Source organism: Aulostomus chinensis, chromosome 3 (genome assembly GCF_037954235.1).
Source record: "Aulostomus chinensis isolate RoL2024-O1b breed Wild chromosome 3, RoL_Achi_v1.0, whole genome shotgun sequence".
In the NCBI taxonomy this organism is placed as follows: domain Eukaryota; kingdom Metazoa; phylum Chordata; class Actinopteri; order Syngnathiformes; family Aulostomidae; genus Aulostomus; species Aulostomus chinensis.
This window is the reverse complement of record NC_141322.1, coordinates 7713673-7785761: the sequence shown is the minus strand read 5'-3', so window position 1 is coordinate 7785761 and position 72089 is coordinate 7713673. Positions and strand designations below refer to the sequence as shown.

The following is a 72089-nucleotide window of genomic DNA, read 5'->3' as shown; positions in this document are numbered from 1 at the left end:
AGCATCATATGAACATTGTGATACAGACAAATTAGAAGTGAAATTATCATGAAAGCTGTGTGAGAAAAGAATGCCCAACAGCTGCACAATGCCCTTATACAGGGAGCCTTCTCTCATAAACTCTATCATGATTGTAACTTAATGATTGTAATTTAAATGTCATTGATAATAAGAACAATAATAGAAAAAGGATTTTCTTTTAACAGAGATTACACTGAATCAAAAGTAAAGTGATATCTATTCACAAATAAATATAAGAAAGCAACAAATACAGTGATGGGATGTGAGTCAGTATCAGATGTCTGTTTGGATGCACAGTGGGGAGGATTAATGAGTGACGTGTATTGTTTGTGCAGACAAAAAGAACATCAAACAACACCAAGGTCCAGCATGGCTGGGTGAGTCACACAGCCACAACACAGGATGACAAGAGGGAGAAAAGGATGTCAGGGCGTCAGGTTAAGCAATCTGGGGACACTGACCAGCTCAATGCCCCTCCACATAATGGACCTGCAAAACAAAACACACAGCACCAGGGAAGGACCAAGGCTTGGGGCCATCACTACAGCAAAAACAGGTAAAGCTTTAACTTAAACAATTAACTAAAAAGATAAATTTATAATAGTAATTTATTCAATTAAGACAATCATGTAATAACTATTTAATGTATACATTTAGTTAGCTAGCTAAACTGATGCCAAAAGTACTACCCTGCTGTCCTTCTGGATTACATCTGGAAAGACTAGTGGCAGATTATGACAACTGGGCACCCTGGGCTTGCCATATGTTTCTCTCAGTCTCACACCTTGGTGATGTCACTCCAGTGCTGCTGACTCACAGTGTCGGAAACAACACAGGAGGCAGCTTTTATGAGTTTAAAGTACAGCGTGATTGGTGTAAGCTCTGATGCTACAGACCATCTCCATAGGTGGGAGGGCCCATCTCAGTCCCACTAGTCAGCTATTGCCCACCTCAAGCTGGGCAGCCACAGTCGCACCAAGCCCATTCCGTTTGCTTGTTTGAGGTAGTGCTGAACTGCTGTACTTAACAAAATCTTTATTCATATTTCAGAAAAGTAGTATCATTTGATGATCTTGTAATGTCTGAATTTCAGATTGTACAAGTCACTCCAGGACTGTCATATTATTTAAAATGCTCAGTTATATTTATCTTCATTTACTGTCTAATTTGAAAAAAAAAATCATGTATGAACCTCTATGTCTATCTCAGTGTTTATATTTCAAAGCATTTCTGCTCCTAACATCCGATCCCTACAACAGACCATAACTGAGAGGACCCATAGAGTTATGGATTACATGTGCAGGATGACAACAGCAGAACAGATTTACAAATTTAAGACTACATTTAATTATATTCAAGCATCAAATAATAGAGTGTCTGCAGGAGTGTGAAAGGCAGTTGTCTGCATTTGCTCTTTCATGTCAACCACACCACAGCCAGCTTAGAGTTCCTCAACTATAGGCTTGTCAAAGGTAAAACTCTGTTACTTTTGCAAGGATTTATTTACCTCTTATTGCATTGATACGTCTTTTCCTGAGTCAATATTCTTTTTGAATTTTGAAAGAAGGTGTTTGATCCGTCTAAATCCTTCAGTGCATTGTCACCTCTGATATGTACATGTTGAATGACTGAAACAGATCCTGCAACCATTTTTGTTTATCAAACAGAGAGCTTGGTAAAATATCTGCCACTTCAAGGGGTCCACAGAGAACAAAAAGTTGTGTCAAAAGACAACACACGGAACAGAAATTCTGTTGTTCTTTGTTGGCTGGTCAGGTGTGACCCCAGCACCAGCTCACAAACCATTTGTGCAGAAATGCTATCTAGCAAGGGTGTTCCATCCACCAATACTACAAAGGATACAAAGGACTTCATTTATTGCCAGAGGACAAACTGAGGGAAACTCCTATCTCATGCACATATTTGTTTTTAATGACTTGTGAAATGCCTCTCATATTTATAGTATAGGCAAAGTTATTCATTTTGGAGCCCAAAACAGAAATAATTATAAAAGAACAACATGCTAAAGGGCACAAAACATCTTAGAGACACCCTGTCTAATGAGATAGGAACACTGGAAGGCATTACCTTGGCCCCCAGCACGACCGTAAGGAACCTAGGAGTTCTTTTCGATCAGGATCTGTCCTTTAATGCCCACATTAAGCAAATTTCTAGGACTGCTTTCTTTCATTTACAAAACATTGCTAAGATCAGACACATCCTGTCTCAAAAAGATGCAGAAAAATTAGTTCATGCCTTTGTCACTTCCAGGCTGGATTACTGCAACTCCCTCCTATCAGGCTGCACCAGTAGGTCCCTAAAGACTCTCCAGCTGGTCCAAAATGCTGCTGCCCGCGTGTTGACGAGAACTAGTAGAAGAGACCATGTCTCTCCTGTACTGGCTTCTTTGCATTGGCTCCCTGTCAAATTTAGAATAGAATTCAAAATTCTCCTTCTAACATACAAAGTCCTCTACAGTCAGGCAACTTCAAATTTGACAGAGCTCCTAGTTCCCTATTATCCAGCTAGAACCCCTCGCTCCCAGGATGCAGGGTGGTTCCTAGTTTCTAGGATGCCGGATGTGCTTGCTCATGAAGAATTGTTGGGTGTAAATTCATTGAAGAAGTGTGGTACTAGACCTGCTCTACCTGTAAAGTGTCATGAGATAACTTTTGTTGTGATTTGGCGCTATATAAATAAATTGACTTGACTTGACTAAAGTCCTAAGAAATCCTAGATGAAGAAATGTGTTTAATTCTCATCAATCCAAGATGTGTGCCAGTAAGGCCAGACAACAATACACCCCAAGGGGCTATTTTTTTTCCTTTACTCTTATCAAAATAAACCTTTATACAATGAAAGTATCCATGAAAACTAAGTAAGTAAATAAATTTTAATATGCAAATGAGCTATACACTAATCAAATACGGGCTACCACTAAAATATACCTGCATAGGCTTAATTTTTCTTTTGCTCCTTTCACAGTCAAACCTCACAGGGTGAAAGTATACATGAAAATCAACACTTTCAATCAATTTTAAATATGCAAATGAGCTCAACACTAGGCCTAATTGACTTATGGCCAAGAAGCCATAAAGTCACAAGTAGAAAAACAGGGGCCAAATAACTAACACATTCATGTCCATTCAGTAAGTTAACCTATGCATAAACATGATAAATTTTATGTCACTTGCCACACTTACCTGGGTCACCTGCCACAAAAAGACTTATATTGACCTTCCTCTCCACACTCTCTGAGCTCGGCATATCTGGTTCTGCCTTGTTGTGGTTCAAGTCCTACCTCACAAGCAGATCCTTCAGAGTGTCATGGCGAGGAAACGTGTCTAGGTCACATGGCCTATCGACTGGGCTTCCTCAGGGGTCGGTGCTTGGTCCCCTTCTCTTCTCTCTGTACATCACCTCACTTGGTGCAGTGATCCACTCCCATGGCTTCTCCTACCACTGTTATGCTGACGACACTCAGCTTTTCCTCTCTTTTCCACCTGATGACAGAATGGTCTCAGATCGTATATCAGCGTGCCTGGCTGATATCTCCACATGGATGAAGGAACGCCACCTTCAACTGAATCTGTCTAAGACTGAACTTATGGTCTTTCCAGCTTGTCCATCTGTTCAGCCTCAGGTCAGTGTCCAACTTGACTCGAACCTACTTGTGCCCACAAATTCAGCCAGAAACCTGGGTGTCATGATTGATGACCAGCTGACCTTTAAGGTTCATGTGGCCTCAGTTTCTCGGTCTTGCCGTTATGCCCTCTACAACATCAGGAAGATCAGACCCTTCCTGACCCAACAGACCACACAGCTTCTGGTTCAGGCTCTTGTCATCTCACGCATTGACTACTGCATCTCTCTTCTGGCAGGCCTCCCTGCATGCTCATTCAAGCCTCTGTAGATGATCCAGAATGCAGCAGCATGTCTGGTCTTCAACCAGCCCAAAAGGGCACATGTCTCCCCGCTGCTGGTTTCTCTTCACTGGCTTCTAATGGCAGCCAGAATCAAATTCAAGGCACTTCTCTTGGCTTACAAAACAATCACAAGAACGGCTCCAGCCTACCTGGAATCCCTGATCCAGGTCTACTCTCCTTCTCGCTCACTACGCTCTGCATGCCAAAGACGCCTGGTGCTACCAGCCCAGTGCTGCTCTAAATCTCTAGCCAGACTCTTCTCTTCTGTTGTTCCCAAATGGTGGAACGAACTACCGAACTCTGTGCGTTCTGCTGAGTCCCTTTCTACTTTTAAGAGACAATTGAAGACTCAATTGTTCAGAGAACACCTAGGCACTTAACCTGACTCTTCTCCTCTTTGTCCTGTGGGGTAGAATAAGTCAGAGGGTCCAAGACCCAGCACTTAGTGATTATGTAGCACTAACTGTGTTGTGTGATGTTATATGTTTGTCCAAAAAAAAAAGGGGGGGGGGGCGACACTTCTTCTGCCACGAGATAGCAATACCTGTGACCAAATCACAACTGAAGCACTTTTGTGCTTACTATGGGTTAAGTCTGAATTCTTGCTTGTGTTGTATGTCACTTTGGACAAAAGTGTCTGCTAAATGAAATTGTAGAATTGTAGACCTTAAGAATTGATTGATTATTAATTTCTTTCAATTTTTTTTTTAATTGGCGAACAAGCCTAAGCCTTACCTAATAACATTCTCCCTCAGATAACATAAGAAGAAAGTCAGAATTGTCATCTTGGTTATTATTAACTTAGGGAGATTACATTTTTGTCTGGTAGATTTACAAATTATTGGTATTGTTGGTAAGATCACAAAATTACAGGCAGAAGTCATTCTGACCAACTCAACGATTCACTCTCACACAGAAGACTGTCAGGGGTAGAGGTGCGGGGAAGTAGACCCAGATGCAGACTAGGGGAACTCGGGTGCACAAAAGAGGTTTATTAAAGAGACTAGAGACTGGTGGCTTGGGGCTCAGTTTGAGGCGAGAGACTGGTGGCTTGGGGCTCGGCTTGAGTCGAGAGAGTGGTGGCTTGGGGCTCGGCTTCAGACTGGCGGCTCGTGACTGAGACAATGACGCTTGACAGTGAGAGTAACCTCAGGACGCAACAGAACAATAATGACCCAACCCGGAACAGGGGAAACAGAGGTTAAATACACATGGGAAATGAGGCAAAGGTGGTGTAATCACCCAGGTGAGACATATAAGGTAAATACAGGAGGGAAGACAGGGCATGACTACAAAGTAAAACAGGACATGACTACAAAGTAAACAGGAAACACAAGACAGGGATTGTGTCATTACCCCCCCCCCCCCCAAAGGGCTGGCTCCCAGACAGCCCAACAAAAACAACACCAGGGTGGGTGGAGGTTGGCCAGGAGGCAGGAAAGGGCAAGAAAACACAAGACGAAACAAAATTACTCTTCAGGCCGTGGCCGAGCAACGAGACAGAGTCAAGGGGACGGCCCAGGGGCCGTGCAGACCACAGAGAGTCAGGGGGACAGCCCAGGGGCCACGCAGACCATGGAGAGTCAGGAGCAATAGAGGCGTCCGCGTCCGCCTGGACACTCGGAGCAGGAGCAAGAGCGGCGTCCGCGTCCGCCTGGACCCTCGGAGCAGGAGCAAGAGAGGCGTCCGCCCCTTGGAGGTGGAGCAGGAGTAGTGCTGACCAGGATCCTCAGCACCGGGACAGGAGTGGCGCCCGCCAGGATCCTCAGCGAGGCAGGTGTAGCACCAGCCAGGACCATCGGCGCCGGGACAGGAATGGCGCCAGCCAGGACCCTCGACGGCGGACCAGATGTAGCAGCCGCTGGGACAGGGGTGATGCCTGCCAGGACCCTCAACGTTGGGACAGGAGTGGCGCTCTCCAGAACCCTTGGCAAAGCAGGAGTAGGAGTAGCAGCCACTTGGAGCCCCGACGCCAGAACAGGAATGGCGTCTGAGTGTGGCCGCTGCGTCGCTGCGGTGAGGGCTGGACCTGACCGCCGTTGAGCATGAGGGTGGCCAGCCTGCCCTTTGCCCACAGGCCGGGAGCTCCTGGTTCTCCCAGACACGGGCCGAGCTGACCCGAGGGCTCGCTGCACCGAGCTTGAGGCCAGTCTAAAAGCAACACTGCCATCATCCATTGGCAGTAGGATGATTGGATGAAGATTGGGCCGATGTATTTGTCATACATATGTATGTTGTTTCTGCCTATGCAAATTAGGAAATTTTCAATTAGTGTAGAGCTGGTGTGCATATTCAAATTAATTTCAAAAGAAACTTATAATGCAAAGAAGTTACTTTTCATGTATAATTTTACTATGTAAAGTTTTATTGTGTTAGGTGTAAATGAAAAAAATTAAGCCTATTTGGTTGTATTTTGGGCATATTCGATTACTGTACAGCTCGTTTGCATATACAAATTCATTTTCAAAGAAACGTGTAATAAAAAAATGTTACTTTTCATGGGTGCTTTCACTGTGTAAAGTTTCATTTTGATTGGAGTGGAGGAAAAAAATTGCCCCATTGAGGTGTATTGTTGCCTGGCCTTATTGGCACACATCTCAGATTGATGAGAATTCAACATATTTCCTCAACAAAGATTTCTTAGGACTTTTAGTATTTTGTTCTGGACACCTCTTAGAAATGATCTTAGCTGCAAACAATTCTTTTACAATGAGTCTGTCATAAAACGTTATTTTACCTTGACTATTATAGGAGTTTAAAATTAACAGTACATCTGTTTCAGACTGTGACTGTTAATCTCCATCAAACTTATGACATACAAATAAAGATAACCATTTCTATAAAATACAAACACACACACACATGCACACACATGCACACACACACATTAGATGCATTCACATTGAATTTTTGTCACCTGGCAAGAAACCCTGCATCCCACCAAACTTCAAAAACAGTAGAGTTGTCAAATGATTAATTTCCTAATTGCAATTCATACCTGAGTTTTAATTGTTTATCTCCATTTTTAATCACATTTATGTTACCGTTTTTAGCTTGAGAGTGGTTACTCTAATTTGAAATACCCTAAAACTTAAATCAGTATTACAGGTTTTGATTTGTTTAAATTTCTAAATTTAGCAGACTTAAAGTTGGGACAGGTGTCTGTGGGGGACAGGCCTTAAATTCCATTGAGCCAAAAACATGTTCAGCATAGATAAGAAATATCAAAATAGATGTCCTATATTGAAATAGTTGTAGTCTAGTAGTAGTAGTCCTTACTGTAATATTAATTCATTGTGCAAAAAAAAAAAAAATAGTTCCATGTAGGTTATGCAGAAAATGTTTTTTGTTGTTGTTGTTTTTTTCAATGACCACTAATGCAGACTTGGGTGATCCCCCTGGGACAATCATGACAAGGGTAATTTTTGTAATTTTGTCCTATTTCATGGACAAAGTAAACTGAAACTTACAGACATCACATTAGCAACTAGCTTCTAAATGCTGCTGTAAATAGCCACTTTTGTAAGTTAGCCTCCTGAGCTTGATATTTGCATGTGAGCTTTTTATATGGCTCTTCCAGGCTATTGGTGTGTCCCAAATCGCATACTTCTATACTACATACTTAAAATTTTGAGTATACTCAACTCATAATGGAAAAAATTATGGCTAGTATGCAAAAATTGAGTATGTAAAAGTACCCGGATGATGTACTCAAGATTTGAGTATGCAAGTGTCAAGATTTGAGTATGCAAGTGTGGACACTCACCACAGTCATTTCATCAATAAAAATTGCAGCGGACATCTGGGGTGCGAATTGGTGGACACTGATTTGTATAGAGTCATCTTTACATTAAATAACAGGGACAAGTTTGAAATTCTGTGTGGACACGGGTTTAAAAAAATAAAATGACTTGTCACCAAAATGTTCTGCTAAATTGATCACACAAATAAACTATACACACTGTTGCATCTTCAGCCAATAGAAGGAGGACATTGTATATCTGTGGATATTCTCAGTCATCCAGGTCATGGTAAGTCTAATTGTTGCTCCTTGGTGTTTGCTTTTTAAACCAGAAATTAATTCAAATCTGATTTGTCATGCTATTTTTAGTATAACTTCATTTTTCAACATGTGCTGTCTATTAACAATTCATGTAACATTGACAAAAGAAACACTTGATATGATGTGATGTCACACAGAAGATCCTCCAAAACCAGTCTAGTCTCATGTCAAAACGTGAAAAGGCTACGTTTGTCCACAGTGCAAAACGTATCAGTTCTACGATAAAGGCCTAAAAATTGTGAAATGTGTACGTTTTTTTCCCCCCATTCTTTTCCATTGGAGCGCTGGTAGGTCATGTGACTCTTTCACGCGGGCCTTTCAAAACAAAAACATGGCGGCTGCTCCTGTCATTTTCGGAGGAAAGTGCCTTATTCCAAGATAGTTTTGATTTTAAAAAGCATTCTGATGACATCTCTAGCGAGAAATATACATTTTGTTTTCATAATATTCGCTCAGTTCTTGTGTATAATCTTTGGTTTGTTCTTAATTACGATGAATCTTTCACCTCTCGGAAGAGTCGTTACAGTGCCACGTTTAATACTGTTGCTATGGTGTTTGCTAAGGACGCCATTACGGACCAGCGTCATTCCAAGATAGGTTTGATTTAAAAAAGCATTTTAAGGACATTTCTGCCGAGAAATATACATTTTATTTTCATAATATTCGCTCAGTTCTTGTATGTAATCTTTGATTTGTTCGTTAATGAATGAATGATGAATCTTTCACCTCGGAAGAGAGTCGTTACAGTGTCACATTATCTGCAGTTATGGTTAAAACCACGGAAACCTAAATGGCGTTTGTTATTTTATTTTGTCGTTACATTGCGTCGTTATCTGAGTTGATAATATATTTGTGTGATTGTTGACTAATAAAAATAATATAAAACATATTTCCCCAGGAAATACCATCAAAATATAAAATAGCTACGCTTGTTTGTTGTTGTTTGTGTGATTGTTTACTATAGCTGTTCAATAAAATAATATGAAAGTGCGCCAGGAATTCCATATATCTGCTTCCGTGGAAGTCGGCCCCCCGTTCTTCCGTGAGAAAATCCGGAACTTTTCGCTCACTCCGAGGAAAAAAACCAAACATTTTTAATACTTTATCTTTTGATTAATAAGACAATCAACAAATTAATTTAATTTCTGGATGTTTATTCAACCTACAAAATACATTTGTAACCATTATAGATCGAACAATCAGCATTAAGAATATAAACAATGATTAAAACTCATTGGGGCGGTCTGCTGACGTCACATCCATCACATAGGCTAACTCATGCACTCAGAGGTGGCCTTTTAGTTCTGTCATTTCACGCTATATTTACAGATTTATTATTGAGTGGAACAAACCACACTTATGTCTGGGTTAATCGAGGATATAATTAAAGAAATCCAAACTATTTGGCAAGTTAAATTTATCCTAACTGTTCTTCATATATTGTGCTGGTAATGTCATGTAATTTCTTTTCAAATGTAATTTTTTTTCGTTCTGATATGTGTATTTTTACTGATCCAACAAAGCTGTTCCTCTTCTGGGGTAAATCAATCATTCAGGCAATCAATAACTGACCGTCTCTGATGCATGTACAGTATGTATTGCAGTACAACAACACTTTGATCCTTCCATAAAAAAATAAATAATTTATATTAAGCTTTGTTTCAAACAATAGTAATTTATCATGAAATGAGGCCTGATGGGCTGAAATAGCAGGCTTTGTGCTGTTCAGTGACACCTGCTATAAAAAGGAGTCAAGGCGGTCAGAATTGAGGATCAAATCTGGGTTCTGGTATTTCTACTTGTACTACTTATTATTATGGACAAACGTAGCCTTTTCACGTTTTGACATGAGACTGGGTTGCCAAAACCCATAAAATCAGGGAAACTGATTGCTGAACACACCCAGGATTCTCACCACCACCAACACCTACATCCTGACCTTGCTGTCTCGTTGGGAGTTTGATCCTGTGTTATGGAAGAAACTCATCATATCTATCCGTGGAAAAACTGACTCATTGTTTCACACAGCCTGCAGCCTTGATTTTACACATACAATATATTCATATATATATATATATATATATATATATATATATATATATATATATATATATGAATCAAAAAGTTAGTGTGATCCTTGGGGAGTTAAGGGTTTTGCTTATTTTATCAATATGTTACATTAGCACCCAAAGCATAAGCAGCAATTGAAAATTCCAAACTGTTTTCAGGTTTACAGATTTATCTCCATAATCACATAATGCTACACATCAACTTTTTTTAGGTGGGTATTTATTTGGAGGATAATTCATCAATTTTTCTGAATTTCCAAGTCTTCTGCTCCAGTACAATGCTATTGCTGCTCTTGACACTCTGCATGGAAGATGCACTGACCCATACCTCCTGAAGGTAAGACCCTTAATATGAATGACTTCATCATTCAAACCCATTTGAATGAATCCAAAATATCCCTCTGTAATTATGAGATTTCCTTTCACACCATTGTTTATCATTGAGAGTTTGTACTGCCAATGACAAAATAATCCAACAGAAGCAGAGATGTGAATACTTCATCCTCCCTCAAATGATAAAGTGTCTCCACTGCTGTGGCTGAGAGTAGGTTTTCACCTAGGAGTAAACAGATGATGTCCATGTAAATGGAAAAAGCAGCAGTAAAAGGGATCTGGCGTGCTCACAGTGGGGTAACTCGGCAGTTACTGAGCTGTATTGCAGCCCATTTTCAAAACTGAGAGCTCAGAACTGGTGGAGGAGGATATGTGACTGTGGTTTTATTGTTGGTTTTCTATTGAGGGAATAGCTGGGGGTAAAACGATTAATAAATACACACATTGTCTAAATGAGTCCACTTGAGAATTAGTTCACGTGATGGCATGCATGAGAAGTAGAAAACAATGGGAATTAAGAGATGTAGCTGGAAAGGAGTGGTGGCCTGGTCTTATACTGGGCACCAACCAAGGAAATGACCAATACCAGAGGCAGAGTCCCTTACGTTGGCAGTGCTATGTTTCATCCAGGCTCAAGCAGGTCCAACCAAGCTTGAAGGCATGGGTCTTGAGCTGGATGGATGAGAAGTTGACAGAGTGCTGACCACAGGGAGTATCAGAGGACACTGCTGCCTCCAGCACTGATGCATCTTGTGTTCAGTTGACTCATGGAGCCACTCACGCTCCTGCAGCCTTGACCTTAATGGTGAGTTCTATAAGGGCTTCAAAACTCATAGGGAGATCGACAATGGCAAGCCTTTCTTTAATGTTTTCAGAGCGACTAAGAGAAAGGTGTCTGTGACTGCCTCATCATTTCAGTGGCTTTTGGCAGCTCGCATGCAAAACCTGATGGTGAGATCAACAACGCTGTTGCTGCCTTGCCTGAGACTGAGGGCGCAAGCCTCTACATGGCTCAGGACAGGTTGACCGGAAATGTTGCCCATCACCAGAGAAAAAGCATCCACATAGTCACAGTGTATTTCCTACAAAGCAATGACCCATTCTAGTGCTCACCTTGTGAGAAAACAAGATGTCCTATGCAGAAGCATAGAGGGAGGTAAAAGGCACAAATGGGGTTAAGTGGAATAAGCAGAGAAGCTTTAGCAAAGAGTCAATGAGACTGTAACATTGAATCTAAAAAAATAAATTTTTCCCTGCTAATCATAAAATGATTGCAGAAAAAAAGTGTCATCTTCTCTCACCTTGTCCCTACCACTGTATGTTGACACACTTGCACAAGAAAAAAAAGACAATTAAAAGTTAAAAGAGTCAAAACAAATCACAAAAAAGGTAAAAATAGTTCAAAAGGTTTCCTGTCCTGATGGATTTCAGGACCCAGTACCCAGGGCTTGACTGGCACAGCTAAGTGTTTAAAATAAAATGAAATGAGAGATAGAGAGAGAGAGACAGAGACAGACAGAGAGACAGAGACAGAGAGAGAGCATTGCTTCCATTTTATTTCCTTTTTTTAGTGTCTTTTTAGCTTTTGAACTTATTATGCAGATTATTTGGCCCCTAAAACAACACTTTAAAAGCATATTTTAGTCCACTGCACTCAGTCAGAAGACGGTGTGTTGAATGAGCACCACATCTATTCAGACTTGTTGGGAAGCATGTTATAACATAGCTTTGTACTTAAAGTTAGGAACAGTGAGTTGGGAGCTGAACAAAGACACTCATTCATTATCAGCTATAAGTGAAAATAGCTGGTAAACGATTACAGAGGGTAATGTTAATGGCGCGGGGTGAAAGGAATGGCATAAATGGGGGTTTTGCGTTATTTATGTGCTCAGTTTTTTCCTGGCAGACATTGAAGTTGTGTTTATATTTATACATGGACTTTACAAGGTGTTTTGTAATTCAGGATCAAATCAAAAGATCCTTAACAGGATTACAATAATGAACATTAATCAATACATTTTTCCTTTTTTGGTTTATTTTTATCTCTCGTTGTATTACAGTAGTTTAATATGTTAAACTGTACTGACTTTAGTTTATTTGTTGCGTTCTAAATTCAATTTGTCTTTTTTTCCATTGATTTTTTTTTTTTTTTAAGTTTTGCACCGACCTGGTGCAACTCACTGTTGGCAAGCTCATACTGTATGTCTCCTCCTACCTGCCTTCACTAATTATCTGCCTCTGCCTGTAGAAGCCGTGGGTTTTTCAGTGATAGGCATGTCTTGTGGCTGTCTTGCGTGCTGTTTTGCAACCATCGGTTGCATTGAGGCTTCAACTGGATCTTATCTGATGATTATCTGGGAATCCTGCCTAGAGCTCAAAGATTTTGTTGCTGAGTGAATTGAGAGTAGTTAAATCAATTACCTAAGGCAAAATTGTGGACTTCTCTAGCACTTTAAGGAGATTTGTGACTCTTGTGACTTTAGGCCTAGTAAGCCTTGACTGAAGACCAGACCATGCCACCCAAAGCTTCATCAACACCACTGAGGAATATGTAACCATTGCTCAAATGCATCAATTGTAGGACCAGCAAAAAGACTTCTACAGAACATTTCTTGAACAACAGGAAAAAAGCTTCAAGACTTGTGTGCATATCATTGTTGATTCTTCAGACAGGAGGACTGATGATCTTTCAAAGCAATTCTATGATTTCAAGGCGAGTCTTGAAATGATTCAAAAGGAGTTTGATGATTTCAAAATCTCATGTAAAGCTTGGTCCAAGAAGTGCAGTGAAACCAGAACAGATTTGGATACAATCTGCAAGAGTTTGATCTCAATCTCAGACGAGACAGGATAAGGGCCAGTCGATCATTCACACTCACAGTCATGCCAACGGTCAATGTAGAGTATCCAATTAGCCTAGTCTCCACTTGCATGTCTTTGGACTGTGGGAGGAAGCCGGAGTACTCCGAGTGAACCCACGCAGGCACAGAGAGAACATGCAAACTCCACACAGAAAGACCCCGTGCCCGAGCCAGGACTCGGACCCGGAACCTTTGTGCTGTGAGGCAACACATGCCATATAAATGAAATAAAATATTCTAAAAATCAAAGCGCTACCACTGAGATAAAAATCCAATTTAACACAGAAAAATTAAAATGTTGACCAGATTCCTTCAATGCATTATCAGTCCTGAGTAGTAGGTAAGAACGATAGTACTAAAATACAACAAATAAAATTACCTTATCTCTAGTCTGTACCACAAATATAAAACAATAAAAATATAACACAATAAAACTTTAAGTGTGAACACTGAGGTAAAAATACAACTGAACGCAGAAAAAGTAAAGGGCTGACCAATGAAAAACAAAAAATCAATACTGAGTGACAGTGAACCCCCCACCTCCACTTCTTTGTGGCGCATGCTTTAAATGCTCTGAAGCATGTGTCTTTATGAAGTCCTCAGTTGCCATGTTATCGAATTGCATGACTTCATCTGCACAAGTAGAAAAAGACAAATGATTAGAAATATGCAAAGGCAAACTGCAGTCATCACCAAATCTGCATATCTGTAAGCAACAATATGTTGCCTATATGCTCTGTTGTGTTTTGTTGTGGTGTAGCAAGGAGTATGAAGGCAATAGATTCCCTTACTTTCTTAATGTGAAGAATGACCTATTAAGTGCTCTGTGTGTCACACTGTGCTCTACAGCCCACTGTCTCAGGTCATCTTCAAAGCTTTTGATCACTTCAGCTTCATTGACATTTGGTTCATATTCAGAGTCAGTAGACAAATAGTAAATATCAGTGTCAAAATCAAACTATCTAATGTCCCAGGAACCAGGGCTGGCCCTAGCCATTTTGGTGTCCTTGGCGAGATTAGGATTTGGTGCCCCCCCACTGCCATCCCCACCAACAAATATCAGGGACCGCAATGGTTTCAGGATATAAGGTATATATTTATATATTAAAATGACTTAACAAATGAACATATCAAAGAATGAATGAATTATTAAATATTAACAACTATATGCCCTTGTGGAAACATTATTATTAACATAATATCAACATTATTAACAAAGTCACTCAGTCCTCCTTGTGACAGCAAATATTTTTGCCTCAACAACATGTAATAAAAAGGTGCTATGATCAACAGAATTAGGTAATACCTTAAGGCTTCAGGCTGTACCTCAGTGAAGGGAGCTGGAGTGCTGGATGTGGTGGCGCTGGATGATAATTGACCTGCAGCTGTATAAAAACAGACAGAATAGCCATACTGTTGTACTGCATATAAAGTAGCACTGTACAAATACACTTAACTTAATCTGATTAAAATCTACATTTAATTAGTAACAAGGTGTAATTGTAAAAGTCAACATTAATAATAACAACAACAATGACAATAATGATAATGAAATAGCAGTGCCATCAGTTAACTTACACAGAGACCACAAGTGAACTTATCTGAACTGACCTGCTTCAGAGGGTGGTGTAGAGGGAGATCAGATGTTTCTTCTCCAGCAGTTGAGCTGGGGGCTTCTGCAGATATTACCTGAGTGTATCTGGACAGTGTATCTACACAGAATAGATATTAACCTTTTACAAGCAAAAATATGTAACTGCAGAGTAAAACAAATAACTACTGCATCCTGCTGCACCAGCTGTGTGTAAATTCAAACTTAGTTCAAACTAATGTAACCAGGTGAATAGGGGTGACTGTTGTTTCTTGTCTCGGAATACATTTCTGGATGTATCACCTTAAGACCTGCTGTGGGGGGAAAGTCTCACATGTTCGGGTGTGGTCCGAGTGTGTTGTCCAGTGTGTTGGCGGTGTTGTACCGGGAGTTCGCCTAAACGGCAGCGGTTCAGCGTGAGTGATGATAAGAGAGTTAGAAACGTTCGTCCTGTGTTGTTTATATGTTGTTGTTCATGTTTAGCTTGCATAGCCATTTAGAGGGGAGATACGGAGGTGTCTGTGCACGTGCTGGAGGAAGCTAAGCTCTCAGACGGCTATACTGAGTAAGTTTGTTTCAGTTTCTAATTTCTTGTTATTTAAATCGATCCTGACATGAAAACATGGTAGTTGATTTATGTTACATGCAAGATGTTAAGGACCTTCGTGAAGTGTGTTTATTCAAATATGGAAGTGTGGCTGACGATTTGTATTTTGTTTTATTTCCTGTCTGTATAGGAAAAAGTAGCCACTACTGTTGTCTGTCCAGGATAAAAATGTTGCCTTTTTATTATAAAAAGATTGTCTGTTAGTTGCAGAAGGATTAAGACAGATAAGCAAACAATATATGTTTTTGTTTTATTTATTTTTTTTCAAATCCACTTCAAAACTAAACTAATTAATGCTGTTCTTGGCTGAGGACAGTCGGGGCAATAAAGACACACTGAAGTGTATTTTTTTGTGCCAGTCTCATCCCTGTGTAATCTGGTCACACTAAGTTGTAACTAAGTTCAAAATTAATTTTACTTAAGCTGTGCTTTATGCATTTCTGAAATAAAAGCTTGCACCACTGAGATAAGATAATAACATAACTCTGAGTAAAAACTAAATAGTTACAAACATGATGCTGGGCTAGGTGTAAATCATAAAATGTCACCGAACTCACAAATAGGAAAACATTTCTGCCTCACAGCATAATTTTTTCTTGAACCTAATTACTGCCAATTTGCAACACAGTAATCCAGTATAGACCTAATTTATTGATATATTTCAGTATCAATCTAGTTTACAACAATGTGCTGAGATGCCAAGTAACGCTCACATCTCTGCTGCCGGCCAGTGAGTGCAGAAATCTGTTTTTGTGGTTAAGTTAATTTTAGCCATTATCACTGATATTTGTCAGTGAAATTTCAGCACTTGAAGGAGCAGTTATCCAGATAGCTAGCTACTGGCTTTCCATTCAGTCTCATATCCGAGTCCAACAGTTATCACAGCACTGTTATGTAGCATTACTGCTACTTAGCTAGCTATCTGCTAAAAATGAAATGTCTACCGAAGTTACACACAGAATGCATTTTAAAGATAACATAAGATAACATACACCTCGACTGGACTTTCTTTTCCTCCTCCTCTTACCTTCGTTTCCTCCCTTGCGCACCTGAAGGCTTGGAACTTTTCATTTTTATGAAATACAGGTAAAATGTATATCTGCCTGTCTTGTTCTTCTTGACGAAAACATGGACTTGGGCTGTCAAGGATGTGCATCAAACGGTTCTTGCTTGCTTTCTCTCTTTTTTCTGCATTTGTTACCTCCAGTTTAGAAACACCCAACTAAAGCTTTACAATACTCAATACGCATTTGGCTGCAAACCCCCACCTGAAAATATTCAGGAAGCCACAGCTTTGTATACTGTTTTTTTAATTGAAGCAGAGATTATTAAATCATGGACCCATAACTATGACAATGGACAAATGAACCAAATGGACCTTTGAGTCCATTTGGTTCCATTCGTACATAGACTCACATACATGCAATGGTCTGCTCCTAACTGAGGTTGGGCAGATTGACCAATTTTTTAATTTTACCAACAAAAAAAAAAAATACAATTCTTTTTTTTTAAATGTTTCACTATTTCAGATATCTATCATATCTACATGGGGGCTGCTAGCGTGTTCCTTTCGCTAGCTTTGCAAATTTGGCTGAGGGCAGCCACTAGCCTCACTCTGATAGTGATTAAAGATTTAGTGACTGATCTTGTTTGCAATATCATTCATGTTAAAGCTTCCGAAAATATTTAGGGACTGTATTCAAAAGTTAACATGAGCTGAAAGGAAAAGATGTGGTGCTAATTGTTGCAAAAACAGGTTTAAAGTAGATTAATAAAACAAAGCTAAAACTGCAAACACTAAATGCATAAATGAACATAACATTAACTAGGCAGTCTATGGGCTGACTGAACTTACCTGCAATTTAGTGGATGCTGAGTTTAGATGGCTGTAGGTTTTTGTAGAGGTCATATAACCTACAGTCAACAGACCCCTGTGGCCATTGGCTTTCACAGAAGAGAAACACCTGGGCCAAGAACCCAGCAACATAGAGCACCCACCTGCTCTGGGTAGAATGCACCCATAATTCACTGCCCACCTTGGCCACAGGTTTCTCTCCCTTAAAGTGTGTCTATGGCTACCAGACTTCCATGTCCATTCCTGCTGACATGGAACCAGAGGTGTCAGTTCTCCTGGCCCATGCCCTGATACGCCACTGCTGTCGACCGTCAAGTGGAGCACCTGAGTATCAGCCCGGACGGTGTGACTAGCAGCCAAAGATCTTCACCTCAAGGTGCCCTCCAAGAAGTTGGCACCGCAGTTTGTGGGCCCCCTTCCCCATCTCCAAAGTCATCGGGCCAGCTGCCGTCCGCCTCTGTCTTCCCAGGTCCCTCCATGTACACCCCACATTCCATGTCAGCCAAGTCAAGCCTGCTAAAGATAATCACATGGTCCCAGCCACCAAACCCCCGCCGCCACTGGAAGCGGCCAATGGAGGCCTACTTCATAAAGTTAAGAGGCTGTTAGCTGTAGGCAACAGAGGCTGAGGAAAACAGTTCTTTTTAGATTTGGAGAGATACGGGCCAGAAGAAGGGCAGTGGGTCCCTCAGAGTTTCATAGAAGACGAAACCTTCATTCAAGACTTTTACAAGACCCACCCTGAAATGCCTGGGCTGTCATGTGTCGGGGGGGGGGGGGGGGGGACTGTCACACAGCGGTGAGGTCAAGTTGGGTTTTTGTCCAATCTCCATGTTTTGTCTTGTCATTTCCTGTTTCATTTTGCAAAGTAAGTCCTCTCTTTCAGGTCACTTGCCCTTTTTCATGTGTCTTGTTCTGATTGCATAGTTTTTCAACTTGTTCCCCATTACCTTGCATCTATATATTGTCTGCGTCTCCCTTTGTCTTGTGCCAGTGTGTTTTGTCTCGGTGCATTCACCCCAGCCCATTGATCACAGCCTTTGCCACAGCCTTGATTGGTGTTTTGTGTTTTCCCTCCTCCAAGTGAGAGATTTTTTGTTTCCTTACCTTTTCATAACTTAGTGCCTCCAGTTATTTACGAGTGTTTTTTATTGGTTATGCTTATTATTTCGAGTTCTTGTTTCCTCTGTAGCTAGAGTGATTTCCATTTATTGATTAACCTTTCATAGCCTATTGTATTTAATCCTCCTTTTGGTGGAGTGATTTTTATTCGTGATATTTTTCATAGCCATGCTTCCTTCTGTACAGATGAGAGGTGATCTTATAAGATAGGTTCATAGCCTATATTCTGTTCCTTGAACTTAGTCACCTTATAACCTTCAATAAAGCCTTCAAGGGCTAAAATGCATTCCTTTTTGCTATCCTTTGTGTTTAATGCTGATTCGCAAATGTGTACATGCTACCACTTCACTGTCACAGTAAACATGGTTATTATACCCACCAAACATCAACATTTCAGCATTATCCCATCCCTGTTTCTCTCAGCCCCTCCACAGGCCTTTTGTCAGGGCAAGCTCTGCAGTGACCATGAGTACTGCAGTGAGACCCTGGATGGTGAAGCTGACTGCTTCTGTTGAGCCATTTTTGCCTCTTTGTACAGATCATCAAACCCATTTAATGTAACACTTGTAACAACCATACGACAACCAGACTGAACAATGTGAGCAAAATATGGAAATATTATTTGTCCCCAATATTTGGCATTCAGGTAAATCAACCATCTAAAGTCACAACACTGCCTTTGTTTCTCAAGTTGGTTCTCAACTTGAAGACAAAGAGATCAATTACTCTGCCTTACACCTCAACCTGGCTGTGTGTCAAAGAATAGTCCCAGTAGACCCCCTTAAAATATACCTCACCCAAAGGGATTTCTACCTTTTATTTACTCAAAATAAGGGTCTTGAGCCCAAAAGATGCTTTATTTCCTCCTGCATTACTTCTATTATATTTGCTTGAGGCTAATGGTGACTCAAGTGTATTGTTTTAAAATCCAAGTCTTCTTTATCCAGCCATATTTTCATTCATCCACAAACACTAGCTAAAAAAAAGAAAAAAAATCTATAAAACTTTTATTTTGGCGCTACCATGAACAAGCACAAATAAGCAAGCTAGTTCAGCTGAATCTGCCAGCTGTTTTCTCCTGCCCCAATAGTGAATAAGTGCCAAAACCTGAAGATGACAACTGTTGGAGAGGCAAAAAACAAAACAAAAAAACAAAACAAAACACTTTATTGGTTATTGAGTACAACACACAGACTCACTAATAATGCATGATTCTGTCCTGGCTGTACTGCATCTACATCTCTCAAAACAAAATCTGAAGAACAAATGCATGTTTCCCTGTAAGAAGTTAGTAAAAGGCAGGTGTCACCATCTAGTGGTGGAAAAAATGTAAAAAAAAAAAAATCCTTGACTGAGAGCTTTATTCTGAGATCCTCATTCTGAATGGTTCAAGAATTACACTTGGTGGTTTCAGTCATATCTTCATCAGGTTGTCTTCACAAGTCATTTCCCAAGCGACTTGGACAGACTGAGGTAATCTGGCTTCTTACTGATCCAGAGCCTGAAGTGATTAAAACTTCATACCGTACTGTATACATATACTCACAAAATATGTTGAAAGGAATGGTGAAGGCAATATACTATACTCTTGTTTGTGGTAATGATGGTTATGGTTATAATGATTATGACTGAGTACAGTTTCGCTTCACTTCATTTTCCCTCCAACCACAGAAATGAAAATGTTTTGCTAAATAAACAAACCAAAATGTGGTGCATCATATTAAGCCATGCTGAGATTTTGACATAGGAAATTCTAAGAGACTGAAAACGCTATTTCAAATTATTCAACTAATTCTTTTTTTTTTTAGGGTGGCACAGTGGGGCAGTGGTTAGCACTGTCGCCTAACTGCAAGTAGGTTTTGGATTCGAGTCCCGGATCGGGGTCTATCTGTGTGGAGTTTGCATGTTCTCCCTGTACCTGTATGGGTTCTCTCCAGGTATTCCAGTTTCCTCCCACAAGAGGGGACTAGGTTAATTTAAACTGACCATAGGCGAGGCTGTGAGTGTGAATGGTTGTCTGTCTATATGTGATGGACTGGTGACCTGTCCAGGATCTACCCCGCCTCTCGCCCGAAGGCTGCTGGGATAGTTTCCAGTCCACCCCCCCCCCCCCCCCCCCGCAACCCTTAACAGAATAAGAGGTAGAAAATGGCCAGATGGATTTTTTTCTTTCTTGTACAGTGATTCTGTTGTGTCATCTTAATCAAGCGGAATAAGGCTTCACACTTCCTTTTAAAGAAAATTCATAGAGCATACCAGTGACAGACCATTATAGACTAAGAACCATGTTGCCCTTGCGTGAATTTTCATTCTTAAAAAGAGGGATATTTGTTTTCTAAAAGGAAAAAGTACCCAATAGCTGGAAGTCTGAATATTGTTTTTAACCTTATAACCCACACCCATGAACACTTTAAGAAAGATTCTCCTGAGGGTGGGGCGTTCAGAGGCTACTTCCGTCAACATGATAATATGTAATAAATACGTAATTGATAGAACTCGCTAGTCGTAACATACGTATTCATCGTGGCGATGTAGCAGAATGAAGACGGTTCTGAAACGCTGGCGAGGAAAGACGTTCCCATTCAGGGAGCTATTGACGAATTAGCCCAGCTACAGCCAGGGGGATATACACTGACGTTCTCTACTGACTGATTACTACCAGCAGCTCTTCGGTGACTTCCATTCCACATTCAGTAGCAGGTGAGTCACATCGTGCGCAACTGTCCGTCTCTGATCTGCGCTGCAAGGCTGTTTCACCATATACCATAATAGTGAACTTTATTCTAAACATTGTCTAAACCGGTTCAAAAGAGAAAGGTTAAGCATTCGGTATAGTTTAGACGCTACGTGTACCACATAAGACATTTTCCTGTGATGTTGCGTCTTTGGAAATGAATAGTTTACTGCGCATGCGCGAGACGTGACTTCCTTGATTCGTGGCCATGAGATAAATCAAGACACAGGCTAGTGTAAACTCAAATCACTGAAAACATTTGTGTAATTAAAGAAATAAAGTTATACTTTTAACCGAATCATTTGTAGGGAATTGTTGATTTATTTATTTTTTACAGTTATATACGGTGCTTTTGAGCTGTGTGTGAAACAGAGGCGCCTGTGTCGAATCAGGGGTGTCATTCAGCTCGACCACAGAGATCATACTGTTCAGTGGTCCATTTAAATGTTTTTAACCTCTACTTAGTCTAAATTTACGATTTTTCCGGGAGAATCCTCATTACATCCTCACACATGTTCACTTCTGGAGGCCACTCAACAGATAGATAGAAACTTTATGTAACAGAATTGGTGACAATAGTCTTGATTCAGTAAAATTATATCTTGTTCCCTTGCAGCAAAATTATACCCTGTTTACACATTACAATGCAATACAATCCAGAGGGTAGTGTTGTTTTCAGTTAGTGTGGGTCAGCTTTGATGATATCTCCCATTTATCTTAACACACATGCCACTCACACTTACCTAGCTACCTTATACTCTTCTCAGCTATATTTACATGTTACTTGTAGATGAAAATTTTTTGTCCTCTTACACTGAAAACTGTGAATCCATCTTCATTTTCTTATAAATCATATTGCTGTGAAAGATTGTGTAGGTACTCAACTAATACTATGTGGTCTGGCATTGTGCAGGAAAAAAATAATTACTGTATAACACTAGAATCCTTAAAACACCACCCACTCTTCTCTCTCATATAAAACTATGATCACATGAACATTCAAATATTTTTTCATTTTACACGTGGACACACATTTTCACTCTGCACTGAAGGCATCTTGCTAGAATTCTCATTAATTTGGCAAGTGAATGTAATCTGTATTTTAATTTTAACTCCCAGTTTTTCTCATGTACATATATTTCTGTGTGATTACCAGATGGTAAAGTAGCAGATGGTAATAGTGATTATAATTATAATAGTAATAAAGGTAAGAACAAGATGAAAAAAAGAAAGGAAAAACAATAAGAGGAAGAAGAACAAAGAATTATAGAGTGGCAAGAGAAGATCTGAGAGTTTTGAAAAAAGATACAGTGGATTAACTATACTTAGCTGAAGCTAAATTAAATGACATGAAATGAAAACGAATTAAACGGAACGGATGGGGTTATCTTTTGGTTTGGTTAAAATACTTGCAGTATCATTCTGAATAACCTGTTATTAAAATTCCTTACACGATGTTCAATGTCAAAAGTTTTTTATGATGTAAAGTCATCTTAGTATACAGTTTTTCTATTTGACAAAAGTAAGTGGAACCAATTGAGCACAGCACCCAAAACCCATTTCTGGAGTCAACTGATTTAAACTATAGACACCACTGGACACTGATTCATTTGAACAGCAGGCAATGGAAAACTTCATCATTCAAATGTCACACCAGTCATGCATTTTGATCACTTAGCTGTTCAGTGACAAACCCATTTCTAGTTCTGGCCCTGCTGATCCAGGCAAGAATTATAGCTCTATCTATCGAGACAAAATGCAGCTCAAAGTTGATTTTGAGGCCAGTTCTGTTGTGGCGTTGTAGAAGGACTGTGAATATACTGGTAATGAAGTAAACTATGGCCGCTGAGGGACATCGGTAAGAATGCACGAAATCTTCTTGATGTTCCTTTCTTCTTTTACTTATTCCACTTGGTAGTGTATAGTACACGTACAAAGCGTGTGTGTGAGGTTCTAAAAAAAACAAAAACAAAAACAATAATTAACACAAATGCACTCATACATGACCAATACAATGTGACCGTAAATACTCAGACTGGTAATTAGCAGTTAGCAAGCATAGTTAGCATAAATACCCGCATCAGAACGAACATATAACATCATGAGGAGATAACATAAGGAGCAAGATAACACAACATTATTGTCCATCGTCGTCTACTGCTTATTCCGTACTAGTAAGGGTCACGGGGGGGCTGGAGCCCATCCCAGAATCCACGGGCGAGAGGCAGGGTACACCTTGGACAGGTCGCCAGTCCATCGCAGGGCCAAAACACATAGACGAACAACCATTCACACTCACATTCATACCTACCGTCAATTTAGAGAATCCAGCCTAGTCCCCAAATTGCATGTCTTTGGACAGTGGGAGGAAGCCGGAGTACCTGGAGAGAACCCACGCAGGCACGGGGAGAACATGCAAACTCCACACAGAAAGATCCCGCGCCCAAGCCGGGACTTGAATCCGGAACCTTCTTGCTGTGAGGCCACAGTGCTAACCACTGCACCACCGTGCAGCCCAACAGAACATTATACTTAATAGTATATGAACGCACACTTACCTCACCACAGAAACAATAATAATGCTCCGAATAAAAACTCTCTTCCTCTCATTAGTTAATGGACGCTTCTTTGGCCGCCCAGTGAGACTTTGTTGCTGCATTTTAATCCTGACAGCAGAGGGCGTAGTTCTGCCACTAATCTGCTGAACTGCTCTGCTCCGGCCCTCCTTCAGCACACCTGTCCAGACCAATATACTTGTGACACTGACATATATAGTCTGAAGGTCTGCCAGCAGGTGAATTTCTCTGTCACTTTATATTGTTTACTTTTCTCCACAGATGAAAGTCGTGATGCCTGAAAAACATGTCTTACAAAGAAGACGATGAAGGGAAAAAGAGGTGAGGAGCACAAACAAACATTATCGTTACAATAGTGTTTATAAAGCTGTCAGGGTAAACACTTACTTTTTGGCTCTGTTCTTTCAGCTGTCACCGCACTGATTTGTATGCTAGCATCCAGCATACATGTTTACCCATTGTGTATCATCCAGATTACAACATCACCTTCATGGGCCTTGAAAAGCTCCATCCTTTTGATGCAGGGAAATGGGGGAAAGTCATTCACTTTTTGAAAGGTAAGGGTGAAATAGTGAGGACATCTCCCCTAGCTGATGTACTGTATATGGAATATCTCTGTTAGATCAAAGAAGTAAAGAGATATATGGAACAAACGAGTGGGAGGGGGGGACACATTGCAGGGATAAACCATTCTCAATTTTTTAGGGCCTGTACTGATTCTGATTTTTTTCCATCACCCTTAGCCGATGGCCAATTATGGCTGAATAATTCTCGATCACTTGGTAACGTCTTTTATACTTTTCTCGGGTGTTCTGTTTCCCCGCTTGAAGCCTTGCATGTTTATCGTCCCTTACTTTTAGTTTAAGCAAAAACCACTGATAAAGCAACAGGCATAACGCTGTCTCCATGTCGTCCATTGTTGTTGTTGTGTCGCACACAAATTACGCCAGGGAACTCTCGGCCAGTGAGTCCACCCACACTGTACCCAGTGCTAGCAGAAACGCACCCATACCAAACCGTACCGACCTGACCCAACCCGACACAAGCCGAAGTGAGCCAGTGGAAACACGCCCTTACTGGTTAACTGGAATGACTTCACACACAGTCAGTGTCAAATTGTTCAACAGATGTTTTTTGCTTGCAAACCTTTTGTACACCCCTGAAAGAATTCACATTACTTTTTGAACTTAAGATTTCCGCATAGGCTCAAACACTGAGCCTATAATGATGGAGGAAATAGATCCATTGTTTGAGTTGTATCGATCTGATGGGTGGGCATTATTAAAAACCAGGGACTGCCATCTACAAATGGAGACAGCAGGGGCAACAGTCCTGGGTACCTGAGCTGGCCAAAGATGATCTACAGGGTTCCTCAAACATACAGCATTGATGCTGTCTTAGGTGCTACTGTTGTTATTGATGTGGCTGCTGCTGGCAGCGAGCAGGGAGCTGAGGAGCAAAGATGGTGCACTCAGTTGCAGGTTATTTAGACTGGACTAAGAGGTGGAGCTGGATTAGGTAAAGCCTTGTATGTGCTTTGTCGTGAGCAGCCTGTCACTTCTCTGGCAAAAGAAAATATTCTCATGAATACGACACAATAACATAGCAAAAGTTCAGATCAAAACTGCCAATTTTCTTGATTTATTTCTTATGCCTATTTGACTCTAATTACACAATTCCTGTCTTTCAGAGGAGAAGTTCATCACTGATGGAAACATTGTACAAGCCTGTGAAGCTTCTGAAGAGGATCTACTGGTTGTTCACACCAAACGCTACATCAACAGATTAAAGGTAAAATATGTGGAAATTAAGATATTGTCTCATACTCCCCACTTCAAATCAGTAGGGGACAGTTGTTGGAGTCACATAGGGTGTAATTTGAATTATTTTAAAATCTCCTGAGGAATCCAAGTACAGCATTTTAGGTGGGGATGAGTTCACACTTGGCAATACAGTGAATCCTGAGTGATTTGTTCACAAGCTCTCTGATCTGACCGACTGCTCTAAGCATGTAATTTCACACTTGGCTTTAAAATGTGTCTCCCCATGCATTTCCTGAGACCACTGTAATCTTTATGAAAGGCATATACCAATCTATCACTCAAATCATGTGGAAATGAAACACAATGTCCATGTCCCTGTGATTTTTTTTTTTTTGTGGATTGTGTCAAGCAATTTATTTAGAACACTGATATTATACATTCTATTTAAGGAAATACCTTCTTTCAGAAAGAAAGAAGTGGATATAGAGACAGGTCGCATGCTGGGCTCACCATTCTAATAGCTTTAAATATTGTCTTGTATTTCTGTGGCAGATGAGTCAAAGAGTAAGTTTTGGCATGTTCATCTCCTTTCATGTGACTCCAACAACTCTTTTATCACAATATTATGACAATCAATTGTAAACAATCTTGTTAATGACCCCACTTGGACTACCCTTAAGTCTCTCAGAACTGAAGAAGAGAAGCACAATGTCTTTGTTTACAGTTACTAAAATATTGACCCTCCTTTGATTGATCTTCCAACATTGTAAATCATTGCATTCCTGTCTTTATGAAGAAGCTGAGCCTCAAAGCAAAATCATCTAGGATAATTATATCTTTCTTCAGTTAGCTTTGTGCATTCAAATCCAAACCCGTGCTCACACAAAGAAAAAGATGTTTTTCTTTGTTAACTAGCTATGAGGCTCTCTGTGCTCTTCAACTGAGATCTGTCTCGATTTGTTTTTCTTATCCATGATAGTCAAGGCACAGGAAAGCTCTACATTGCTTAATTGTGTTCTTTTTATCCTCAGTGGTCTCTAGTGGTGGCAACAATTACAGAAATTCCACCTCTCCTCTTTCTGCCTAATTTCCTGGTACAGCGGAAAGTGTTGAGGCCTTTGCGGACTCAGACAGGAGGAACAATTATGGTAGGAATCTGATAACCTAGTTTATCCTATGTTTTTTTAGTCAATGCTATTCATACGTCTCGTCCATCTTCCTACTATCAGCTTTCATTTGTCAGATTATGATCATTAGTCGAGTAATACCTTCAGCAGAGATCTGTTAGACTCCTTTCAAACTGAGATACAGCCAGTGTACAGTACATTGTCCAACTCTGCTTTGTGATCTACCTCTTGAGGTGGGCTGTACTTGGATTGTGCAGTAAAGTCAAGACAATTTATTTGCGCCAAATCACAACAAAAGTTATCTAATGACACTTTACAAGTGGAGTAGGTCTAGTACCACACTCCTTCACTGAATTTACACCCAACAATTCTCCATGAGCAAGCACATCCTGCAACAGTGGCGACTAAAACCTTCCTTTTAACAGGCAGGAACGTCGAGCAGATCCAGGCTCACTGGGGATGACCTTTTTCTTTGACCGGTTTGGGGGAAATAGAGCAGGAGAGCAGGGCAGAGACAAAGACAGATAATGGAGAAAGACAGATATACAGAAGGAAAGAGCGGGGCAGAGATAAAGAGGGAGATAAATGGAAAGAGACTAATGGACAGACGGGGATGTGAGCTGGTGGTGTTACGGGTGGCAGCTTGAGCCTCTTCAGGTCTGTAGCCTCCTCCAGCAGCACCCAGGATCTGGGATGTGTGGAACCCGAAGGCTCTGGAGAAAAGATGAGTTAGTTACACTTATGAGTAGCTTTATGTATAACACATACAGGAGAACAGAAAGAGGAAAGCGAGGAGGAGAGAGAAGCCCAATGCATCATGGGAGATCCCACGGCAGTCGAAGCCTATAGCAGCATATCAAAGGGCTAGCCTGAGCAGCCCTAACTATCAGCTTTATCAAAAAGGAAGGTCTTAAGTCTCCTCTTAAACTGGAGAGGGGGTCTGCATCCCTGACCGAAACTGGGAGGCGGTTCCACAGGAGGGGAGCCTGATAGCTGAAGGCTCTGGCTCCCATTCTACATTTAGAAACTGGAGGAACCACAAGTAACCCTGCATCCTGGGAGCGAAGGGTTCTACTTGGATAATATTGGACTATGAGCTCTGTCAAATTTGAAGGTGCCTGATTGTTGAGGACTTTTTATGTTTTAATTTTAAATTCTTTTCTGAATTTGACAGGGAGCCAATATAGAGAAGCGAGTATAAGGGAGACACAGTCTCTTCTACCAGTTCTAATCATCACAAGGGCAGCAGCATTTTGGACCAGCTGGAGAGTCTTTAGGGACTTAATGGTGCGGCCTGATAGGAGGGAATTGCAGTAATCCAGCCTGAAAGTGACACAAGCATGGACTAGTTTTTCTGCATCCTTTTGAGACAGGATGCATCTGATCTTGGCATTGTTACATAAATGAATGAAATCAGTCCTAGAGATTAGCTTAATGTGGGAGTTAAAGGACAGTTCCTGATCAAAGACAACTCCTAGGTTCCTTACAGTAGTGCTGGGGGCCAGGGTGATGCCATCCAGGGTACCTGTCTCATGAGATAAGGTGTTTTGGGCCCAGCACAATAACTTCAGTTTTGTCTGAATTTGATAAAAGGAAATTATGGGTCATCCATATTTTTATTTCCTTTAGACGGGCCTCCAGTTTAGTCAGCTGATTTGTTTCATGTGGGTGCATTGATAAGTACAGCTGCTTGTGGTGTGCATAACAGTGAAAATTAAACAAGTGTTTCCTTATAATGTGACTTAGAGAAAGCAGGTAAAGGTTGAAGAGGACTGGTCCAAGCACAGACCCTTGTGGAACACCGTAACTGACTGTAGTGGTTTCAGAGGAATTGTGGTTAGCGAGTACAAACTGAGATCGACCTAGTAAATATGACCTAAAACAATTTAGTGCAGTTCCTTTAATGCCAATGACATGTTCTAGTCTCTGTAATAGTACAGGATGGTCAGTGATATCAAAAACTGCACTAAACTCTCATAAGACCAGCGCATAGACGAGTCCCTCATCTGATGCTAGTAGGAACTCAATGGTCACACACACAGTGAAAGCCCACAGTGTCTCAATATATGACATGGACACACTGCTTGCTGATCGAGCTCCTCACACGGAGCCATAATATCCTTTAGATAGACCACCCACAAATGTAAGATATTCAATATTATATGGCCCCAGGTTTGTAAGATGGTAGAGACCCCCCCCCCCCCATTACTCATGGCTTTGTTCAAACACTATAAAAACAGACAAAAAGCAGTTTAGTACAGTAACTGAAACAGAAAGACTTCTTAAATAGTGTATTTGTGTAGTTCAGTGTATCGTGTATTTATTTGTGATTAGGACTCCAGGTTGGATGTGTGCTCCTTCCCTTGCAACAGGGGTTGTTACAATCTTATAAAGGGTTGATTATTTGGAGCCAAGGCTTTTATCCCTAACTGCTCCTCTACTGGTTAAAGGATTAGCATATATTCTTATTCTGACTGTGGAAACTGGTATAATTCCAGACCTTTGGAAAACAGCCCAGGCTCCATCATTGCACAAAGGGGGCAGAATGAGCTTGATAATTATAGACCAATTTACCAACTTGCTGGTAATATTGGGAATATTTAGGTTTACTGCCTGGCCCTCTGATGGCCAGGCAGTAAAAGGCTTCTGAGTCCAAAAAATTCATTCAAAAACCTGAAGAACCCCTTACATGTACCACCCAGACTCAGCCTAGACCTGTTCAGTATTTTAAAACTAAAACCAAAGCAAAACTGCAAAGTGAAGGACCCAGACCCATCCAGGACCTTTTTATTATATACTATGCCAGACCTGAACCATTGTCAGACCTTTACTACCTAATTTGATGTTCTCCCCTCTGCCGGCCATGACACCAGTAATCCATCCTCCACCATCTTGGTTTTTAAAGTATCTCATCTTTCTGATAGGAACAGAATAGCTAAACCCCTCTGTGAAGTGTTTCACTTCAGAAGTCCACTTTCTGTCATGGTGACGGATTACAAACGTAACTCGTTTACAATCAGTTGTCTGTCTGACACCACGAAGTATAACCTAGGTTGTTTGGCCTTTTGAAAGATAAATACCATTCCCACTCCTGACTGTTTACATTAGCACTGCTAAATTGCTTTCAGCACCCAGTTTTTCCTCTGCACTCTCATCCTCCCTGTGACCTGAACATTCACGCACAACCAATTCATCACAAAACACACACACACACACACACATACACAGCAGCAGCTGCAGGACAGTTTAGCATGATCAGCCCTTATTTTGATCCAAGCCACTTGTTTTTTGGTCCACTTGATGTTACACATAATGTCAATCAGACCCGGGGCTGTACTCGAAACGAGCCTTGTAGTCATGAGATCTCCGGTCAGATCTCAGGTTTTTGGATCCAAGGGAACCTGTAGTTTAGAGCCCTGCTTGGTCAAACAACCCATTACATTGCTGACTATCGTCTCCCTTATAATTTATGCCAAATTGAGCTCTCAGGTCTACCAACCATCCTTTATCAGAGCTGGGCTGCATCAGAATCAGACCCAACCCAGGTCTGTTTTAGCCTTATAATTGTGGACCCTGTGGAACGTTGGAATCACTTCTGGGCTAACTTCCTTGGTACCTTGTATGTCTTTTTAGTTATAGACAGTGATGGGAATAACGACGTTACTTTTGTCAGTAACGGGTAATCTCACTAATTACTTTCTCTATCGTTACAACGCTGTTACCTTTACCAACACGCCGTTACTGAAGCTACTCATTGAAGCTGTCATCCGACTCGGCTCATGCAGACACCGGAGCCGCAAATGCAAAGGGTTTTTTCTCCTTAGGTGAGGGAGGGAGGGGAGGGGCGAGATAACCGCCAAAGTAATGATGATTGGCTAAGAGAGAGTAAGATTTCATGTTAAGACAACCAGAGACATCAGGTGGGCGGGTGTTTACACACAAACCCAGCACGTACCAGCACACACACACACACACACACACTATAAGACATGGCCAGTTCGGAGTCGCGGGGAAAGACAGCATTTTCAAGATGGAAACGTAGGCACTACTTTAACTTCATGGAGGTTAAAGGTAAAAATGTACATGTTGAGTGTACGTTATGTTGTCCCAGAGCGAGAGCAAAGAGGCTGACAACGTCCAATGTCAGCAACTCCAATTTATTGAAGAAAAACTCGACGGCCCACGCTTCGACTAAACTAGTGGCCAGAAATACAGTTGATACCGCTCATGGTTATAGCAAGCAGGTGCTGTTAACGTGAGCCCCGCTAATAAAGAAGGACAGGAGCCACGCCATCCAAAGCTGGATTTTAATAATAATAATAATAATAATAATAATAATAATAATAATCCAAATTCTTTGACATTTTTAAACTTAATAGAAAAAGAGTAATGCATTAGTTACTTTCCCTAGTAACTAGTTACTTTCAAAGTGGAGTAACTCAGTTACTAAGTCAGTTACTTTTTGGGAGAAGTAACTAGTAACTATAATTAAGTACTTTTTCAAAGTAACATGCCCAACACTGGTTATAGTTTAATTGCTCACTGCATTAGGTGCCTGTGGAGGACCAAAACTGCCATAATTAAAAATAAATAAATAAAAGTGAAAGTAAAAACAAAACTGAAAAAAGCATCCAAAAACTTTAATACAAAAAATAAATATAAATGGAAATAAAAACAAAAATAAAAAATATCATATCGCGACATATTTTTTTTCCCTTTCCCAGCCATGATATGTGTGTTTCTAGGTGTCATGTCAGCCGTCCTTGTTTAGTCAGAGATACCGTGTTTTCCTTCCTATAGCTGTTAAGTTGTTCGACAGTCGCTGTTCAGTGTTTGTGTGTTTAGTCTCCTATTCATAAACACTTGTTTCCGATTGGACATTCGCTCCGTCAGAAGCACTTGTTTTTTGTCATGGCGGGCGGTGTTTACGTACCTTTATCATTATATTAATATATTGACGTTCAACAAGGTATTCTTTATAGAGGTAGCTAATTAAGATTAGTTGTGTATAATTCAATTTATATTAAGTGGAATACAAAAGACTATGGAGTTCATTTGTTTATTGTTGTTTTTTGTTGTTTGTTTGTTTTGTTGTTTTTGTTTTTATTTGTTTATTTGTTTTATTTCAGAACTGATTGAGAACAAGAGCATTTTAATAAAACACACTGCAAGAAGAGCAACCAGTTTTCCCTCCTTCCTGTGTCCTTACCGGCACCCATCGTGGATGCTGAATCAACCCTAAAGAACTTGCCCCTCGTCCCATAGCTCCTCCTTTATACAAAGACAAAGTCGCAGGTGATCGGTAAAGTCTCCGGATCAGTTCAGAGCAACAGAATGAAAACCCTGGAAAATGCTCCGGTGGATGTTTATTCTTCAAGATCGCTGATTCGCTCATGTAGCTGTCAATCAAAAAAGGATTCCGCCTCAGACAGCATATCCAATCATCATCAGACCCCCAGAGACGCTGGCGCTGCGGGGATGAATGAGAAGGAAGTTGCGCCCGTTACCTGTGATAAGTAGCTGATTCTGAACAAAAGATTAAGGCTTTCTTGGGCATATTTATACAATGAAATGTACACACAGCAGTACATGTTTCACCACTTCTGTTTTTTTTTTGAGGGGGGGGGTGACATTTTAGGGGAATCTGAGCTTCCCTTTCAGTCTTAAGAGCAATCGCCACTGAGACACGTAGCTTTGATTGCCGTGTCATTCAGAAGTGTTGAGGGGCAATATGCCATTGAAGTTACTGTTACACTTGTACAATGATGACAACATTCATCCAGGTGCCAGTGATTTTTATTGAACAGCAAACACTGTAAAATAGAAAATATAAATAGTCTTTCTTGAGTATCGGGTTTCTGTGTTGCTATTTGGATGGTCTTGCGCTTTATGACTGAGCTCGCTTACTATTATGCCAACATTACAGCGCTGAATAATACAGTAAACAACAATACAACTACCACCGTCTTACAGTTAACAAATAATACAACTATTACTGTTCTACAGTTAAATCAACACATAACACACAACATTTGCAGTTCACAACAATAATCTCCATACTTACAGCTGCTCCTATAATTTGTCTACTCCCATATTTATAACTGAGCACTGTATTTATCTGGGTAATAACTCGTGTAAACTAAACATACTGTTTGTTGCATTCACCCATTTACATAAGATATGAGTACTTAAACTGCTCATATTCATTGTCCCACAAATTAGTCACATTAGTTGAACACAATATTTAGATACAACATGTTGAAAATTTTTTAGTGGCTGCTTCATGTCTACAACCCTCTGAACTTATTTACTCACATGACACGATAAAAGTAAATGGTACAGCTGCTATCATTGCAGCGCGGCGCTCGGTCAACCGTTACGGCGGACACGACATGCTGTTTTAGCAGCTGAGGCTAGCGGTAGTTACGGCCTTATTTGTGGACGTTAACTACATTGTAAACATATAAATATGGCACCACAACTCAAAAGTAAATTAATATGACTATCTGAGGCGCTTGAGCACTTTGCTCACCTCTAAAATAGAACATATAAACAGTCTTTCGTGAGTATCAGCTTTCTGTGCTGCTACGTGGACTGTATAGCGCTTTAAGACTGAGCTCGCTTCCTGTTAGGCCAGGATTACAACGCTAATCAGCCTCGTTACCAAAGCCGACGCTGACACCTCCTGATGCAAATGGGTATTGTTGCACAATTACTTCAGGTAAAACAGGTGAGTATTTTACCGGTGATACAACGCATACATAACCTACATTAATGACAAAAATAATGGTGGGGGACCAAGTTAAGCACAATAACCAATAAAGAAATAATTCTGGACATAATTTGAACTAATAAAATATCCTGGGTGCCACATAACCACATGATTCATTGTAAAATTATACAAATTCGACACTGTCATGCAAACTCAACTGATACCATGCTCTGTCATTCTACGGGGGAGTGTGCTCTCGCTGGGCTATTTCGTGGAGTAAGTAAGTAAGTCTCCACGGCTTGCATGGACAGCTCCAGCGAAGGACGACCTACTTGTCCACTGTCACCACACCTTGCGACATGTTTAGGTACTTGACAACTTCACAAAAGTTCAGGCGTTAATTTGAGCCGGATCCTGTCGGAACAAGATCCGGCACCTCTGAAGTTTGGTCTCCCTGTGTTCCGGTATTTATTTGGGCAGATCCGGAACCTCGGTAATTATTTGGGCAGATCCGGTACCTCTTGTATTAAAAGAAAATATGAAAAAGGATTAAAATGTTTAAAATACAACAATAATGTGCATAGATAAATTTACAGACCAAATCCTTAGAATTTCATGTTGTTTATTAAGATTAAACGTCATTTGAAAGAGTCGGAGATCTGTTGATGCACTGATGCCAACAAACCATGCCCCTGACACAAACAAATAACCTTTCGAAATTCGCCGCCTCTGAGGACCAAGCAGAGAGGAAACTAACAAACACAATAGGGTCTTAGCATGAAGTACCTTCAGGCTCGCGCCCTAATAAACAGGTACTATTTCAACGCCAACATGTCCAAAACACAAAATTTGCAGTTTTTCTAAAAGAAGGAAGAGTCGCATGACGCTTAAAACGAGTCAGAAAAGCCTCCACATACGGCGACGAGGGCAGCTGCAGCGGTCATGTTGACGATCAAAATCGGCTGCAGCTGGAGGCTAGCGCCGCCACAGATAGCCTGGTTCAACTCCAGCTAGCCAAGCCGGGTTTAACGTGATGTGGGGTGTCTTGGACAGCTAAATGGTGACAGACAGACAGACAGATTACTTTATTAATCCCTTTTGGATGTTCCGCCAGGGAAATTGCAATCTCCTACACATTCACAGCACTGTTCCCATAAAGGTAAAAAGAATAGACATAAATAAAACGTATAGAAAATAGAAAACAAAACAAAGACTCTCTCTCTCTCTCTCTCTCTCTATATATATACATATATGTGCATGTGCCTGTGTGTACCTGAATGTAATTTTGTATATGTGCATAGTAACAGGAATAATAATAATAATTAGAATATTAATTATTATTATTATAACAATAATAATAATGATGATGATATAATATGATATAATGGATGCTATATATATATATATTCTCTTTTATTGCACATGAGTGTCCGGTTGTTATCGGGGCAGGTTATTGGTGCTCAGCCCTCTCCTATAGTCCCTCCCCCCCTCCAGTGAGGAGTTTAACAGTTTGATGGCACTGGGGATGAAGGAGTTCTTCAGTCTGTTGGTCCTGCACTTGGGGAGGAGCAGCCTCTGGCTGAACAGGCTTCTCTGGCTGGTGGTGACAGTGTGCAGAGGGTGGCTGACATTGTCCAGGATGTCCAGCAGTTTGTCCAGAGTTCTCTTCTCTGCTACTGTTGCCAGAGGGTCCAGCTTCATCCCAACCACTGAGCTGGCCAGCCTGATCAGCTTCTCCAGCCTGGAGAGGTCTGCCTTCATCACACTCCCCCCCCCCAGCACACCACAGCGTAGGACAGGACACTGAAGACCACAGACTGATAGAACATCCACAGGAGCCTTCTGCAGATGTTGAAGGCTCTCAGCCTCCTCAGGAAGTACATCCTGCTCTGAGTCTTCTTGTACAGCTGCCTTGTGAGCATACTGTCTAATAATAGGCCACCGTGCCAATCTTTAAATACCGTAATAATAATAATGGAAGATTTGTGTGATTTATTGTGAGCTCTTTTTTGTTTGTTTTACAAGTTATACCTGTTGAGAAACGAATTGCTGACTGTAGACTCTAAAGTCCCACCTGTGGTGATGTGGGCATTCACCTGTGCTGCGCAGAGGAGGCTAAATAACTGTGAATTATCGTCATAACATTGATACTATGGATATTATTTGAAATGGAGGCTTGTAAGTCCCACATCATGGCAAGTGGGCATTTGTATGTTGTTTTCTGTATACGTTCCGGGACCTGTCCATCTCGTCACCGCTGGGGTGTCATATGTACTTTGCGTTCCGGTACCTTATGATTTACAAATTAAGCACTGCACAAGTTCCTGTAAACTACAGGGTCGACCTTCGAGTCTCTTTTTTCATTTGTGAAAATTAACTGCTCCAACAGTGCTTCCACCCGGAACACCAGGTAATCCAGGGAAGCATTATCAGCAATATCTGATAACTAACGGAGATCCCTCGAGCCATATTTACCACCATTGAGAGTCGTGTGGTGACTTCCTCTTGCTGTGGCTGTTGGCAGCCATACCTAGTCAATTTCTGCACTCACATGTTGATCAACCAGTCAGCAAACAGTTCAACCCAAGACACACTTAGGACCGCCCCCTCATTTGAATAACATTCCCTTCTGCATTTCATGCTGACATTTACGGAAGAGTATTAGGGCCTCTAAAGAAAAACAATAATAATTCAGAGAAAAAGTCAGAATTCTGACTTTAATCTCAGAATTCTGACTTTTTTCTCAGAATTATTATTTTTTCTTTAGTGGCCCTTATACTCTTCTGTAGTCATTGTCTGCAGCATGAAATAAATAAATATGAGAGCAGAGTGCTTTTATTTATTAATGGATATTTAATTCTATTTATATATTTATTTTTGTATTCATTTCTACATTTATTTTTGTATTTATTTTTAATATTTGAATCTTGTTTTTTATTTTTGTTTTTATTTTTACTTTTATTTATTTATGTATATATTTTATTTTTGTTTTTATTTATGTATATATTTATTTTGTATTTAATTTTTTGAATGTTTTTTTCATTTTTGTTTTTATTTTCACTTTTATTTATTCATTTATTTTTAATTTTGGCAGTTTTGTCCCATGCCTATTTAGCTGTTGAAAACAATTTTGAAATGAGACAAGCTTATAGAACACAATAAAAGCATTTTTCCTTAAGTATTGTCCCATATGTTGGTGTCCATGTTTATTTGTTCATGTGTGCACTTGGTATTGTGTTTTTGCTTCTAATGTGCACTTAGTATTTCTGCATTCCTCATCAATATGTTGTTGTATAGTAGTTTTTTTATGGCTTTGAACTGTAATGTAATCAGTGAATCATTGTCACAGAGCTTGCTGTCTGTTTGGCGGAGAGAAAACAGTCATACCATTATGTAGGAGAAAACTGGCAGTTGTGCAATTTAACACATATAAAAACATATATTTCACACGTTTTTGTCAAGTTAGTTGTAAATAAAATTTACAGTATATAATAATTATAATTCAATACAGTTGCTGTGGATGAAAAGAAAGGATCCGACCTGGGCCTTCAAGTGAGCTGATGGCGTCTAGGGAGTGAACCTGGGACGCTGGGATTCACTGCTGAACCCTCTGGAGGTGTCGTGGGATAATCAGCAAAACATACATGAAGGAGGGCACCCACTTGATAATCCGAAGGACGGCATCACTCATTTGAACTCCACAAAGTCTCACCGGTGCCTTAGGTGTGTATCTATCGAGGGATATCAACATCTAGTCCTACACAACAGATCTGATCATCTGGTTAACCAGTGACTGCTGTGAAAGTGCAGCTGACAACAAGGGAAAGACCTTGCGACAGCATGGAAAGACAGCTGACAGGAGGGAATAGACCCCAACGGGGCCACCTTGGACTAGCTACCCGGGGTGGCGGGATCCAGCACGAACGGTGTATCAAACCTGGCTACGAAAGATTCTAAGAAGGAAACACCCCCTGAGCCTGCGAGAGCAGGGGCAGAAGATGGCTCGTCGGCAGACAACACGGTAACGAACACAGGAACGGAAAAGACTACGAGATTGATGCTCAGCATACCTGAGGCTCAAACAACTACAGCAGGATGCAAGCTCCAGAACTATGTGGCAGGACAAAGGTTGCTTCCACCCTTGGCCTGAAAATTCACCAGGGCAAGAAAGGGTGCCTAAGGGAGGGACAACAGGGAAGTCACATCGACAGCTACTTTTTAAGAAGCAGGCTGAGTCAATCGAATGAAGTCTAGCAGCAGGACACACACCACAGTCTGCAGGACATCAACACCCCTGTCTCAGAGGAGGAAGAACAAGGCACAGGAGAGCAACCTGAGTCCAACAAATCACGTCCACAATCAGAGAAGAAGACCCCGGGGCGAAGGCCATTAGTCAACTGGCCAAAGTCCTGCGACAAGACACTGTGGAAGGTGGTCAACACTTATCTCTGCAACATCCTAGAAGGGATCAAAGGCACCACCATGAAGAAGTTGGAGAGAATGGGCAACCTAATCTATGTCTATGGAGTGGAACGGTTCGGAGTGGCCAAATACAAACGGTCCACTCCGTCAATTCCCACCAAGTCTAGAAGGCAGACAGAAATAGATCGCCTAGTCAAGGAGAGGAGGCAGCTGAAGAAGCAATGGAGGAAGGCCACAGAGGAGGAGAAGGAGGGGATAAACCTGCTGCAGGAAGAGATCCAGAGCACGCTTGCAACACTGAGGAGAGCTGAAAACCTCCTGAAGAAGCACAGAAGGAAGGAGCAAACAAGATCACGCTTCTACAAAGACCCCTTCAAATTTGTGAAGAGTTTCTTCACAAAGGAGAAGAGTGGAATTCTCTCAGTGTCAAAGGCCATCCTGGAAGAACATCTGAAAAAGTCCTGCACAGATGACTGACACCAGGAAGAAGTTACACTTCCACCTGACATGCCACCACTCAGTCCACCAGAGCATGAGCTAGACATCAGTCCACCCAGGTGGAGTGAAGTTGACAAAACTGTGCGCAGAGCAAGGGCCGCATCAGCTCCAGTCCCCAACGGAGTTCCATACAGGCTCTACAAAAACGCACCAGATGTCCTGAGATTCCTCTGGAAGCTGATGAAAGTCGTGTGGCAAAAGAAGGAGATACCAACGTTCTGAGCCAGAGGGATCCTTATCCCTACAGAAAAGGACTCATCGGAAATCGGCCAGGTCCGCCAGATCAGCCTTCTAAAAGTCGAAGGAAAAATCTTCTTCAGTGTGGTTGCTCATAGGCTGGCAGGATTCCTGCAAAGAAACAACCTGATTGACACATCAATCCAGAAAGCAGGGATCTCAGGCTTCTCAGGATGTGTGGAACATGCTAGTGTCATCTGGCATCAGATCCAGGTCGCCAAGAAGAAGGGAAAAGATTTCCACATGGTGTTTCTGGATCTTGCAAACGCCTTTGGCTCAGTCCCTCACAACCTCCTGTGCACAGCCTTCGACTACTTCAGAGTCAGCTCTTACAACCCTTGTCAAGGCCTACTTCCAGGACATCCAGCTCTGCGTGACAACAGCAGAGTACACCACGGCATGGCAACATCTGGAACTGGGAATCATGGCCGGCTGCACCATCTCCCCCTGGCCTTCACCCTGGCCATGGAGGTCATTATACGGGCCTCTTGATGGGTGGTTGGTGGACAGCGAATAAGACCTGGGTTGAGACTGCCACCGGTCAGAGCCTACATGACCTCATAGCATTGACCACGACCAAGGCTTGCACAGTACGGCTGCAAGGGAAGCACCAGTAAACATCGAGTTGGCTCGCATGAACATCAAGCTGAGCAAATCCAGAAGCATCTCCATTGTCAAGGGGAAGCTGTCAGACCACCGCTTCCACATTGGCAAGGAACCCAGTCCAACGGTCTCCGAAAAGCCTGTGAAGAGCCTGGGTCGTTGGTATGATGCCTCCCTCGAAGACAAAGAGCAAGTGGAGCAACTCAGGAAGGAGGTAGCCAGTGGCCTGGAGAACATCGACAGAACACAGCTTCCGGGCAAGTTGAAGCTCTGGTGCATGCAGTATGGACTACTTCCACGTCTCCTTTGGCCACTAACCCTCTATGAAGTTCTGCTCTCAAAGGTGGAAAAGCTGGAGAGACTGGTCACCTCATACGCAAGGAAGTGGCTTGGCCTTCCTAGGTGCCTCAGCAGCATTGGGCTCTACGGCAAAGGGATGTTACACCTGCGCATCTCCAGTCTGGCAGAGGAGTTCAAATGCGCCAAAGTTAGACTGGAGATGATGCTACTGGATTTGAGCGATCCATTTGTAGCTCAAGCGGCACCCATCCTGGCCACCAGAAGGAAGTGGACCCCGTTGGTTGCAACTGAGCAGGCAAAGGCAGCACTCAAACAAAGGGACACTGTGGGCCGAGTTCAGGAGGGGAGGAGTGGTCTTGGTCTCGGGGCCAGCACACCGGCCTGGAGCAAGGCCAATCCAGCTGAGAGGCGCAAGCTGGTGGTCCAAGAGGTACTGTACGGCGGGAAGAGGAAGCAGGACGGTGTGCACAGGCTATGTCTCAGTTAAAGCAAGGGCAGTGGATGGCATGGGAAGGAGTGGAGAAGAGGAATATCTCCTGGAAAGATCTGTGGGAGATGGAGGCATTCAGGGCGAGCTGTACCATCAGGGCTGCCTATGATGTGTTGCCCTCTCCTGCGAACCTAAGCTAGTGGTATGGTGAAGACCCCACGTGACCTCAATGTCCAAGCCCAGCAACACTGAAGCACATCTTAGTGGGATGCAAGACCAGCCTCACCCAAGGCCGTTACACCTGGCGGCACAACTAGGTGCTAAAGTGCCTGGCAGCAGCGCTGGAAAAACAATGGACAAGCATGAATGCCCTTCCTCCTTCGTCATCCCATTTGCAGCCAACACTATTTGTCTGGGAGGGGCAAGCCTGCCTCACTACAATAAGAGCTGACTCTGGGCAGCTGGGCAGAGCACAGGACTGGAAGCTGCTGGCAGACCTGAACAAGAAACTCTGCTTCCCAACTGAGATCGCATCCACCAACCTGTGACCAGACCTCATTCTATGGTCACCCTCGCTCAAGCTCGTTTACATCATAGAGCTCTCGGTGCCCTGGGAGAGTGCAGTGGAGGAGGCCTATGAGCGGAAGATGCTGAGGTATGCTGAACTCACTGCAGATGCTCAACAACAAGGCTGAAAAGCGGCGGTACGCCCAGTGGAAGTAGGCTGCAGAGGATTGGTAGCCACCTCAACATCCAGGCTACTCAGGGAGGTGGGAGTGCGAGGGAAGGCCCACAGGCAGGCAGCCAAGGACCTCTCCAGGGCTGCTGAGAAGGGGAGCCAGTGGCTGTGGATGAAAAGAAAGGATCCCACCTGGGCCTTCAAGTGAGTTGATGGCATCTAGGGAGTGAACCTGGGACGCTGGGATTCACTGCTGAACCCCCTGGAGGTGTCGTGGGATAATCAGCGAAACATCCATTAAGGAGGGCACCCACTTGATAACCCGAAGGATGCCATCACTCATTTGAACTCCACAAAGTCTCATCGGTGCCTTAGGTGTGTATCTATCGAGGGATATCAACATCTAGTCCTACACAACAGATCTATAATTCCTGTTGTTGTACCAACTATAATAATTGACTATGTGCTATCTCATAACTGCGTTACTATAACCAAAAGATGTATTATGGTATGTTTACAAAATATCTTGGCTGTAAGCTAACTTTAGCAGGCTATCTGACCATAGCTAAGCACGCTGATACCACATACAATCATGATGTCATAGAGGGTGTCTGAAACCAGTGATTTCACTTGACAACAGGTGCAAAAACCCTGAAAAGCACTTTGATGGATACAAAATTAGCTAATCCTATTTTTTATAATATTTACCAGAGATTTGTAGTTCAACAACTGATCACGTTTGAGCTTAGTCCTTTTTTATTTTACTGCTGGAAATGATCTCTCAATAAAAAGTGCTGCAGTAGCCCATTGGCTCTTACACAAAAATAGACCACAACTAGAATGCAAGGGTTTGCTGAGTTTGCTGCTGTCCAAGGCCATTGTAACGTGCCTCATAATGTCCTGTGGCTGAATTGTCATGTGTATATATGTCAATAAAATTTCACCTTTATCCATAGATCTTTTAGTATATACTGTATGTTGATCATAAATGTTGAACCATATGTGTCTTCCACAGGCAGGGAAACTGGCTGTAGACCGAGGATGGGCCATAAATGTGGGTATGTGAGTTTCCTTCATAGACACTGGTGTAGGTTACATATAAACACACTAATACCAACATCTGGTAAGAAAGTTGCACTCCTTTAACACATTAAAATTAAGTTATTTGTTATGATGGAAAAGGAAATAAGACTGGTCAACAGGTCTACAGTAGAAAAATCCTGATTTGGCTATAGATGTGTTAAATAGTATGCCATCTCAATTACTTACAAACTTGTTTCTGTAAGAACCATAGCTTAACTGAAACCCTTTTCCTAAATACTATGTTGTATAATAAACCAAGTAAAAGAAACGAAGTAAATTTGGAACACTTTAATCGGTTTAGCACACAGTAATACTGTACATTGTGGACAGACACTGTTATGTGACTTGATTTGTTGTAGATATTTCAAACATCTCCTATCATCATGGCCACAGAGATACTTCTGGGTCATGTCATTCTATGATGACTAGGGTCCATTTTAAGCTAAACTATCTATTTCAATTCACCCTTTGTTCTCCTGTGTTAATCAGTCTTTGGCTGTGACAGCCCTGTTCTAATGTCTCTTTTCCTGTCGGCTCTGTCATGTTCTTCCACCTGTTTCTTGTGTCATTCATTGAGATTGTATTTTAGTTTAGCTTTCTGTGTCAGTCTTTGCCAAATCGTCTGATTTAGATGATTTCATGCCAGTCTTCCTCTGTGTTTCATCTGTTGGACATAATTTTAGTCTTCTTAGTTTAGACAGATATTTTGTTTTCGGATTACTTGTTTGCTTGTACATCATTAAATATTGATTTAACTTGTTATGTCTGTCAGCTGACACAGCCTGTCTCCAGTCCACAGGCTTTATGTGGCACGTAATGAATGTGAGCATTGCAGGGCAGTTTTCATCTACATTAAAGGCTCTTCCAAGTGGCCATCTCCATCTCTAATGCTGCTCTACTCTACAGGCATTTTAATAATAATTGGATGGACTGTTAAACTACATAGGAACTCCTACCATTTTTATGAAGCGTGATAAAATAAATACCTGGCTATTTTATGTTTTCAATCATGGTTATTTTGAATCATAGATTTCTTCAATATGCCATCACCTGCTTGGTTTGACTGTTAGTCCTAACAATGAGCCACCGGATTGTCTGTTTCTCAGGGGGAGGCTTTCACCACTGCTCCAGTGACAGGGGAGGGGGCTTTTGTGCCTATGCTGACATCACACTTACCATCAAAGTGAGAATGATGTTCATAATTTATCTCACTGAGAATATAAACTCAAACATTGACTGTCAGAAAAAAACCTCTTTGTCAGATGAAGTTAGAGGTCTTTTTGCTTCAGGTGAGACTTTGGCTATTGTTTTCTACCAACGTAAAAAAGAAATAATTGGCACTGAGCTCTAGCTCTCTTGTTGCATGTCATCAATTCCTGCAGCTGTACACCACTGAGTAAGTTGCCGTTTGAGTTGTTCTTGAACTCAGTAGTAAATTTATGAGTATGCTGGCAGCAAACAAATGAAATTGTGTGGTTATAAGATCACTAAACGTTTGCTAGAATATTCCGACATTTTGCTGACTATAGCAGGTGGAAACACCTTAGATGTTTATAGAGGTCATGCTTTGACAATAAAAGGGAGGAAAAGGCTTGTTTGGCCTTGGGGTGGTCCAGAGCCAATGTTGTCAAATGGAAGAGCCTCAGTATATAATGCCAGTTGGAATTACATGTAAAAAAAAATTTAACAGTTAAGTTAATGTTTTCATGCAGATGAAACCCATGCAACTTAAAAACATGTCAAGGTCCTTTTCTTTCAAAGAGTTTGAGCTTACCAGGTTATTATGGACATTTCTGTGATTTTTATTTAATCATTTTACTTTGAAATCATTGCAACAATGTAAAATGTAAATGCATCATCTTCAGAGGGAAAGACATCATTTCTCCCGTTTATCTCTCAGTTTCTGTTTGAAAGAGTGGAAAGCATCTCCCAAGCAACTATCATCGATCTGGATGCTCATCAGGTGAGCCATTGTCATTACGTCTGCGTGCATTGCGACATTTATAAGTCCTTTTTTTAGTGCCATCTCTCGCTGTCATATTTTACTAAAAGTATCAAAAAAACATGTCAACCCAAGGAAAAGCTCAGTAACTGCCAGCTTTGTGTAATATTGAACTATCAATGGCATGTCTTCATGGATGTCTGGCTTTGCTAATACTCTCATATAAGTAACAGCAGCATGATCATATTTGTGATCATATTTGAACAACCTGTTAACTTAGTTATCAGCTGAGATGCCACTAACTCATTACAGTGTGGTCATTTTTGAGCAGTCTTACAATGTATCTGTTAACTGATATGCAAGGAACATTTGTTTTCTAGATTTGTATTTAGCTCTTATTACAGTCAATATCAAAACGATACATTCAAAATGGATCATATTGGGCAGCCAAAGCAAAATTCTGAAATTTGGCAAGGGAGGACTTGTCATTTTTTCCATCTGGGAAGTCCTGTGTTTGGAAAACTGCAGGTATTTTCAATATAATACGTTGCCAATTCAACAGACCAAACTATTAGCAGAGGATAGCTGGTTAATTCAGAGCCAATAATGATGTGAGTGGGTTGGCAGTTTGCTTTCAATGGGCCAAAACTTTCTCACAGCAATGATATCTGGCCCTTTCAGATTATTGCGATAATCCGACTTTTAAAATTAATGCTTTATTTCATAGTTTATCTGCAAAAACACAAAAATTTGAAGCATAATTGAAGGCTTCTATTCTCAAAAGTGCTCAAGAAAATTCAAAATGTTTTGCTAGGAATGGCCCACATGAGTGTCCAATTTGCAGAAAGGACCTGTTTCACTGAGGTAATGACACAATCTGACTTGTCAGTAGGTCCTCCTAAACTTTCACCATTACCAGTTTAAAAACGTCTCTGTCATTGATTGCCTGTTGTGACCTACTGGTCACGTTATGTTGGGATGTTACTCCTCGCACTGGGACGTGCTGTGCTTTGCATAGCTTGCTAACAGTGCTTAGATTTTGCGTGTGGAGCCTCTCTGCGATTATTTTTTTGTCTGAGAACCCAGGATGATCCATCAGTGCAGTTCTAGAATATTTATTGATGAATGGAAATTTCAATTGCGGTGAAATAATTTTATTTGTGTATACAATTTTTAAAGGCCCTCAAATAGCTCTCTGAATTACTCTCCTGCTCTACTGCTTTGTGATTCCAGAATGCTGAAAAAGCCAGCCATGTGTATTTAGCTTGAAGCTAATGGTGACTGATGACTAACAACTACAAAGCTGCCTAATAACATCCACATACAAACTGTCAAGTGCAACGTCCATATAATCCACATTGCATTGGCATGAAAACAAACAAACTATAACCCTTCTAGCTCACATGACTTCAGAGTGTCTTCTGGCTGGCTGGCTGGCTTCTGGTTGCTACTGGCTTGATTGTTAATTTAGTAGAGGACATCAAGGACAATATTAGGGTGTCATAGTGTGCCTCAAGAAAGTTCATGTGTAAAACCCAAATTTATGTTTGCGTGATGACAGGTAACAAGCTAGAACTTTGCTGTTAGTAGACCCTTACCCTCATCAGGCAGTCCCTTTGACGTCAGTGTGGCTTTTAAAATAATTATCCCTCAAACCTGGAAGGCAAAATGGACATACTAAGCCTGAAGTCCCTCAGAGATCAACCCCAGTCAGTATGGGTCAGTTACAATACCTCCTATGTCATCTCACTAAGAGTCCACTGCTGTTGACACTGATGGCCCATGACTGTTGTCAAGTCAGTTTTAAGTTATGTCCTGCTAAACACAACAACAGTTATGACACTTAGCAAATGGAGTAGAACTTCTGTTCTATAGTGGTTCCTTTGAGACTGTGATGACCAGTTGCATTTCTCTTTTGATATGGAGATTGGCATGCCACAGGTTTGAAAGCCCTGCATAGAGTGGTGAGGTCAGCAGAGAAAATTACTGGGCCTTCACTCCCATCCATTTAGGATATTTCACATAAGCACTACCTGATAAGGCCACCATCACTGCTGGGGATTGCCTCACCTCTTTCATTGACTGTTTGCCCTCTTGTCCTTTGACAAGAGGAATTGCAGCATAAAATGAAGAACTGCTGGAAGCTGCAAAAGTTTCATCCCTCAAACCATCAGTAGTCCTGAATACAAACACACACACACACACACACACACACACACACACACACACACACACACACACACACACACGTTTGCGTGGCTATAGTTATCTTTATTAGGATATTCCATTGACTTCCATTCATGTGAGCTGCCTAACGCAGACCTTAATCCTGATCCTAAACCAAAGTAATTGCTGCCATATCTTAATCCAACAACCACACTTTAACTCTTACTTTAACCAGGAAGTCAGAAAGTACACTGTGCTTCATTAGGACCATGCCATAACATGCTAAATTGATTAATTAATCAATTATTTCCACTTTTAATTTATTGACCTGAAATTGGTAGACATCTACTATATATTTGGTGTGGTGTATTTGATAATGTTGTTTCAATATTGTGCTCTCATTATCTGTCTGTGTTCCCCACTAAAAAACATTGCCTAAAATACTGTGAAAAATGCAAAATTTAAAAACTTTTAAGCTGCACTGTATGTTTCCTATATAGTTATTCCTATATAGTTAATTTATCTATGGTTCTAATTTGTTAAGCCTTCATAAAGGGGGCTTAGAATGCTCATTTCAAGGTTCATATTGGTATCCAGGGGCTCCACTTACATGATAACTGCATTATTTTTTTTTAGTCTAACCAATCAAATTTTATACATACACTCAAATGTTAGCACAAGAAGCTTTGCAACGCCCTAGTTTGCTAATTCATTCTCATACTGATGGTGAAGGAAACAGAAACAAATTGGGGTTCAGTATGATTGAGCCATGCGTAGTCTGTTTTACCTTCCTTTAACTCATTACGGAGCCCATCAGTTAATCCTATTCAAAACAAGGTTTTAGCTCCTATTACTATAACACCCTCCTCCAAGTTCCAAGTGTTACAATTCCTTGGAATCATTTGCCAATTTGCAAATGATTCCCTTATCTATTCCAGTGGGCGCGAATAACGTCATTGCGCACGTTGCATTACTTACGCAAGCTATGCCACATGTGTGGCGATGTCATTCAGCAGTGCAGCCATTAGGAAACATGGCACCCAAGCAGCACAAACACAAGTTTGGTTACATTTCACAAGAAAGGATGACAATAGGGCAAATTGCAATACTTGCAAAGTGGATATTTCATCAAAGGGTGGAAATACTACCAGTATGCAGAAACATTTGCACACACAGCATGCAATAACTTTGAATGAATGTTGCGTTTTCGATCTGCTCCAGAGTGAATCTCAACCCAGCAGCAGCGGCAACATTAGCATGCCCTCTGCTGTTAACACTGCAGGTAACTAACCAACCAAATGAGAATCAATAAGAAAATCAATAAAGAACTAAATCATTAACCAGAATAGAAAATGGAATCAGAATCGTAAAAATCTTATCAATTCCCATCCCTATTTACAAGCCCAAGAAAAGAAACTGGTGCTGGTATGACTTCTTTCTGGTGCATTGATTGCAAAAGAGAGGACCCTATCAAGACTGCTTCCAAGTTATCGATTGCCTTGTATTACATAAGACTGCAGGTGACAAAGCATGTGGTTTGAGGATGTTTAAGGAAGCAGACAGCCTCCTTGTGTTCCAACTCTGTTATAGGGTAATGGACATGAACGTGACTTCATGGGTGACGGGCGCGTGTTCATCATGGATATGTATAATCGCCACATCTATCCCAGGGATGGATATGCTAAAGGTGAGAGAGAGCACTCTAAATTTTCATTTCCAACCTAATTTTTATTTTTTTTTAATCTGCTTAAAAAGTCAAAGTGTGACTGAACTCTGACATTTTGAAAGTGTGGATAACTTTGTTCTTGAAGTGGCAATGGATAAGATGCTTGGCTATCAATTTGCTGATTATGAAATACATGTTGATTGCACAATGTTGCAGTTGCTGTCAAATGATGATATAATGATAAGGGACAAGAACAATACATTAAGTTTTATTTTATTGATTTAGATCACCATTAGCCACTGCTTGAGGAATGTCTATTCAATGTTCAAGTGACAGTCATAATTTGATTTGGAGGAATAAAATCCATTGTAAATTGCTTTCTACCAAAGAGACATATATCGAGCTCCTTGGATCCATAACAGGATAATAGCAATGGTTAGTGCAGTCAGAAATCATTTTAATCATTTCAACTGTGTATGGAACAAATGTGAACAAATAAAAACCCTGCCATTGATGTCACACATCAGTCATATTTCAGAGTGTTTTTGGTGTTAAATTCAAACTGGTGATCCAGTCAGGCTAACGTTAATCGTTACTAATGGAAATGCAAATCTGTAGTCAAGGGACAAGGTCTTTGAATGAAAGCATTTTGTTTTGTTTGTAGTCTGAGGGACTGAATTGTAGTTTTGGTCTCTTCTGCTACATTATGATGACTTTTTCTCTATATTGGGCCCCATTTGCACCTGGCATTAAAATGCATTTTTTTGTTCTTGGTTTGCAATCTGATGGTGCTTGACAACATAAAAGTACAACTGTAAATGCACCTGAGACTCATTCAGGACCACATTGAAAAAAAAAGTGTAAATATACATTCATCCATCCATCCATTTTCTTTGCCGAGTCCCCACTTGCATGTCTTTGAACTGTGGAAGGAAGACAGAGTACCTGGTGAGAACCCACACAGGCACAGGGAGAACAAGCTAACTCCACACAGAAAGTTCCTGTGCCCGAGCTGGGGCTCAAACCCGGAAACTTCTTGCTGTGAGGTGACAGTGCTAACCACCATGCTGTCCTCCAATGACAATCTGATTACAAAAAACTGAAGTTAAATGTCAAGTGTAAAGAGGGCCTGTATGTTAGTTGTGAAACAATCCAGTTGTAGTCATCAACTCTCCAACTACATGATCATATCTCAGATTGCTAACTACTGTAACTAAAACCTTCCAACTGTGGAAGGTTATGCTTAAAAGGAAGTCAAAATGGTCAAAATATGCACAAGACTGAATCTTTGGTTGTTTATGGTTGATGGGTTCTGAGATAGGGCTGAAATCAGAGAGGGGGTGATGAATTTTTTTCCCATTGATGTGTCTTCCTGTCTCCATTGTGTAGGTAATTGCATTTTGTGCTAATGTCAAGTACATGACATGATAATGATTTTTTTTTTTTTTTTAAGACTCTCACAAAGCTAATTTCAGAGCTTTGCTGTGCTGGGTTGGAATTAGAAAAAACTGCATAGTAAAAACTTAGCTTGTAGGAACCATTTAAAACATGGATGGAGTCATTTTTTCAGAGTAATTCAGACATTATGCAATCAGAATTTATTTCATGATGTATCAAAAATTTCCTCTATTGCCACTTAAACTGTGCAGAATTCTGGTGACAGATTGAGCTCTTTTTCTCTTGATCCTTTTGAGGAGGTTGAGGTTGGAATGGAGATGGAAGCTCTTAGTACGATAAAATGAATTCTTTCACTGTTGAAAGAAAGGAATTAAACTGAGTTATATGAAATACTTCAGTAATACTCAGTCTGTATGTATAAGAAGTAATCATCTATGTTCAGTGGCTTCATAATGACACACTGATGTATCATCTCTGTCTCCATCTCTGTGTATCATAAGGAGCCATTAAGAGGAAGGTGGAGCTGGACTGGGGTACTGAGGATTCAGAGTACCTTCAGAAAGTAGAGCTCCATTGTGAGGGAGCACTGAACGAGGTCCGACCAGACATCATTGTCTACAATGCCGGGACAGACATCTTGGATGGGGACCCCCTTGGAGGTCTCTCCATATCCCCACAGGTACCATCCCTGTGCTGTTCATGATACAATATTTAAATTAATTTCCTGTGAGAGTCTGCTGGTTCTTCCAGAAGTTCTCCCTCTCGAAATTCACAATTAAAAGTTTATTTTATAATGTTATAAATATTCATTTAAGTGTGATACCCATGAGCCTCAGTCAGTAGTGTTATGCAGAAGTAGGCAGTCAGAGGAATCTTTTGTAGTTGTCATACATCAAAAGTTTGGCTTCATTCATCCAAAACTGCCCGAGAATGCCACACTTCATTGAACACAATGTCACAAACTCAAAATACAAACAAAAGCGTTTATATGCCATACAACAGCTCAGAGCTGTAATGGACAAGAATATGTTAAAACCACTGACAAAGGAAGCTGATCAAGTTCCCACAGAGAAACCCCTGAGAAAATGTTAGCCAGATGCCTATGAAAAAAAGATGAAACACATCACCAAGTGGATTAAACATGCTGTGTCTATCAGCAAGAGAGCAAACTTTACATTATGTAAGAAACAAAGTTTTGATTTTTGCAAATTAACAATTACCTTATAGCAATCAACTGTTACATCGATCCAGGTGAGGTCACATCATATAATAGAATATCATAGAATAGAATAACCTGGTCCCGGATGGGTCCTGATCCTTAACTTTGTGGTTCTGCTTTGTCCAGGCTTTAGTTTTAAGATACTTGACGGCTCCAGTCTGGGTCCAGTAGATTTCCATGTCTCTTGGGGTTGGGGTATGAATTTTTGGACCCAAGAAGACCTTTACTTTGAACATTAACACCAGAATTTAATACTATGATACTGAAATTAATGGGAAGCCAGTGCAGGTAGGACAGACTTGATGTTATGTGTCTTCTTACTTTTTGTGGCTAAACACTGAGCAGCTGCATTCTGGACAGAATAGAGAGGGTTCATGAAGTTTGATTAAGACAAGTAGAAAGTGCTTTGTGGTAGTCCAAATGAAAGGAAATAAAAGCATGTATCATCATCTCCATCTCTGTCTTGGACACCATTGATCTCAGTTTTGCTATGTTTCTGGTAAGCTAGCAAGCTGGGCAACATGCTCGTCCAAGGACATGGCCTGATTAAAGATGATACAAAAGTTGTGGATATTATCTCTCACAAAGATGACAAGTGGTCACATTTGCTGCTACTTTTAAGAAGTAGTGTTTTCTGGAGCAATTATGAGATCATCTGTCTTATTATCATTCAATTGATGGAAGTTTTTGTTTATCCACAACCTAATAGCATCCACACAGTCTTATAATTGATATTATGAAAAAGAACAGTGCAACTGAAAGCTGTCAGCATAAAAATGATAATAAATACCAGTGTAATGATTAATAAATGCTCCAAAAAGTAACAGATACTGGCAAAAGAGCATGGCTCTAAGAACAAAACCTTGGGGAACATCGTATGACAGAGATGCTGGATGTGACATGAACTGACCCAACAGATACAGAAAAACTCCTGTCAGCAAGGTAGAATGTGAAGCAATCTTAAGGCTGACTCGAAAATGCCAAGCAGTTTGTTCACCTTTTTAAAAGAAGAGTGTGATCAACAATATCAAAAGCAAAGCTCCCACTTTGCACCTGCATTTTTTTGGACCCAAGAAGAACTTTACTTTGAATATTAACACCAGAATCAAATGTTTCAACACGAATTGTGCTGTGTTTTTATCTCTATATCTCTTTGTGTGAAGCACGATCCCCCTTAAACAGGATTCAAAGCTTTGCAGTGTTGCCTCATTCATCCATTCACTCTCACACTCATACACGGACGAGCCAAACGGCTCAACAGGTTCAATGTCTTCGATGGAACCAATACCGCCCAAATTTCTTTGTAGCCACTCTACTGTCTGAGCCATTTTTGACTTTGACCAAAAAATACATGTATATTCTAACACAATTTCTCATCAAATGTCTTTTCAGGACCCCATGTTCCTTACATATAAACCTGCCACTTTACAACTCTAATAAATCAAGGAGTGCGTCTTTGCTCTCAGATTAAGATGGAAGGTTTGACAGATATGAAACTGACAATCAGACTGTTTCTGCTTTATTTAGAAACGGGTACAAAAAGGAGGATTTCTGCATTCCTTAAGCCTTCTTTAACTTTCCTCTGTTCAGAATCAGAAACTATTCAACTGTGCTAAGTGAAGCATTTTGGTTCATCAACAAATAAAAGTCAGATATCATAAATTTGTGACTTTTTCTTAACTTAACTTTGCTGTTAGTTCTACATGTCGGCTGTCAAATATTAACACATTTGCAGGTGTATTCCTTCTATTCCTACTCTCCTTAAATAGCAATAGTTCCTATTTCTTCAAGTTATCATAATCTTACTTCAGAGTTTTGTAACAGGGAGAATATGTCAAAGTAGAATTGGCAGCTGGTCAGGTCAAGTTAGTATTTCACATAGCTCATTTGGAAATGAGGAAACTTGACTGCTGAACCAGGGCTTATCCAAACTAGCCAAATGTGGGTTTATTATGTCCTGTGTGCAGTTTTTCTTTCCAGTGATCCAACAATTCAGACAATAACCAGAGAAAATACAATGGATCTGAAGTATTGGTTTGTTGGGATGGGATTACTCAGTGTCTTCAACTAAGATGTTCTTAATGTCTTCCTAACACTGTCTCTTCACTACCAAACTACAAGTTTTTGTTTTTACAACAGCTGAGCAGAATTAGTCAGGTCAAGTTTGAAAATGTATACAGTAATATGTGTGTGTGTGCGCACGCGTGCGTGTGTCAGGTGTCGGGGGTGTTAAAAAGTCAATGAACATCAAGCTTCATTAAAGAAGGCTTTCTAATAAAAAATTTTCACATAAATCACATTAGAAGTAGGATTATCTTCCCATAGACTTCTAAATTTGATTTCTTTCTGCAATCCTGATTTCATCCTTTTCAGAACACTGGAAAGTATGCAGATTTAAGGCATTTATCGGATCAAAAAGCTTTTATTCATTCAATATAGAGTAGTGGTGTGCTTCAGCCTCTTGTGGGTTGAAATGGGTATAAAAACACGAAGAATTATCTCAGCAAAACTTGTTTAAACAGGAAAGAAAACCAATGTGCTCTGGAGCTCTGTAACATCATTTATACCAACAGTGTATCTTTCTTTCTGACTTCTTCTGTGTAACTGCAAGGATCTTGACACTCAGCTGTAGAGTAGTGAAATATGGGGATGGGTGGGTCTCCCCTCCCTAAAGTAGGAAGCGTTTTTTAGATCTAGATGATATCACCAGCAACTTGCCCCAAGTGTGAGAAGTGACTGATCATATTTGAATGTAGATAGACTTACAAAAATCCTCTCTCTTCTCTTGTCTGCCAGGGCATTGTAATGAGAGATGAGCTCGTGTTCAGGGCTGCGAGGCAACGGGGCATCCCCATACTCATGGTAACATCAGGAGGATACCAGAAAAAAACAGCCCGTATCATTGCTGACTCCATCCTCAACTTGCAGCAGCAGGGCCTGATTGGAACAGAGGTGCTTGAGGGGGAGGGATCATCACCAATGATGACCAGCATGATGTGTCTCCCTCGATCAACTAGATCACCTTTCACTGCTGTATGAATCCTGGGATCAACAATCTCATGTGTGGCCTCTGAGACTTCTGAAGTAACTTCTTATGAGGAATTAGTGTGTGAGAACAGTGATGAAATCATATCATTTTTGTCACACAGGAATTTTTCCGCATGTATTGACGCATAAATAAATGCTCTAGGGCAGGGGTCCCCAAACTTTTTTCTGTGAGGGCTACATAACTTTTCCCTTCTCTGATGGGGGGCCGGGCTCAGTTTGTAACAGAAAAAGTGTGACGATCGCAGGGGTGCCTAAACATAAAAATGTATTGTTTTCCAGAAAGCCACACAACCAAATAACCCTCTCTGGGTTCTTCACAGAAAAAAAGTCAGGAAATATATAATGACACTACCAAATAACCCTCTCTGGGTTCGGGTCTAGGATTTTTTTCTGGGGGTTGCCAGATAGGGGCACAGACTGCAGAAGGGTGGAATAGAATGTCACGTTCCATGCGTGTATGAAATAGTTACTGACTGTGTGTTCACACCAAGCGGCAATGCAAATTTTCGCGTCGCTTTATTCGCGAATGACGCGAATATAAACATTTTGATCCAGTGATCAAATTCACGCAAATAAAGCGACGTGAAAATTTGTGTCGTGTTTGGTGTGAACACACCTTAATAGTTAATAATGAAAATAGTTCATAGCTAGCTATCAATTTTATCATCAAATACAAATACACATACAGTATATGGAAAAAAAAATCTAAATGCGTCTCTGGTATTGTTCAGGGGGCCGGGCCAAATGTGGAGGTGGGCTGTATCCGGCCCACGGGCCATAGTTTGGGGACCACTGCTCTAGGGAATAGTCATTCAAAGAGTCAAATTATGCCAAAATATTAAGCTTCCTCTGACTTCCCGCCGATGTCATAAGTTCTTTCATGCTACAGACAGACCTGTTTCAATATGTGGGTGACAGATGCATTTTGTCTTTAATTTGTGTTTGGGAAGAGTTTTACAGAGCTGTTATTTTATCTCAGGAAATGTAATAATGCATTTCATTAATAGTCTTTTGAATCAAATGCATTGGAGGAATAATAATTATCCTCAATTTCAGCTTATTTATGAAGGAGAAACTTACATTCCTTCATCCTCACTGATAATTGTTTCATTGTTTTTCTTCTTTTCCAGATATTAACAATGTGTCGTTAATTGCTATCAACCACTGAGGGTTTTTTGTACTTATAATTTAAATTTGCTCTAATTTGTGCTCTTGAAATTTACTAGGAGTCCAGTGTCACTGGAATGCATGTGCATAAGGGTTTGAACTAATTTTAAACACTAAAATATGTGACTCTTAGCACTTTATCTGATATATGTTGAAACTAAAATTGTTAAAAAATTGCTGCTTCTATTGTATTGTGTCCAAACCCTGAGAAGTGTATATCACTTACTGAGTTCACCAATATTGTTAAGCTTTTGAAAGGATTTTTAATTCTGACTGGTTTGCTGAAAAAGGACACAACAGTCCCACAATATTGTTTGCTACGATACTGAAGCCTAAACTTTAAAGATTCAGTACAGTGAAAAATGTTCAAATAAGGCCATTCCTTCTCAATCTACTGATATGTGTGCTTCGAGAAGTTGCACTAAAACAGTTACATAACAAAAGAAGCAATACATCTGAAGCTGAAAATGTCATTAAAATTTGATAGTAACAGTTTGATGGAATTAAACCACTGTAGTATCTCTCAGAAACATTTGTGGTTTTAGAGGCTTTGGGAATGATTTACAATTGAAAGCTTCATGATTAAAAGTTCAAAGAGTGATAACTGACCTGTCTCTGGATATGGTGTGTTCTATGTACATCATGTTGGTAATGGTGGTCTGGGGGAAAATGCTTTATGGTCAAAAAAGGATTTATTTGCTGTACCTACGCATCTTATTTCCAAGACTGCAAGGGAGGAGTCATTATCTTTGTGTTTGGAACTTGGCATGTGACATCGGATCCACTGATCAAGGTCTAGTCTGCAGTTGCAAACACAATGGCCTCTGACTTCCTTTCATTCCACTTTTCAGGCTGTCTGAAAAAAAAAAAGTTGGTTGCTTCTACACGGAGAATATCTTGGGGCTCATTTGCCCTCGTTGGCTAAAATGAATCATCAATTTAAATAATCCAAACTTGTATTAGACAGTTGAATGATATCTGCCTCACCCACTCAAATTAAAATGGGGAGTTCAGCTGAAAGGAGAGAAATTAGGAATGATTTATGCCAGGATCACTGACTGACACAACCAGTGGAACAACCATGGTAGTCAGATAAATCTGCAGCGTTATTGCAACCTTTAATTTTAAATTACAGTAAATGTTTTCATGGATTACACAAAAGCATTTGGGTCTCTCCCACACTCTCAAATTACTATATGGGCCTCACTATCAGTAAGCATTCAAACTATTCAACAATAAATAGAGCACTACTTAATAGTAGTAGTAATTTAATAGTGGGACCATAAATATACCTTTCTATCTTCTTTAAATCTTCCGTCCTTCAAGAAGTTAGCATTGGCTAAACAAACAGGATACTTTTGTTTACTGACCATGTTTTTCAGCCTCATCCCTATATTTGGGATGCATTGTCTGTTTGAGTTTGATAAAGACAGACCACCAAACACTCTGGTGACACTCGTGCAAATAATGCAAGGTGAAATTCTCTAATTATACAAGTATTCTATTCTATTGTATCACAGTATAGCATAATTTGTTAGTCCTGAAAGGGGTTTTTTTGTTCGGAAAAACACTTCTTAGGATAATAACAACTGCCACTGAGATATGGTTTCTGACAGGAGCATATTGACCAACTTCTTGATTAACAAATCACATGTCTACACCAGAACTTTACAGTAGTGGTTTTACATTACATAGAGGTAGGTGTCTACTACTTCCACCAATATTGGGAACTGTTTGACCTTTGGCCACTGTGACTCCACAAAAAGAGGAACAATGAATAACTTCAGCACCTTTCTTCAGCAGCTAGCACAGTTCACAGAGCATAATATTTGCCATGAGGGAGATATTGGTCCCTTGGCCCTCATAGTTGGTTTCAAGTGCATGGAGTTTTAAGAAGGGATGCAAAAGAAATGTCTTCTTATATTCCATTTACTGACTTCAGGCGGCGCCTCTCCACACACTTTGATCTGTTGCTGTTGGTGTGATCTCTCCTGCACTGACAGTCACCTCAGGGACAGAGCTGATTTATAGCACGCAGGTTCTGTGAGAGATAGCTAATGTACCTGTTCTGACAGTAAGGAGTAAGCAAGGCAGGCTCATTCACAGCAAAAGTCCTTTTCAGGTGTTGGTGCTTTTTAAAGCTTTTATAGGCTGAGTCTTCTTGATAATGAGATTGCATGGGTGTTAAATGAGGGTGTTCAATCACTGTCGTACACTGAATCAGATCCTGAAGCTGCTGGCTCAGCATCACACAATAAGCCCTTTTTGGGACCACAACAATGCAACACACAAGTACCGATGGGTAATTCACGAGTGCAGATATAACTATACTTACAGTTCTTTATTATGAGGATTCATTATCCATTGAACTTCTGGCAGCAGCATCACACGAATGAAAGACTCAATTGTTTTGATAGATTTTTAAATTATCCCACTGGGAGATGTTTATAAAGTGTTACTTCACATTTATTTCCTTTCACTCATTTTATTTGTCTCAGAATGTGCCCTTGAAAAAAACAAAAAAAACTTTCATGGCAATTATTTTTCAGTTTATGTTAACATCCAAACCATCTGCATGCTGTCAGGGATCTGATTTACACAAGAATCAGGCTCAAAATGCACGACTCACTAACAAAGAGTTTCCAAAATATCTGGTCTTTAATACAGAACCAGGTCAGTGCACAGGAGTCAATCGGAAGAGGCAAACTAGTAACAGGGGCTAGGCAAAAGCGGAATCCGAAAATACTGTCCAAAGTCAAGATCAGGAGTAACTATCAATACAGTTTCAAGAGTTATGGAATGCTAGACAAGGCTAAAACGAACTGGCAACAAGACAGAGGAAAAGATGCTTGCTATTTGTATATGAGGTAACAAGACGATAGGAGACGTGTGTGATACATCAGGAGACAGAGAGGGAAGTGATCTGAAACAAGAAGAGAGTTAGACACCAAAATAAAACAGGAGGCACAGGATGAGAATGTGATGTTAAGATAAAAGACAGAACATGAGACATTTCAGATGCTGGTAGCTCCAAACATTCAATGGAATATACAGATGTGTTGCTTTAACATTAGGCTAGTTTATTCTGATTGATTTGTCTTGTTTTTCCTCTCACTGCCAATATACTAAGCATATTCATTGTGTTAATAATTACATAATTACATTTGTATTTGTGTGTGTGTGTGTGTGTGTGTGTGTGTGTGTGTATTTTACTATTATCATTGCCATCTCCTGCTCTTGCCTTGTAGGTTATTACCATTGTGGGTACAGTGATGAACTATCTTTCCTCTTTTCCCTTTGTTTTACTTAGACTTAACAATTAATTAACTCATACCACACTGATCACCCAAAACATTAAAACCACTGACCGGTTTCCTACTGAGTGGAATACCAATGTTCTGCTATTGAACAAAAATTTTCAATCAAGTGTAAAACACTTTTCATCATAATGACATTGTAATGACATCATCATCAGCCTTATCCCCAGACTGGAGACCATTCATCCAGCCATGGCAGTGATGGTCTGGCTGCTCCTCTTAGCAGGAAGAGGAAGATTAGCTGGGCAAGTAAATGTTTGTCAAATCAAAATTTGCTGTGTGTAAAACTTGACTGAAATGTGTTTTTTTTTATATAGTGTTGCATATGTAAATTGTTAATCACCTTTCTTTACTATTTAATGTACCACCTCGCTTGACCCAGGTTCAAGGCCCTTAAAGCAAGTATGATCCAGGGATGAATATAATATTAAACACAATAACCTTTGTTTATAAGTAGAAACATACAGAAAAACAGACAAACAAGTAGACCACCAGATAACAGGTTGCAATGCTAGTAAATAGGTTGACTGACAATACGCCAGAGACCCACAGCTCATCATCATATATCTCAGACTATGTCAGTTATGCTCTTAAGTGTGAACAGAGCAGAACCAGATTGAAATATAAGATTAGCAAGCATTTGCAAGTAGGGGTGTCAATAAACAGGCAAAACTAAACAAATGAACAGACAAAAAAAATACATAAAACCAAAGGCAGTGCTTCAACCACCTGTACAACAATCAAAAAACGGTATCAAACAGGTACAACACAACACCAGAATGGGACCACCTTGGACGGGGCCCTGGTCCACTCAGATATTACGCATAATGTTAATCAGACCCAGGGCTGGCTGCATAAGAACTGGACCCAACCTGGTTCTGACTGAGTCTTTTAATCATGGACCCTGGAACCAAATGTTGCCCAAGAATCCACAACAAACAAAATGTCAACAACTCATCATCGGAGGCCCTTATTGAGTAGACAACTCACCTTACACTTTTGTCTGTAGTTACCAGGCAAGATATCAGGGTAAAATATGTGTAATTAAAGGAACTATATCCAGAAATAAGATATCATAGTTGTGGACAACATGCAAACAAACCAGGAGCCAAATCTCTCCTTCCTTCTCACTTTCCGTTTACTCTCCAGCCCACCCTACCCCCTCTACCTGCACATATGCAGTTGCCTCCAGTGCAGCGAAACTGTGAATCTTCATTGAGCACATCGAATATAACTGGACTGTTTTATGGACAATTTCAAGAAACAAATTAAGTATACAATGTACAAGCAAGAGAATGTCCTTGGTATTTTTGGTATTTTTTTTCTGTAAATTAAAAGTGCGGCTACTATTTTTAGTATTACTGCTCCAATCAAACAGTATCTGTACGTCTTTCATGGTGTTTATTTGGTGACAGTGTTGTTGCCATATATTTGTAATGTAGCAGTTGTAATTAGGTTTCTATTAGCTTTCTTGTAAATGCTACCTAACTGCTGGTAGCTGGAAACTAACTTGTTGAAAATGTTTGTTGAAACTATCTCAGATTATATCAGCATGATATTTTGGATAGGCCTCAAATGGTTGTGGCATTTGTGTTTTTAATGCATTAATAAAAATGTGACCACACCAAGATGGAAATGTATGTACTCCTACGCTATGTTGTCATGTGAACTTAGCTGACACTAATATTGTTGTTACTGATAAAGCTATATATCAGGAACCACCTTGAGTTGCTGCTGTTTTTGAATCAAAGTTGGATTTTTATTTTTGACCTAACTACTAAGGGCAGTGGCAGTCAACCATCCACTGAGGCTGGCTACAGCGAGGGGAGAGAGGGGGAAGGGGCAGACTTTAGGGTAGAGCGGGGCTTGAAGGTGGAATCTGCAGAGTTCCAGCCTGAGGATCTCAGTTGAGCTGGCTCAACAGCAGGAAAAAGGAGGCCCTCTATAATGGTGAGAGAGAGGGAACAGGTTTGTACCATCTGCACTTGTATCTACTTGTATTTGAAAATTGAAAATATTGAAGGAATTTGTGAATATTTTGTGAAGTGCTGATTTACAAGTGTGGTTACGGTATGATTTACATTATAGAGTGTTTATTCATCTTTTTCAGAGGCCACTTCAAGAGCTGACCCTGGATGAGTGGAAGGACCTTTTTGACCATCAGGGAGCACTGGTTTTTGATGCCCTGATGATGCACTGATCCATCAGGGTCTGCCGCTATTTACAGGGATTCAAGGGCAACCATGGTGCTATTGTGGGAACTGCAGAGAGTTGTCCACAGACCTGGAAAGAAAGTCTTGGACACTAGCATAATTCTCAGACACCTGCAGCATTTATCAGCTCCCACACACACCCAAAATTAACAAATACATGCATCATCTGGGGATCAAATGCAGTTCAGGCCTGCAACTGCTCAGCAGACCTCATACATTTTCATAATGAATAAATTATTTATATTCATAAAGAAATGAATAAAAACAAATAAATTCAAGTATAGGCCATTTAATTGGTCCTGACATGTTTCATATCTTAGAACATGTAAGTCAGTAGATGTCATGAGCCACATTCAAGCATAGTGTCATACTTATCAGGTATAAATTAAGTAATCACTGGTCACACTGACTGGCACATAATTAAGCATGGCCAGAATTGAGAGGAAAATTGGATCATTGTGACAGGACTAGGTTCTTGACTAAACAGCGTCCAAGTGTAGAGAGCCCTCAGCCAAAGCTACAGTGATGGCCACCATAAACTTGAGTTCTTGTCCACAAGGACAGATTCCTTTACTGTGTTTTGGCATGATTAGTAAGTGCTGTTTTGAGATGTTACATGTCCCATGGCTCCTCTGCTAGATCACTGCCCTTGTGACTCAAAGGAACATGAACCCAGGTCAGCAACTTTGACTCCTTCTCCTCCTCCACATGCCAAAGGAAGAGAATTGGATTAGAGACTGAATCAATTAAAACATATACAGTGCACTGTGTATAGTGTATATGAATATAAAATTCTTCCATGTCACACAAGTTCACTTTTAGTATTGTTTTGTCTTTGTGCTGAACATACTAGGGTTGGGCAATCCACTATTTTCACATCATCCAATCGAGTTTCATGGAGACCGCGGATTTATGATTCAATTGCACTAAGGGTAGGAGGAGTTTCTTCACTGACAGGCACCAAGCATGGTGGACAGAGAAGTTGAGCTGGTGTAAAAGAAAAATGCCACGATGCAAATGAAAAGGAAACAATGCAGATACAAAAGTCACACATCATATATCTAAAGAATGCCAAGCATGTAACGTTGATGCATCCCCCCAACTCTCAGTAGTAACGACTTCCTATCTTTCTTTACTGAAAAGATTGTGAATAGCAGAACAAAGATTGCCAGTAATGGAGGACAGACTACAGTTCCCATAGAAGCACCTCCCAGAATTGGTGCAGGAGACTGTACTCTTTCCATCATTCCTGTACAGTTGAAGTCTGTGAAAGGAGAGAAGGTGTTACAGACCTATGCCTTCTTATATCCTGGATGTACATCCACCTTTTGTACCACCAGGGGCATGAAGTAGTTGAATCTAAAGGGCACAAAGACTCACATAATATTGCGCACCATGGGCCAAGGAAAAAGTGCTTGAAAGTCAGATTCTTACAGGGCTGGAGGTGTCAGGGCTGGATAATAACCTATTTGTGGAGCTCCCAGAGACATTCACACAAGCGACAGTGTGTGTCCTGTGTCAAAGAACAACATTCCAACTCAACAAGATATTGAAAGATGGGAATACCTGAAAGATATTAGGATCCCAGAACTGGAAGCTGATGTGGAAATCTTGATTGGGACAATACACCAAACTCATGGAGCCATGGGAAATAATCAACAGCAGAGGTGATGAACCTTACGCCGTGAAGACCCTATAGGGGTGGGTCATCAAAGGACCTTTAAGGGGCAATAATAGTTGTCAGAGAAGCTGTTCGACCATATATGCCAATAGGATATCCATTGTCAGACTGGAGGAGCTGTTGGTTTCTCAGTATAACCAGGACTTCAGTGAGAAAATCATGGAGGAAAAGCAGGAGATATCAACGGAGGATCTGAGATTGATGAAGATCATGGAAAGGTCCATTTGCAGACAGGAAGGTCATTATTGCGTGGACTTGCCCTTCAAAGTGGATGACATCACCATGCCGAACAACAGGTGCATAGTTGAGCAACACATTCAAAGTCTCAAGAGGAAGTTTGAAAGGAATGAGCTATCAGGGGGAGTACACAGCGTTTCTTACTGAAATGATTGACAGTGGATATGCAGAGGTGATTCCTCAAGACCAGTTGGAAGGCAGAGAGGGAAAGGTGTGGTATCTCCCTCATCACGGAGTCTATCACCCAAAGAAGAAAACCTTACGAGTGGTCTTTGATTTTGGAGCAGGATTTAGAGGAACCTCTTTAAACTGTCAGCTTTTGCAAGGTCCTGACCTCACTAATTCTCTCTTTGGTGTTTAAACAAGGTTCAGAGAGGAGAATGTTGCTCTGGTGACAGATATCCAAGCTATGTTCCACCAGGTGAGGGTGTCAGAGAAGCACATGGATTGTCTGCGCTTCCTCTCAAGAGGAGATGCGTCAGAGTCCAGTGGAACACAGAATGAGAGTGCACATCTTTGGAGCAGTTTCATCACCAAGTTGTGCCAACTAAGCTTTGAGGAGGACTACAGCAGACAATAAGGATGACTTCAAATTGGAGGTGACTGACACGATTTACAACAACTTTTATGTGGACGATTGTTGGAAATCCCTGCCCACAGAAGAGGATGCACTGCCACTGGTTGTTGATGTTGACATTTGTGCAAAGGGAGGATTTCAGCTGGCAAAGTGGACCAGCAACAGTCGAAAGGTGTTGTCATCTATTCTAGAGGTGAAGCGGTCCAAATCAACTAGGCTGTTTCGTTTGGAACAAGATGACTTGCCGGTGGAGATGGCACTTGGGTTGAGTTGGTGTGCCGAGAGTGACACTTTTACATTCAAGCCTGCGGTGGAAAAGAGAACACATATCAGAAGAGGTATTCTTTTGATTGTCAGTTCCATCTATGACCCATTAGGATTTTTGTCGCCACTCACCATGTTGCCAAAGATGATGTTGCAGGAAATGTGTCGGAAAGGCATGTCATGGGATGATCCTGTACCCCCCACATTCTCACAGCAATGGGCAGACTGGCTGTTTGATCTGGAGAAAGTGGTGGAGTTTAAGGTAGATCGCTGCATCAAACCAAAAGACTTTCGAGAACCCATACATGCACAGTTACATCACTTTGGGGATGCTAGCGACCATGGTTACGGCACAGTGTCCTATCTGAGGTTGGAGAACCAGGAGAAAGGGATACATCTTGCATTCATGTTGGGCAAAGCTAGAGGTACTGTGATGGTATGAAACCAGGTTTTGTAGTGTAGGACCCAAAAACTGAGATCGGAGGCAGGTTGAAGGTGCAATCAAAAGGTATTTATTGGACAGGGGTGAATCTGAGAGGTGAATGAATATGAAGAGGGTTGGCACGGTGTGGGTTCGTGGAGGCACTGCGGAGAGAAAGAGCAGAGGCTGGATGAGGATGCAGGCAACAATAGCAAAACCACATGAAAAAAAGCACAAAGGCAAAAACAACTCCAAACAGGAGATCAAGTTAGCTTAGCTCAAACTTCAATACGCTAGTTAGAGGGCCAACAAACCACAGGAGATGTGGAAATCCACTGGCAAAGGTGAAGTCTCCACGAGCCGGTTTTGTAGGTGAGTGATGAGGTGATCTCCCTCAGGTGTGCAGCTGCAGAGGCTCAGTGCAGGAGCCACGCCCACTCCTCATGCAGCAGAGGGTACAGGGAAAGCAGGGAGTTTTATGGGGGGGGGGGGGAGAATCCCCACAGTTGCACCGTTAAAACAAACAACAATCCCTCGCCTTGACCTTACTGCTGCTGTGCTTGCAGTTAAAGTTGACAACATGCTCAGGAAAGAGCTGTTGTTGCATTCGGAGGTGTCCTGCTTCTGGACTGACAGTCAGACTGTGTTGAAGTACATCAACAATGACACCAAAAGATTTTGTACCTCATGTCAAATAGAGTGGCCTCTATCAGGGAAGCAACAAAGGTGGTTCAGTGGAGGTATTTTAGCTCAAAGAGCAATCCTGCTGATGAGGCATCTAGGGATTTGTCAGTGGATAATTTCCTGACATGCAAATGGTGGATTGAAGGTCCAGATTTTCTTCGAAAGCCAGAGGTGGATTGGCCACCACCTTTTGCTCCACAGCCTGTTTCGACAGAGGATCCAGAGGTCAAAAGGGACCTAAGGGCAAATGTTATCATCTCTGGCTTGGAGGATGCCACCACAAAATTTATTCATCACTTTTCTGTGTGGACTAAGCTCAAGGCTATTCTCCTGGAGTTAAAGAGAAAAACAACGGAGATAGTTGCATCTTTTGCCGGCTCAAACACACAATCTGTCGAAGAGGAGATGAGAAAGGCCAGAGATGCTATTAAAGGTCAATCACTTTCTGTGAGTGACCTCTCCAGAGCAGAATCTGCCATTATTGGCTTCAGTCAGCAGGCAACATTCATGGAAGAAATCACTTCATTGAGGAGTGGAGGAGCAGGTTTAAAGAAAAACAGTGCATTTCAGATCCTGCAATTCAGGATGGTTTATTGAGAGTGGGTTGAAGACTCAGTAGGTCAGCTTTACTTGAGGAGCTGAAACATCTTGTAATACTGTTCAAAGGTCATCATGTATCAAATCTCATTCTGCGGTATGTTCATCAACAACTTGGCCATGCTGGGAGAAACCATATGCTCTCAACTTTGGGACGAAGGTACTGGATCACAAATGCTAACTCTGCCTGTCGAAAAATAATATCTGAATGTGTGGTTTGTCAATGGTATCGAGGACAGCCAAGTGACCAGAAAATGGCCGACATGCCAAAGGAGAGAATCATTCCAGACCTGCCTCCTTTCACCAATGTAGGAGTGGACTACTTTGGGCCCATTGAGGTCAAGAGAGGACGTGCTATGGTCAAAAGGTATGGAGTGATATTCATATTCATTGGCAAGCAGAGCCGTACATTTGGAGGTTGCAGATTGTCTAGACACAGACTCCTGCATTAACGGCATACAAAGATTTGTGTGTCGCAGAGGTCCAGTGTCCAGTTTGACGTCAGACAATGGCACAGATTTTGTCGGAGCAGCCAGAGAGTTAAGAGAAGCTTTGGCTGCCATAGACCACAGAAAGATTAAAGGTGCTCTCCTGCAGAAGGGAATTGATTGGATGTCAATACCCCTGCTGCCTCCCATCATGGCGTTGTGTGGGAGCAACTCATCAGGATGGTTAGCAAGGTCTTGTTTTCTGTTCTGCGACAGCAATCCTTGACTGATGAAAGCCTGCGTACTATCCTGTGTGAAGTGGAGGCTATTCTCAATGACGGCCCTCTAACCAAGGTCTCTGATGATGTCAATGACTTGGAAGCTCTCACTCCAAATTATATTCTTTTGCTCAAAGGTAAACCCACTCTTGCTTCTGGCCTCTTTCAAAAGGATGATATTTACATTAAGAGAAGATGGAAGCAAGTTCAATACCTTTCAGATCTGTTTTGGAAGAGGTGGATAAGGGAATATTTACCACTACTGCAGGAACGGCAAAAGTGGACGAAGCCTCAGAGAAGTTTAATGATTGGAGACGTTGTTGTCATGGATCAAACAGCTCCTTGTGGTGCATGGATTATGGGAAGAGTAACAAAGACTTACCCGGACAAGAAAGGACTTATACGTGCAGTGCAGTTGAAGACAAAGACAGGGCATTTGGAGCGGCCCATATCCAAGCTCTTCTTGCTTCAGGAGGCAGTGTAAAGTTCATGACCCAACGTTGAGTCACATGTGTTGGAGGATCTTGACTCAGACGGAGGAAGACAGAAGATTAGGTTGCTTTGTGACTCCTTTATTGCTTGGTATAATTGTTCTATCATCACAATTAGGGGCCAGTGTATAGGAGCCACAACCGTTTATTTTTCTGTCTCTTGGGTTTTCGTCAGGTCTCCACGGGTGGCAGTGTAGCATTTTCTTTATAATCACTGGTGCAGGTACTCAGGTGACGCATAGAGGTGGAGGTTCATGTGGTTTTTATGGCTCGCTTGATCGCTTGCTCGCCAGGCTCACTCACTTCACCTCACTTCTTTGTTTTCCCACAGCATCTTTTTATTAGTTTCTTTTTGCAGCAATTAAGTAATGTTTTGTTGTGACATTTTGTCAATAAAATGGGAACGTCACCCGAACATGGACCAGTGTATGGACAGTCGTTTACTGAGCGCGTCAAAAACAGTCTCTCACTTCCATGCAGAGTGACTAAAGGAAGGTAGGATAGTCACTAAAGGCTCCCCTCCTATGGAACCGTCTCCCAGTTTTGGTCCGGGATGCAGACACACTCTCTACCTTTAAGAGCAGACTTAAGACCTTCCTTTTTGATCAGGCTTATAGTTAGGGCTGCTTAGGCTGGCCCTTAGATATGCTGCTTAGGCTTAGACTGCCGGGGGATCTCCCATGGTGCACTGGGCTTCTCTCTCCTCCTCTCTTTCCTCTCTGTCCTCCTATATGTGTCATATATAAATCATAGTCATATGTGTTACAAACTCATCTTCTTCTCCAGAGCCTTCGGGCTCCCCACATCCCAGATCCCGGGTGCAACTGGAGGAGGCTACAGATCTGAAGAGGCTCAAGCTACCACCCGTAGCACCACCTGCTCACGTCCCCGTCTGTCCATCAGTCCCTTCCCTTTCTCTCTCTCTTTATCTCTGTCCCTCTCTTTCCTTCTGTATATCTGTCTTTCTCCGTGATCTGTCTTTATCTCTGCCCCGCTCTCCTGCTCTCTTTCCCCCCAACCGGTCAAAGCAGAAGGCCGTCCCCATTGAGCCTGGATCTGCTCGATGTTCCTGCCTGTTAAAAGGAAGGTTTTCATTGCCGCTGTTGCAGGATGTGCTTGCTCATGGAGAATTGTTGGGTGTAAATTCATTGAAGGAGTGTGGTACTAGACCTACTCTACTTGCAAGTGTAAGTGTCATGAGATAACTTTTGTTGTGATTTGGCGCTATATAAATAAAACTGACTTGATATGACTTGATCCATCAATTAAAACAGAGCGTTATCATTTGAATGCCAGTTGCATCTACGACTCTGATGTGAAGGCTTGTATTGTTCTGCAGTTACCGTCCTCAACAAGCAGCTGGTGCCAGGTGCTGCCGTGAGCCTCTCCTTTGTCCCAAAGCAGTCACAGGCTGTCAGACTTACAGAAGGCATATGCCACAGTCTTAGCTGCAGTCAGAGCAGAGGAGACCAACGTCCAGACTCAAAATGAATTGCACATCCCCAAAGTTAAAGAGCGGGATGTAAAAGTTTCTTCACAGTTGTGCTATAATCAATCACTGCATGTGAGTCCTAACCTTCCCTGAGACAACACCCTGCAGATTCTGTGCAATCTCTTGTTTTGATCATTCATAACCATTGCTTTATACACAAAAGTCTTTTTAAAGACTCTCTCCTTCTTTACAGATTACCTTCCTGCAATTGCAGTAGGTGTATTTGTAATCCAAGGAGTAATTTGTTCATTTTTAAAAAGCTTGTAGGCCCAAGAGCAAGCCCACTTCCAACTGCAGCTAGTAACACGTAGCCATGTTACAAACACACTCAAAAGACCACAGTATTACAGTTACAACTTAAATGATTTCTCACAAACTTTTCATCATCAAACAAACAAACAAACAAACAAACAAAACTATGGACAAGTTTCTGTAAATGATAATGATATAAATTATGTCTCAAACAAACCAAATGTACCAAATCTGTGTGGCTACATGCACATTACATCATGGTGCATCATAAATCCCCTGCTTTGTAATATTGATAAAATGACAGTTCGCTTTTTTTTCCTGCCAATGAGGGTAGATGACAAGATGATTCGTCTTTAGTGAATGAATTCTCATTGGCATTGTTGAGCATTTGGGCATTGTGTTGCTTGGTTTAATGTCTAATCAACTGTATAAGGAAGACTTGTTGACCATAATATAGCAGATACTTCTGATATTTTTTTATTTGAGAGACAGAAGCTGAAATTCTTAAAACTTCATTTGCGTTTAATGACTAGTTTCTGGACTCTTCTTGGACAATGGGATCCACTGTGGTTTGAGACAGCTTGTCCCTATTCTCACACTCATATGCTGTAAATGCAGTGACTGCCATCTAGTGGTGTGCTGAAATAATAATGGAAAAACAGCAGTCATGGAATTGAATTTGACAACACATGCATACAATATTTGATCCTTGAGCAATTCTTAAGAAAAGCACTCAATATGCTAGACAGCTATGTCTCAACTGGAGTTAGACAATCATGTAAAGGAAAACTAGTACCTTATAACATATAGGATTTCAGTGCTAGCTTCAAGAATTGTAAAGAATGATGGTAAGTGATTTGAAAATGACTTATTCACCATTTTGTTACTCACACAAATTCCCTCTTTGATTCTGACACCCTCCCTCTCTCCAGAGAAAGAATACCTAATGATGATTCTAGTGTGGACAAATTCTTCTTCGCAAAGTAGCCTTTTTGATGACCTGTAAATATTTGTGACTAACTTTGGGCTCAATGATAAATTGGCTTAGAAATGAAAATATACTCCAGAATTAATGTGTGTTTCATTTTTCCTTTTCCCTGTTTAATTTGTTCTTAATTGTTTGAATTGTTGACAACTGAATAAAGCAGAGAAATTTGAGTGTGGGAGCATTTATATTTTGAGAGGTTATAAAATATAGTATATATATATATTTACTGATTGCACCACAGATGTTTGAGTGTGAATGTTGTTTCTCCGAATTCACTTGAGTGTATTGTTGGAGTCCCTCATTTTGTCAAATTAATATTGTTTCAGTGATTGTTTCCTCGTTGAAGTTGCTCATTTATGAACAAAGAGAATATATAATACAATGCAGATAAAAATGGTCATATAAAGAAGATGAAATGAAGTTACTTACTTTTATAGTGTGTTATAGATAACTTAGAATGTAACTGCAATATTAAAAACCAGTCAAAAGTTTGGACACACCTTCTCATTTAATGTTTTTTCTTTATTTTCAGTACTATTTACATTGTAGATTCTCACTGTAGGCATCAAAACTATGAATGAACAAATATGGAATTATGTAGTAAACAAAAAAGTCTGACATAACTAAAAACACGTTTTATATTTTGGATTCTTCAAAACAGACACCCTTTGCTTTGATTACTGCTTTGCACACAGTTGGCATTCTTGCAATGAACTTCATGAGGTAGTCACCTGAAATGGTTTTCCAACAGTCTTGAAGGAGTTCCCAGAGATGCTGAGAACTTGTTGGCCCTTTTGCCTTCACCCTGCGGTCCATCTCATCCAAAACCGATCAACCGACCAAAAAGATCAGGTGACTGTGGAGGCCAGGTCATCAGGCGCAGCACTCCATCACTCTCCTTCTTGGTCAACTAGCCCTTTGCCTGAGGTGTGTTTGGGATCATTGTACTGTTGAAAAACAAATGACAGTTGAACTAAATGTAAACAGGATGGGATGGCATGGTTTAATGTGCCTTAAATTTTGAATAAATTCCCAACAGTGTCACCATCAAAGCACCCCCACACCATCACACCTCCTCCTCAATGCCTCATTGTGGGAACTGTGCATGTCGGTTCACCTTTTCTGCCTTGCAAAAAGACAAGGTGGATGGAACTTAAGATCTCAAATTTTGGCTCATCAGGCACAAATTTCCACTGGTCTAATGTCCATTCCTTATGATTCATGGCTGACACAAATCTCTTCTGCTTGTTGCTTTTCCTTAGTAGTAATTTTCCAAGCAGCCATTCGACCATAAAAGCCTGATTCACACAGTCCTCTAAACTGTTGATGTGGAAATGACTGCTACGAGAACTCTGTGTGGCTTTTATCTGGGCTCTAATCTGAAGTGCTGTTAACTTGCGATTTCTGAGGCTGGTGACGGGATGAACTTATCCTCAGCAGCAGGGTTGACTCTTGGTTTTCCTTTCCTGGGGCAGTTCTCAAGTGAGCCAGTCTTGTTGTAGCGCTTGTTGATTTTTGTGACTGTAACACATTCAAAGTTTTTGCAATTTTCTGGACTGACTGAACTTCAGTTCTTAAAGTCATGATGGACTGTCATTTCTCTTTACTTAGCTGTCTGGTTCTTGTCCATCCATCAATTTTCGACCGCTTATCCTATTAAAAGTCACGGGGGGGGGGGGGCAAGAGCCTAACTCAGCTGCCTTTTGGGGAGAGGCAGGGTACACCCTGAATGGGTCGCCAGTCCATTGTAGGGCCAACACGTATAGACAGACAACCATTCGCGCTCACAGCCACGCCTACGGACAATTTAGAGTATCCAATTAGCCTAGTCCCCTCTTGCATGTCTTCAGACTTTGGGAGGAAGCCGGAGTACCCAGTGAGAACCATGCAGGCACAGGGAAAACATGTAAACTCCACACAGACAGACCCGTGCTCGAGCTGGGGCTCCAATCTGGAACCTTCTTGCTGTGAGGCGAAAGTGCTAACTGCTACACCACCGTGCTGCCCCTAGTTCCTGTTATAATTTGGATTCTAACATTCAAATAGGGCTGTCAGCTGTGTACCAACCTGACTTCTGCACAACACAACTGATGGTCTCAACCCCATTAAGAAGGCAAAAAATTCCCCAGAGAACCCTCACAAGGGAAACCTGCAAAGTGAAAACAATTTCACTACATTACAAAGCTCATTGACAGAGGCCAAGGTTTTGCAGTGCTGTCATAAAAGCAAAAAGTGGCTACTTTGAGGAATCTAACATATAAAAGATGTTTACAATTATTTAACATTTTTGTTTGCTACATAATTCCAGATATCTTGCTTCAGATAAAATGTAAAAATAAAGAAAAAAAACATTGGATGAGAAGGTATGCCCAAACTTTTACTGGTAGATTGATTGAATGTATATGTGTGTGTATATATATATATATATATATATATATATATATATATATATATATATATATATATATATATATATGTGTGTGTGTGTGTGTGTGTGTGTGTGTGTAGGCTACATGTCCTTAAATTCACGTACAGTGGTGTGAAACATGTCAATGCAGTTTACACCTGCTCTAGTAGCACTTTTACTTAATTTTAACATAATTTGAAAAAAAAAATTAAAACAGCCACTGTTCTCCCTGAATATCAAAACTGATTGACATTGTGGCATCACAAATTGTAATTTTAGCCCCGCCTCTCAAAAATAGATTTTTGATTAGCTCAGAGTAAAGTACACTATGAAACATCATTCCACTCATTGAAGCTCCCGGTCCCAACGGTAGACCCATTTTGACAGGAGGGGGAAGTTTGGAGTTGCATCTGAAGGAGCTAAATCTCCAGTCCTGAAAGAGTTAATGGTTTCCCGTGTACAGCAGCTGGCGAGCCGGAGGTTAGTTGGGCTGTTGCTGAGCAGAGCGCGTGGATACATTGGCGTGTGGCGGCGGCAGCAGCAGCAGCAGCAGCAGCAGCAACAGCGCATCACCACTAGCGACCAAGTTGTCACCAGAGCTGTCTCCACTCCTCCACCTATAAACACTATGTCGGAGCGGAGCTGGCTACCTTGGTTTGATGGCGCTCAGGCTTCCTGCTGAGCTGCTTTCGAGGAGAGACAGCACTGCTTTCCGCGTGTGTATGTGGATACCGCCTTTATGGACGGGCAACGGGGCTTTTACGAGATGGAAAACCCGACCGAGAATCCCAGCAAGGCTGCGGAGTACCTTCAGGAGCTGAATAAGATCATCGAGACCCAGCAGGTGCTGTTGGAGAAGCAGAGGGTCCGGATCGAGGAGCTGGAGCTCCAAGTGACGGATCTGTGCAAGGAAAACGTCTGTCTCAAAGAGCAGCACCAGCGGCACCTGGCCACCTGCAGACACCCGCAGGGCAACCACTCCTGCCTAGGAGCCATCACCGAGACTGTGGGGCAGGAAAAGTAAGTAGGCTGTCAGTTGCTGTCCCATGGCAATGTTTATTCTCTTGATGTATTTTCAAAATGGTTTTCTCAGTGGCGAAGAGTAACTGGTGAGTGTGTTTTCTTCTGTGGGAACTGTAGATTTATGGCCACTTCCCACCTGGTTTGGTCATCTTTCTCCGGGGCTAAGGTTAAATCCCTCAGCAGCATGGTAGTAATCATGCTTTGGAGGTTGATAGGTCCATGCCACCTGATCATAAGGCTCCTGACTTTTGTGGTCATGTTCCAAAAGTGCCCTCAAATCCAGATTCAAACATTCACACATATCAAAACACTCACTGGGTTCCTGTCAGGCAGCATCCCAGAGACCTGCCCCTGATAATCCCATCCATCTATCCATCCATTTTCTTCCACTTATCCTGTTAATGGTTGGGGGCGGGGGGGGGGGCGGGGCTGGAGCCTATCCCAGCGGCTTTCAGGCTAGAAGCAGGGTTCACCCTGGACAGGTTGCCAGTCCATCGCAAGGCCAACACATATAGACAGAC

The 72089-nt window shown here is 41.1% G+C and overlaps 2 protein-coding genes across 6 annotated transcripts in view; both read left to right on the top strand.

The window, feature by feature from the left end:
• The first annotated feature begins 20905 nt into the window (after positions 1–20905).
• On the top strand, positions 20906–54907 carry hdac11 (histone deacetylase 11). 2 transcript variants are annotated; one of them, XM_086198440.1, is made up of 11 exons: positions 20906–21148; positions 24020–24079; positions 24167–24315; positions 25449–25549; positions 26553–26669; positions 41545–41587; positions 42719–42795; positions 43513–43575; positions 47311–47407; positions 49285–49463; positions 52800–54900. In XM_086198440.1, exons 2-11 carry the CDS (start codon positions 24045–24047, stop codon positions 53040–53042), a joined length of 1104 nt encoding a protein of 367 aa, XP_086054566.1. In that variant the 5' UTR covers positions 20906–21148; positions 24020–24044; the 3' UTR covers positions 53043–54900. The 2 variants fall into 2 exon arrangements, with proteins under 2 accessions (XP_086054566.1, XP_086054567.1); XM_086198441.1 differs by lacking the exon at positions 26553–26669 and having other exon boundaries at positions 52800–54907.
• A 16222-nt stretch (positions 54908–71129) lies between these two features.
• iqsec1b (IQ motif and Sec7 domain ArfGEF 1b) overlaps positions 71130–72089 on the top strand; it is a 196428-nt gene continuing 195468 nt past the window's right edge. For 2 of the 4 annotated variants that reach the window (XM_086198425.1, XM_086198424.1), the window contains exon 1: positions 71130–71565. In XM_086198425.1, the coding sequence (XP_086054551.1) occupies positions 71285–71565 (281 nt within the window). In that variant the 5' untranslated portion in view covers positions 71130–71284. The remainder of the gene's footprint in view (positions 71566–72089) is intronic. The other 2 variants (XM_086198426.1, XM_086198430.1) reach the window with 1 other exon arrangement.

What these genes read in the sequence shown, in the direction of transcription:
- hdac11 (XM_086198440.1), top strand. Translation starts at nt 24,045, where the DNA reads ATGTCTTACAAAGAAGACGATGAAGGGAAAAAGAG. An exon ending in AGACAGGAGGAACAATTATG is followed by an intron (nt 26,670 to 41,544) that starts GTAGGAATCTGA and finishes TGTCTTCCACAG; the next exon opens with GCAGGGAAACTGGCTGTAGA. An exon ending in CAGGGATGGATATGCTAAAG is followed by an intron (nt 47,408 to 49,284) that starts GTGAGAGAGAGC and finishes GTGTATCATAAG; the next exon opens with GAGCCATTAAGAGGAAGGTG.